The sequence below is a fragment of the Mangifera indica genome, chromosome 6 (assembly GCF_011075055.1).
Source record: "Mangifera indica cultivar Alphonso chromosome 6, CATAS_Mindica_2.1, whole genome shotgun sequence".
NCBI classification, from domain to species: Eukaryota; Viridiplantae; Streptophyta; class Magnoliopsida; order Sapindales; family Anacardiaceae; genus Mangifera; species Mangifera indica.
The window spans coordinates 17,123,543-17,195,631 of NC_058142.1; the positions used below are offsets into that span (position 1 = coordinate 17,123,543).

Genomic DNA, 72,089 nt, shown 5'->3' on the forward strand with positions numbered 1-72,089 from the left:
AAGGTTTCTCTGACACTGATCGAGCGTCCAAATTGGAGAAAAGAGATCGCCGAAAGGAGAGAATGTCTCGAGAGGGAGAGGTCTTCGGCAATGGAGTTGGAGATGTCGTCGGAGATTTCAAAACGAAACCCTAGGGTGAAACTGTCATTTTTTAAAACTTAGGCTGGGGGAAATTTTAGTTTTCAAAGTTTAGGGGGGCAAAAATAGATTATATTTTAGTTTATTTTTTAATATTATAGAGAAAATGACGATTTTACCCTTACCACCATTAATTTTAACTGCTCATGGGTAGGTGTTTAGTGTTTCCATATTTAAAAGGGGGATATTTGAGAAAACATCAAACCTTGGGTGGGAAATAGTCGTTTGTCCTTTTTTTATTATTAAAACTTTTAACGAGAGAAAATAGATTTTTAACAACTATTTCTTTTTGTCATAAATTTATTTAGTTTGAATGAATGTATAAATAATTGATCACAAAAATTATGAAAATAATATTTATAACAACTGAATATTTATCCGTTCATTATTTTTCTCTCACTAATGCTAATTTTTTTTTGTATGGTATACCAAGTGTAGAAAAATATTATAATAGATATGCACATGTTAAGGATTTTAATTCAGTTTCCTCCTTTGGTTTCTTTCTAAGTTTGAGCTTTTATTTTTGACTAAAAACTTCTTAGAAAAGGCATATAACACAATGAAGAAGAATATAATGTTGAAAATCATGTCATGGGAAAGAGAACTATGTGACAGCATTACAAAGTTTGAATAACATAGCTTATACCGAATCACATTAAATGCTGTGTTTTTATGTGATTAGTAATTTATTTCATATATAATTAATTTTGACATTTGATATGATTTCATTGTTACCAATGCAGGTGGAATACCATACGAAATCGGAAATCTTCCTAATCTACAAATTTTGGGAGTTCAGTTTAACAATTTAGAAGGCATAGTCCCTGCTACCATATTTAACATCTCAACATTGATAGAACTTGCACTTACAGACAGCAATCTTTCTGGGAATCTTCCATCAAGCACAGGCCTAGGGCTTCCAAACCTTGAGAGACTTTACTTGGGTGTAAATAATTTTAATGGGACAATAAGCTGCGTCACCAATGCTTCCAAGCTCACTATTCTCGATATGGGGGACAATTCGTTCTCAGGCTTTATTCCGGACACAATTGGTGATTCATTAAGAAGCCTGAATATATTGAGTCTATCTGGAAATTACTTGAGATCTTCTTCTCCAGATTTGAGTTTTCTTTCCTCTTTGACAAATTGCAAGCACTTGAGGCTCTTACAATTGACAGGAAATCCCCTTGATGGAATGCTTCCGAATTCCATAGGTAATCTTTCGCTCAACTTGGAAACATTTGCAGTTGATAAATGCAGTATCAGGGGCGGCATTACTGAAGAAATTGGTAACTTGAACAATTTGACAGTCCTACGTCTAGGAAGGAATGAATTGACAGGATCAATTCCAGTTACACTTGGCCGATTGGAAAAACTGCAAGGTTTGTACCTCGAAAGTAATAAATTACAAGGCCTTATCCCGGATGATCTTTGTCATTTGAATAATCTAGTTGATTTGTATTTGGGGGGCAATAAGCTCTCCGGATCCATTCCTGCTTGCTTGGGTGGTCTCACTGGACTAAGAGATCTTTCATTAGGCTCTAATGGATTAACTTCCTTTATCCCCTCAACATTGTGCAACCTGAAAGACATCCTGCATTTAAATTTGTCATCAAACTCTCTAAATGGATCCCTTCCATTAGAATTTGGGAATCTCAAGGTGTTGATTGATGTAGATCTATCATGGAATCATTTGTCAGGTGAAATCTCAGCTCCAAATATTGAAGGGCTTGCTGATCTGACGCTTTTAAACTTGAGTCATAATAGATTCCAGGGTCCAATTCCTAGATCATTTGGTGAGTTGACAAGCTTGGAGTTCTTAGATTTGTCCAATAATGATATTTCCGGAGAAATTCCCAAGTCTTTAGAGAGACTATTGTATCTCAACTATCTGAACTTATCTTTCAATCGGCTGCAAGGGGAAGTTCCTAGTGGAGGAGCTTTCGTGAATTTTTCAGCTGAATCATTTATGGGGAATTTCGCTTTGTGTGGTTTATCCTCATTGCATCTTCCACCATGCAAAAGACACACACGAAGATCAAGGAAAATTCTTGTCATTACTTTGTCAGTCTGTGTTCCATCAACTTTACTTGCCTTTGCATTAATATTTCTCAGTAGAAGACGACAAAAAAGAAGCACACAGCCACCTGCTGATGCTCATATCTCACTACAACCAACATGGAGAAGAATTTCTTATCAAGAAATTGAGCAAGCAACTCAAGGATTCAGTGAAACCAACCTTCTCGGGACAGGCAGTTTTGGGTCTGTTTACAAAGGAAGACTTCAAGATGGGATGGAAGTGGCCGTAAAGGTGTTCCATCTGCAACATGAAGGAGCAGTCAATAGCTTTGAGTATGAATGTGAAATTATAAGCAGAATTCGTCACCGAAACCTGGTCAAAATCATCAGTTGTTGTTCTAACTATGATTTTAAAGCCATAGTGTTAGAGTATATGTGCCATGGGAGCTTGGACAAGTGCTTATACTCTAACAATTGCATTTTGGATATTCTGCAGAGACTGAACATAATGATAGACGTTGCATCAGCATTGGAATATCTTCACTTTGGTTATTCGCCCCCCATAGTTCACTGCGATTTGAAGCCCAGCAATGTACTGGTAGATCAAAGTATGGTCGGCCATTTAAGTGATTTCGGCATTGCAAAACTCTTGGGTGAACAAGTTTCTATGACGCAAACACAAACTCTTGCCACAATCGGCTACATCGCACCAGGTTTTTCCTTGTTTCTAATTATTTATCAGATTTGTGTCCAATCTAACTTAAGCCTGCATACGGGCCTGATACGAGTCCAAGCATAGGCTGACTCGAGTTCAGTTCAAATGGGTAAAGGGACAAGTCAAGTTCGACTCAAATTTATCGAGTTGATTTTGAGGAAGTTTGAAGCTTGCAACTTGAGTTTATAGCTTGAATTCTTTGATTAGTATCATAACGATATTATTTTATTAATTAGGATGAATAAAATAATATCATTTTTTATACTAATCAAATTGACATCATATAGTCAACCATTCGATTTAAATTAAATCGAATCAAGTCTAGCCTAATAGTTTACTAATCACAAGTTTAATTGAATTGAACTTCCTTTGGATCAAGTTCGACTCAGTTCCTAGTTGAGCTAAAAATCCCACTTCAAGCTCAACTCAAGCTCAATTGATACAAACTCAATGCAAGTCAGTCAGCTCTCATGACCGAGCAGGCATGACTCGAGTCCAGCCCCATGTCCAAGTATGAATTATTGTGCTTATTAGGTTAATAATGAATCTAACTAGCACTCCTCCTACAGAATATGGCAAAGAAGGAAAAGTAACTAGAAGATGTGATGTTTACAGCTTCGGTATTATGCTAATGGAAACATTTACGAGGAAGAAGCCAACAGATGAAATATTTACAGAAAAAATGAGCCTAAAGACCTGGGTTGGTGAATCATTGTATAACACTGTAATGGAAGTTGTGGACACGAATTTACTAAGAAGGGAGGATGAACATTTTTCTGCTAAAGAGCAATGCATTTCATCTATTTTCAGTTTGGCCATGGAGTGTTCAAGAGAATCACCCGAGACAAGAATCAACATAAAAGAGGTAGCAAATCGGCTCTTGAAAATTCGAGCCACATTGCTGGAAAATATTCAGGGGGTTGGATATAGAATGAATTTAAATTGAAGAGTTATCATATAGTTATTAGGAGTAAGCCCACACAAATTTAATCGTCTTTTCAAGACTAAACCAACCACATCAAACAAATAAAATCATAAATCCAGTTATCAGTTTCACCATCACTGTCCATGTCCCCTCCATTGCCATTCAAGCTATCGCTCGGGTTATATTATTGTTTTTGTTTGTTCATACAAAATAGTGTTTGTTTGTTCATGCAATATTTTATATCCACAGGGTTTCCCTGTGTTTCGGCCATAGCATAATTTAACTGTTCTTCTGGGACTATATGCTTATATTCTAACTATGAAAGAATCCATGTGAATGGATAAATTTGCAGGGATATTGAAATTTTTATCACTATTTTATTTTGTCTATACAAAATTGCCACCTATGTTAAAATTTTCACAAATATACCACAACAGTACTCACCTTCCCCAAAATATCCCTCTTCAATCTTTCATGCAGATATTCTCTCTCTCCTTCTCTGCAACTTTTTTCTCTCTTCTTCTTCTTCTTTCAAATGATAAAAGAATCATGTAGAAAATATAATAAGTGTTTCAAAAACAAAAAAAAAAAGGAAAAAACTGAAAAAAGAAATAGATTTCAGATTAAGAATTCTTTACTGAAAAAAAAAGTTAAAAAGATTGACAGAATAAAAATGTGGGTGTTGACGCTAACTCTTTTTATTATATTATATTGATATTTAATTAAAAGAAACTGGAAAAAAAAAAAACTTGCTAGTGGACTTATGAAACCTTATTTTGTGGATTTCAGATTTCAAAATAAGATTGATATTTAATTTTAAAAAAAAACTGAAAAAAAATATTTTTTGAAGCGATAACGCCAAGGGTTGGCATTACGCCAACCCATTAAAAACAAACTAGCTAACGCCAACCCAATATTAATATAAAAAACTGGCGTAACCCATTATAATATAAAAAAACTGGCAGGCAAATGGTTGGCGCCAACCCTTTGCAATATAATATAATAATATTATATTATAATATAATATTATATTATATTATAATATTATTTATAATATTATATAATATTTTATATTATAATATGTTATATATAATATAATATAATATATTATATTAATATAATAATATATATTAATATTACCAAGGGTTGGCGTCGCCAACCCTTGGTAATTATATTATATATATATAAAATATAAAATATTATATTATTATATTATTATATTAAAATATTATTATAATATATAATATTATAGTATATAATATATTATATAAATATAATAATATTAATATTAATATATTATAATATTAATATTATAATATAATATTATATATTCTTTTTTTTTAGTTTTTTTAAATTAAATACCAATCTTATTCTGAAACTTGAAATCTATAGAATAAAATTTTATAAGTCTGTTAACCAATTTTTTTTTTCAGTTTTTTAACACAATATTATATTATATTATGTTATAATATAATTATATTATATTTATAATTGTAATATAATTATATATAATATAATATATTATATATTATATTATATTATAATTATAAATATTATATTATATTATATTATAATATAATATTATTTTATTATATTGCAAAGGGTTGGCGCCTGCCAGTTTTTTTATATTATAATGGGTTACGCCAGTTTTCTATATTAATATTGGGTTGGCGTTAGCTGCTCTGCTTTTAATGGGTTGTCGTAACGCCAAGGCTTGGTGTTAACGCCAACCCCCAAAAAATGTTTTTTTTTCAGTTTTTTTTTAAAATTAAATATCAATCTTATTTTGAAATTTGAAATCCACAAAATAAGGTTTCATAAGTCCACCAGCAAGTTTTTTTTTCCAGTTTCTTTTAATTAAATATCAATATAATATAATAAAAAGAGTTAGCGTCAACACCCACATTTTTATTCTGTCAATCTTTTTAACTTTTTTTTCAGTAAAGAATTCCTAATCTGAAATCTATTTCTTTTTTCAGTTTTTTCCTTTTTTTTTTTTTGAATCACTTATTATATTTTCTACATTATTCTTTTATCATTTGAAAGAAGAGAAAGAAGAGAGAAAAAAGTTGCAGAGAAGGAGAGAGAGAATATCTGCATGAAAGATTGAAGAGGGATATTTTAGGGAAGATGAGTACTGTTGTGGTATATTTGTGAAAGCTTTAGAATAAGTGACAATTTTGTATATACGGAATAAAATAGTGGTAAAAATTTCAATTTCCCTAAATTTGCATGTATCCATAATTATACTATTACTATTAGCTCTCTGCGTTGGAAGATTTTTTAACACAGAATGAAGATAGGAAGAAGTGTTTTTATCCTTGGTTAGGCGTTGGTTTCTTCAGTTTCACCCATTTTTGTGATGCAGGCCAATAATTGTTACTTTCACCAGTATGTTTTACAGGAGGTGGATCTGATTTGAGTCGCTCTGATTCAACATTGATTCATTTATTCATTTGATAATACTATTTATCTCACTAATCATACTATTTATACCTCTGACGACAATGTTTACCTTGTCGATGATCCTTCAATAATGACATTATACTAGCACAAATTCATACTCATATTGGGCATTATGGTTTTAATCCAAACTCAAAGTGACCTTTGACTGAAATGAAATCCTACCCAGGTTTTATGCTTATATATAGCAAAACATTGAGAACTTGTATTAAAATTTGTAATATCATACCTACACAGGATTAATTTAGCAGTCGTGGTTGTGACTTGGTCTTCTACTCCAGAAACCCCTCTGAATGACAGCTTTGAATGGGTAAGTTATACTGCATTAGGTTTTGGAGCAAGGACTTAGCCAATTTATAGTAGGTTAATTAACCCTCATCAAGGTCCAATAAACCTTAAGGCCCACACTTGTGCTATCCACCCAGATCATAACTTTAAGTGTATTGGACTTATCTTTATTAATCACTTAAACTCATCTATAAATTGTCATTAGACTATTCAATTACCTAGTTTTATTAAATCAAAAATCATTATTAATATTAGCCTATATAAAAAAATTTCTAACATTCTCTCACTTGGGCAACATTAATTATTTTTATTTTATTTTAAGAAAAGGAAAACAATTTTGACTCTCAAGTAATTAACATTTTTAACTTTAAGTAGCCACTATTTTAGAAAACAAAACAGTCCAAAGATAAATTACACTTTAATAAACAATTCAGTTAATATGACCATTAATAACGAACCAAGACATTACCTATGTTATTTATCAACATAAGATTATTCTTGATCACAAGTCTAATAATCAAATTGATACAGATCAAATCTGGGAGTGTGGCAGAAATAGCACCCAATAAGTGATCACAAACATGTGCTATAAATCAGTTAGTCCTCTTTATGATTTCTTTTTAATCTTATGCTTCAAGAGAAACAAGAGAAATCTCTTTACTTCCAACGAAGTATGCATGTTTCAACTTTGCTCAAGACTCGTGAAACATATACATACAACTATCTACTCAAGAGAAACTTTATCTTGAGACACATGTTGTACTTTAATTGTATATATACGCATACATTCATAGACAAATAAATATGTCAATATGATCATGATCAATAAATAAATAATAAGTAACAAAACATATCAATAAAAACAATGATAATAAAAACTCCCACTAACCTTAAATATCAAAAGACCTTAAACTCCCTCATATTTTCAATATGACTTTATGGGCTATAGGTCTTATTCCTTTGGTTAGAGATTTAACTTTTATCAACTTTGCATTATATTTTAGTCTAATGTCTCTTTTCTTTATAAGGTTCTTGATTGTAATATATTTTATTTTGTATGTCTCAATCTATCAATAGTCTTTTACCTAATTGCACTGCTAAAAAGTTGACACTAAGTAGTTTATTCAAGTAATCCTTCAACCGCACGCTCAAGAAGCTACTCTATGGTAAATTACAAATTGAATGTTTATGGTTGATGCTGCTGCACACGACTACTTAGTACTTTTCCAAATATAAGCCATTGAGCAAGTATAAGAATATATTCTAAAATAAACTTTAGATCATCTTTATAACCACCAAAATTTGATCTTTTGTAAACATCTCATTACCTCTTAACCCACAACCAAATAATTAACCTTGGATTTGAGAGGTGTAAATTGAGAACCATAAATGCAAAAGTTACTTGTGCATTCATCAAGCTTCAAATATTGAACCATACCAAAAAATAAATTTGCTCCCACTGATCTTCATATCCCTATATTGGTCCAATTTATTCTTTATAAGAGCATGAGAAGTGTATTTTATTAAAACACCATTATCAAGAAGTTTATCTCTACCCATATTAAAGGTTTCATCCCTTATGCTTTTGATAAACTTGATTGCACCATACAGACTCTTTTACTAAGACTTTCATTCAAAGAGACAACTTTGACATTTACCTATTATAACTCTAATCCAAATGAGCTTTCAATCTCATAGGGTCTCCTTTAGTAAGATACGTATAATAATTCTTGATTGTGGCAAATCGTCCTTTTATAATAGACAATTCTATCAAGATTTCTTTACCTTCATCAACTGTATTTGACTTATTTATTATAAGATTAGTTATCAATTATTTAGGGAAACGTCCTTTAAGGTGATCTCAGATTTCATAGCTCTTTGTTCCCACTAGTATTTTAGCCATAACACCTTCATACCTTCAGAAATTTTAAGAATTAGACTTATCCATTCCACCTTCTTTAAAATAGAAGAGTATCACTTTTAGAAAACTCAAAGCCCAAAAACTTTTCTATATTGGAGTTAATCACTTTAGTATCTTGATTTGGGTGATAAATATCCTATCTTTTAAAATACCCCAAGTGAATGATGACGTAGTAACAATTAATATCAGTTTTAATCTCTTTTCAATAAGATCATAAAGGCTACTTTAAGCAAACCATCACAAACTTAGCCAACACTTCAAACTAGGTTTTCTTCAGACCTAAAGGATTCAAAGAAAATTTTTGACATAGATTTATCAGAAATTCTTTTAAAACTTAAGATACTATGTTTATTGTCTACTTTACCCCAAGGATACTCAATCAATATTGCTTCTCATCATGGCTTTAAAACTACAATTGAGTTTTATAGCTATGTCATTTTGGAGTCCCAGAATCTTAGAAATTTGGTAAAATTTTCTTTATGCCCATGTTACTAACCTTAATATCCACATAGTTTTCAACTTAAAGGTAGGCTCCCACTTACTTAGCTTTTTTCTATTGGCCAACTTTACTCCAAAATCTTAACCTTATTTGAGGAATTAAAACTAGTACTATTTATTATTGCTCCTTCTTTTACAATTGAGTATCAATTGAACAATCAAGTCTACCATTAAGTCTCCCTCACTTTATGCTTTCTTTATTCGAGAACATTTATAAATCATATTAATAGTACTTCATATATGATTCTAAACCATAACTAATCTTAATTCGATTGAAGTCAAAACGAGTCTTATGGTGCCTTTTGAAAACTAATACATACCCATCAATCATCGACTCCTTTGGGACCATCATACCTTCTCAGAGTCTTACTAATTAAAGAGTATCTCCAATATTATGAGACACTTTAGTAATCCTCAGGATAAACCTCTAACAAGGTCATCAATAAGAGATTTCTTATGACAAACCACCTTAACTTGATGGATTTCTCCCACTCATCCTAGAAATCCTTTTATTCAATTGGGCTTTCATCTTGAGCTTAGATGGTTCATCAACTCACTAGGCCAAAGATATATTCTTAATTAGCAGTGCAAAAATCAACCTTTATCTCTAACTCTTTAAAGTTAGAGTTAGTCAAGACCTCAATCGTGGCTTTATTATTATTATTCACAATGATGAAGTCTATCAGAGATGGATGCAATAAATAAACAATATCGTTTGGTAATAAATACCTTGAAAACCTTATAAGTTATTATCCACGAAGGTTCCAGACACATCATCATATAACCACCTTTAGACAGAGAATACGACATGTAATTAGGACCCTCAAGCATAAGGTTACAAATAAGAAGAACAAATGACTTTTGGAAATCTATCACCTTTGGGCAGATAAATCTCTTAGGTTACTGCTCTCTTTCACATCAGAAGATAAACATATGTCAATTGAAAATCGCAACCACCTTTAGGTGAATTGAAATTTTCACGACCAATGTAATTCCACAAATACCTTATGCAACCATCAATTTTAACACACAATAACCACTTTCGGGCAGGAAATTGTATGTGTCAATTGAAGAATGTCTCTTTCACCGAATATAGAATTTTTTTCAAGCTTCAATGAATGCATCGTTTTGTCGATTAAACATTCTGACAACTTATAATAATTTCTACTGAGACTAAATAATACTGCCAAAATTACGATTTCATGAGATACAACACTGAGTTATCTCTAACAATCTTAATTAAATTGCAACAAATTCACATTGGGCAATAATTAAAGTAGCTTTAAAACTGTATAAGCCACATCTCATAGGGATTTTTAGTGCATCATCATTAAATCACCTTTGGGCAGAAAAATTACATGTTATTAAGATCTCAAATACAAGGTTAAAGTCATATGAGGACTTTCAGAACATGTGGTTTTCAAAAGAAATATCACCTTTGAGCAGATAAACTTTCTAGACCATTGTTCCTCCTATGTTTAATAAGAAAGCACATGTCAATTGAATAAGCCCAATCACCTTTGGGTGTATTGAGTTATTCATGACCAATGTATTTCCAAAATTAACCGTATGCCTTAAAATCAAAGAATGTATCATTATCGAAAGAAGATTTTTGTGAGTCTCAACAATGTACCACTTTGGTGATTAACATTGTGAGAACTCATAAAATATTCCAATGATACTAAATATTATTGTCCTAAGTAAGATTTCATGAGACACAATACCTTATTGTCTTTGACAATCTTCCTTAAATTGTTGCATCTATCTCAATGAATAATAATCCTTACTTTAGGGGAGTATTTTATGCCACAATACTTAACCTAAAATTCAATTCTTCTTCAAATGGAGACTTACAAGATGCCAAATATGTTTTTATATGGTACCACAAGCCATTCATGTGCTATTGTAAGTCCTTCATGCACGTCATGGATTGTTGCTTATCTTTCACAAATTCTAATATGTATCTTTGACCCTTAAACTACTTATAGTCACATGGTTTTATTGGGTTTCATGCATTGTCTTAAGGTTTTACACACACTAATGTGTTAACTAACTTTCATATACTCACATACACCCTATAAAACCTTTCATGTGTTTTGCGTACCTAAGAGAATTTTAAAACTTTATTACATGTTATCAAAGGATTTTGGCACACACAGACATGTCCAAATGATTCTTTATACATGCATATGTACATGTTAGGAACAAATTACACACAATCACATGCAATCATTCAATATAATTCATCATGTATATGCATTGACATGCTTTCAGAAGACTATACATGTTATTTACACAAATTGCAAGCTTGTACGTACCTAGGGTTGGATTCGAGCTCGAGCTCGGCTCGGTCGAGCCCAAAATGAGCCGACATTAGTTGAGCTCGAGTTGGCTCGACAGATTTTTTAATTAAAATATTTGATACAAAACGACGTCATTTTGATAACAAAAATTGAATCGAGCCGAATTTGAGCCTGAAACCAGTCGGCCTTAGTCGAGCTCGAGCTTGAACTCGAGCCAACCATATATGAATCGAGTCAAGCTTGAGTTTGACTCGATTCGAATCCAACCCTATACATACCTTTAGGAATTGTCGACGCACCGAACATATTTTTAGAGCACGTTCACACACCTCACGCATACCCAGAATAGTTTCACGCACTCAAGAAGAGTATCACGTGCTTCCACTACAGTTCACGCTCCTGCACGGGCCTTCAGATATGTTTCACATGCTTGCACGCGCCTGACTTATATAATTCTTTGGGCACGCACGTTCCACGCGCCATGCCACATCTACCACGTGTGCATTCATTCTCCAGATCAGGTCACGTAGCTGAATGGGTCAGGTGAATGGGTCACATCATACTCGAGTGGACTGTTGACTAGATCTCTAGACCCGGTTTGACTTTGATCGGGTTGAATCTAACCCATTTTTCCTACGGATTGTGTTTACACAAACCCGATCGACCCATGATTTCAAAAAAAAACCTAACAACCCAAATCTATCACTCCGATGGTTCAAAAGTTGGCCTCCATCGTCCAATCAGATTCTTCGATAGTAGGAGAGAAGACGGCGACTTACTCTGGCTTATTTTCAATCGATGTCGTCGTCGGATGTCGCCAAAATTCCCCTAAAGAGATTAATATATTTCTTGCTATGTTGGTCGACGGTGGCGGTTCTGGCCTCTGACAGAAAGGCATGGGAACGCAGCTCAAGCTAGTGGTATCCTGACCATTGCTTCCATCGAAACCGCGTCGACCAGCAATTTCGCCCTTGATTCCGATCCTTTTATTTTATTATCATTATTTTTATTTTTAATTTATTTTAATTTAACTCAGAAATTTCATATCTGCTTTCGGCTAAAAACAATGCCAAATTCAGAAATCAAATCAACCAGACTGAAATTCCACTTTTGAAAAACAAAATCATAGATTATCAAACTCTGATTTCAAGTTTCAATTGATCAATTTAAAATCCTAATTTCAAAAAAGTACCCTAATATAAAACTCTAATCTCAAAATAAACCAAGAGCATAATTTCTAATTTCCAGAATTTGATTTATACATAAATTTAATACACCAACCTGAAATTCTTTTTTCAATTTCTGAAATCTAGGATTGTATAATTCAAAGATTAGGATTTGATTCATCAATTAAAACCCTAATATTGAAATTGAATCAATCCCTAATTTAAAATTTTAAGCTATAATTCTGATTCAAGAACCCTAATTTCAGAATTTTATATATATATATTAAAATCATAAATTTTCAGATTCTATAGCCTAATGCGTTTAGCTCTAATACCACATGTTAGATTTATTTCATAGAACAGAATAAAATAAATCATTCAATTACAATCTCAAGATCTATGCATAGATTATAAAATACTGAATTAAACTTTAGGGTTTTAGAAATACCTGGATCTCCATGCAATTTGAAACTAAAAAACCTATTGAAATCACCTGAAATTATCTGTGGAGATCACCTCTCTATGTGACTTGGTCTTCTACTCCAGAAACCTCTATGTATGATAGCTTTGAATAGGTAAATTATACTGCATTTATTCTGCATTAGGTTTTGAAACAGGGATCTAGTCAATTTATAGTAAGTTAATTGACCCCCCATCAAGGTCCAATAAACCTTAAGGCCCATACTTGTGCTGTCCACCCAGATCATAACTTTAAGTGTATTGGGTTTATCCTTATTGATCACTTAAGTCCATCTATAAACTGTTATTAGACTATTCAATTACTTGGTTTTATTAAATCAAAAATCATAATTAATGTTAGCCCATATCAAGAAATTTCTAACATTTGCATGATCAAAGCCATTATTACTCACCTCATAGTTTGATGGGAATTCTAATTTCAAACTTAAGTTTCCCAAATGTGTTCGATGTTTTTAAATAATCAATTGATTTAATAAGACGAGAGGTACGATCTAGGGTGGATTAATGAGATTAGTGGTTAAATTTAGGGTTTAGTACTAGATAATCCAATGACTTCTATCTATTGCCTCACATGAGTAACCCATTAAAGTATTATCAATGTTTGGGGGCTCTTAACTCAACTATCGAAGTTATTTAACAAGATGAGTGGAACGATTTAGAAAATTAGGGTTTGGTAATCAAAGATACAAAACGACTTTTATTTACTTGTTTCACATGGGTTACCTATCAAAGTCATTTAATGAAATGAATGGTTTGATTTAGGGTTTGTATTCAAAGATACAATAACTTGTTTTTATTTGTAACACATGGGTTACACTCAAAGGGGTTTTACCCCCAACCAAAACACTTAATAGTATTATCTAATAATATAAAAACATTTAATAATTTTCGAAAATCAATAGCTACTTAAACTAAATTATCTTTTAAGGATACAATTATCCCTAAAGATGAATCAAATTTTTTAAAAATCTTACATGCAAAACATGTTCTTTTTTATGTGGGACAAGAGAAGACATAAATAAAGGTTTTTAATATATTTTAGAAGAATATTAGAGCATTTTGAGATTTTCCAATCTTTCAAAGAGTATGTGAAAAAATATTTCTTTTTTAAGCTTTTGTGTTTATACTTGTGAATCTTCAAGACCGTCAACCTTTTATAAATAGTGCTTCATGTCTAAAGTTGTATGTATAACATGCAACAAGGCTCAGTGTTTGAGATTAAGATAAAAACAAATGACTCAAACTCAATTAAAAAGTTATAATTAAATCTTATAATTTGTATGTTTACCAATAACTTTTATATTTAAAATAAAATAAAATTTTTAAAGTGTAGGCATAAAATTTTAAATTTTTACAGGTTTTTTGTATTTTATTCAAGTTTAGCTATAAACTCTCAAACTCACCATGTCAAACAACAATAAGCTTAATTTACAAATCAATTAAGAGGGTTGTGTGGGTTTCTTTCCTCTATCTATGGTAGCCCTAGAAGATAATTTATGTTGAGTTAATCAACAATTATAAGCACGTAGTTCCATTGAGGGGAAATTGGCCAAATGACTATTTCCCATCCAAAGTTTGATAAAAGAATAAATTCACACCTTTTAAATTTGAAAAAGTCAAATTCCTATTTATCATTTACTTTCATTATTGAATTCTGTCCGATTTTCTTATAAAAGATAGTTTTATTCTTTTATTAAAATTACAAAACTATTATTAATATTTAATATAAATGTCAAATTACCAATTATACTTATCAATTTAAAATTTTATCACTTCGATCTTTTTAAAATATCAAAATTTTGATTTATTTTAAATCATTGTATAACAATAATTTTTAAAATTATTGAAAGATATATTAAAATTTTAAAATTTTCAAAACCTTCTTATAATTCATTAACATCTTTGACATTTTTAAAAATTATATTTTATCCCAAAATGCGTTGTTTTAAAAATAAAAAAGAATAAAAACATTTACGTAAAATACCCTTTTAATCTTTTCACTTAATAAAATTAACTAATAATATAGATAGCGAACGAGAATTTAACTTTTTTAGACTTAATTAAAACGTGTAAACCATAGATGGGCAATAATCTTTTGGCCACGAAAATTAGAGCTCCTTGAATTACGCCTATTAATTAAAAGCAAGTTACCTACTACAAGTGCAACTCCTTCCCCAAGTATCACTAAGCCAATCCCTAAATGCTAGAACTCTAGTGTTGCTACAAGAACGAACTTCTAGACTAGATAATCCAAACTGGATCATACCATAAATTTTAAATTTCACTTGGTTTGGTTTGAAACCTAAATAGTTTGATTTGGTTTGAAAATTTTTTTCAAAATATTTTTTTTAAGTTTAATTTGAAAAAATCATCAAATTGTATCAAATTAGACCATATACACCTCTAACCTCACATGTCTAACATCAATGCAAAAACAATCTTCCTTTAGGCCAATTATTATTTGTATAGTTTTAGATATAAGTTATGTAATTTTTTCCGTTATATTTTCAAACACAGAAAATTCATAGTAGATGTTACTTAAACGGCATATTATTTCAATTTATATTAAAATATAGAATAAAAATTACAAAACAAAAAAAATATAAATACAAAATAAAATAATAATATGAGTTCATTCAGTGATCAAATTTGACTCAGATTCATATAAGTCAAATATGAAAATAACTTATTTGCATGATACAACTGAAAAATCCTCAAATATTGACTCAAAAAAATAATTATTAATGACCCAAAAATAAAATAAAATAAAACAACTTAATTGGGTTGTTTAAATTAAAGAGACATGGCCCAATATAAATATATCAAAAGGAATATGGGCTAATGCCCAACAAAATATTAAACTAAACCCAATTTCAATTGGCCCAGGCTCAACATTTTCTTAGTTACACCCAATCTAGATTGACCCACCTCCATCCAATAGTGGGGTTTGTTTTAATTAAAATGGAGTATCCATAGGATGTATTATTAAATTTAATTTAGAATTATTTTTTTATATGAAGTTACATTATTTAAAATTTTAATTAGATATTTAAAATTAAATGTACATAATTTTATTAATTTTTTAACTATTAATATAAATCATAATAAAAAAGAAAATGAATAGACAAATATGTCTACTCCAACAAATCGAACTTAAAAAAAAAAAGTAAGAAAAATAGACAAGATTCCTTTCTTCTCTTTTTATAATCATACAAACAAATACGGTATGGTACTGAGAATAGAGGAAGCCATTAATTAGATTCTTCAAACAATTTGCTTCTTGGTGCATGTTACACAACCATACATATAAACACAATAAGATTTACTTGTAATTAATTAAATTCAAGAATCTAAAGCAAAATTACATTTTAAATTTCTTATTCTACTTGTAATCTTATATCTCTGTAAAATTGTGAAAAAAAATTAAATTATTCATAATGCATGACTTCACACGCATGGGTGAATATGTGCATGTGTACATGCATACACATGTTTGCATTTGTGTGTGCATGTATGCATGTGTATACACGTATGTGTATGTGTATGTATATGCATATGTTTGCATGAATGTGTGTGTGTGTGCATGCACGGTGAACATACCATATATCTATATATATATATATACAATTATAAATATAATGGTACAATGATACTAACTAAATCTAATCATTTCTGTCAATTCCCTTCACCATATGGTGATCATCAAGATAAAGGGGTTTTATGTTTGACAACAATGAATAGAATATATATATATGTATGTATGTATGTATGTATGTATATGTATGTATGTATGTATGTATATATGTATATGTATGTATGTATAACATACATACATATACATATATACATACATACATACATCTAATCATTTCTGTCACCATGAATAATCCTCAAATACATACATATGTATGTATAACATACATACATACATACATACATATACATATATACATATACATACATACATATACATATATACATATACATACATATATATATATATATATATATATATACACATACATATATATATATACACATACATATATATATATACATATACATATATACATATACATACATACATATACATATATACATATACATACATATATATATATATATATATATATATATATATATACACATACATATATATATATACACATACATATATATATATATATATATATATATATATATATATATATATGCATTTTTTAATCTGTTTATGCATAAAATACTGGTTAAAACTTCAAAATTTTATGTAATGGATATGATAATCACCAATAGTATTAATCAAAGACAAATATTTCCAGGGATAGTTCTTAATAAAAATTAGCCATAATTCATATAATTGAAGGTCATATAAAAGGAAGACAGTAATTTCCATTATTTCTTTTTTTGGCTTGAACCACAACTTAATCATCTTCTTCTCCCACCGCTAGACTTTTTTAGCATCAGTAATGAAGAAGACACCTCAATAATGCTAACATGCCCTTTTAGATTCCTCTTAAGCTCCTCCAACTTTGCTCTCAGTTTCTTGAGCTCATTATAGCTAAGATTATTGATGTTCAAAAACGTTTCTGCTGCTCTACTTTCTTTGAGAGCCTTGTCGAGTATCTTCCCTCATTTCTCCGCTATGTGAAGTTGCCTAAGCAACTCATTGAGTTCCTTGTTAAGTTTATCAACTCTCGTATATTGTTTGGATCAACCTAAATGGTGTAATCCTCATGTAAAAAGTGTCAAATAACTTCATCAACGCTAGAATCTCCAAATGAGAAAAATTTTCCAATCAGAGAGAACAATGATGGAACTTGCACAACCCATAGAGTAGCAAGTTCATTGGCCTTCTTCCTGTTTTGACACTTTGAGAAGGTGACTTGCCTTGTGTTACTATCCTTCACCATCTTTATATCAATCTTTCTACAACCCATGATGCTAATTTTGATTGCTTTTTCAGGCGAAAAATTTGCAAAATAAAGGGCTTAATTTATGAATTGGACACATTCCTCAATGTTTCTAATATTGGGTTTCATTCCATATTTATTTTCATATATGAAAATTTTTTTTGCTAATATGGAAAGAATTCTAAAATCTTTCTTTATTAGCCTAACTCTACCATATTCAATCTTTAGGGCTTTTTCTTGGCATACATTATTTAATTCTGATAAACAATTTCAGATTTCATAAAGTAATTTAATTAATTTTCAACTAATCTTTTTTTAAGTTTTTACCATATACATGGCAGTTTTCATGCAACTCTTGCTATGGGATCTGTTGAACAATTTCAACTGAGGGTCTTCAAAACTAGTTAAATAAACAAGTTTGACAATATTTCAAACCAAACTGAATTTTCAGTTAAGAGAAAAATCATAAATCAAAATTAAACCAATTTAAAGATTAATCAATTTTAAGTTGAATAAAAAATATTAATTAACTAAACTGATCTTTCGGTTAACTAGTTTTGGATTGAATTTTGAAGGACCATCAAACTTTCTTTTTCAATTTTTTTGAAAATAGGTTCATTGCTATATTAATTACTTTAATGTTCATTTTTTTTTTAAACTGAGTTAGTTTTGTTAATTAGCTTTAAAAATTAACAAACTGGTAGCTCAACCATAAATCAATTTAATTTCAGAATTAAATTGGGGTTTTATCATGATCTAAACCAAATTTAACATTAGTTTCTGTTCGAACCGGCTGGTCCCATTTGAATTTTAAAAAAGTGGTTTGAACCTCAAGGTTCTAAACAATCTTGTGGAACTAACAAAGTCAAAATAATATTACACTTACAAAGTTTGTAAACAAATTTTTATAAACAATCAAAGTAGGGGTGAGCAAATAACCCGTATGGAACCGAAATTGTCAGATACCTGACCATTGCTTCTAGTTTCTATCAGGAACCAAAAAAGAAAAAGATAAGTTCTAGGTAGTCAAATAGAGGAATCGGCAGGTTTCGGGTCTAGTACCAGCTCCTTGTTCTATGGAACTGAAACTGATTTGAATATTGAAAAAAAGTACCCAACCCAGTTCTGGGTCTACCCCTCGGATTTTTAAAGAAATTTTCCTCCGACTTCCCTCTAATTTTAAAGAAAACTTCTGTTGCTTTATGCCAGAGAGGATGAAGAATGAATTGAAATAAATTTCCTCCAACTTTCTATCTGATTTTTTAAGAAAAACTCTTTTGCTTCATACCAGAGAGGAAGAACGATCAACTTGAATAAAGATTTTTCTGTTTTTTTTTTTTTTTTGATAAAAGAAAGAGATTCAAATGATAAATCTCGTACTCAAAAATGTCTGGTTAGAATTCACACATCAGTAACCATTCTCAACAGAAGTTGATGATATTACAACAATGGTCTTTATGATAGTGAAGAACAGCTTAAGAATCAAAATGACAGAAACAAATGCGAATGCAGAAGAAGATGCACAGGACAGCTAGGAAAGGGGCTATCTTGCTTTCAATGTGTTTTTATTTTGTCCATTAAATAAGACATAAAAGATAAACCAAAGTATAAATTGGATCAGAATGAAAATAGAAAAATAAAATAAAATAAAGTTACGTTTTTAAGAGAGCTTTCAAAGAAGTATTGGATAAAGCAATTCCTTCTCAGATTCTCTTATCTTCTTTGCACCTGCACTCAAAAGAACTGTCAGGAATAGCCATGTATTGCACCGCCATACAATACGCTTGATCCGGTTCAAAAACACAACACACAAAATTAAAGTTATGATCCATATTAGCCACGACCCTCCATTCAATGAATAGGTTCCGGGTAGGAACCAGAATCTACCAGGAACCTACAAGGTCAGTTCCAGGTAGAAACTGACCTTATAGGTTCCAAATTTCGATTTCTAATTTTATAAATCGACTGGCCCTGATTCCAATTCTGAAATTTTTTGCAGGATACTCGACCCTCCTCACCACGAAAGCAAAGTGATGTATTACAGTGAAAGTAAAATTTCTTAAAATTCAAGTTCAACCAACCAAAACATTCAAGTTTGAACTAGCTTAGATTGTTTTTCAGCAGGTTTTAGTTTTAGTTTGTTAATCTCGAAATAACTCTTTTTGATTTAAGTTGATCTTGAATTGAATCTTGTTTGAGTTCAATCTGGATCAAATGGGAGTTAATTAGGATAGAGAAGCTGTTTTTGAGATTGATAAATATAATGCAAGAGTAAAAGTAGATTCAGTAATCAACCCCAAGTAAGCCGGCAACCTATATCACTAAGCAAACAGATCATGTCAGTCAATTACAGAACCCGGAAGATGCAGAAACAGAGCAATGTAGATTGGATATTTAATTCTTTACGCAATATAACAATAATGTAATCGCCATGATATACAGAATATATGTTCTTCAGGGGTGGCAAAAGGCTGAGAATCCGATAATTTTATCCTTTTCAAAAGGCGATTCAAGGTGCACAAATACCCAGCTGACATGTTCGCATCAAGGAATCTGTGAGCTTTTTTATGCCTTATCACCGAATAATTCTTTGTCCTATAAAGATGTAGAAGTTGTTGTACATTGATCATCAAGATTAACAGGAGTGAAAGAGTGATCAGAAGATGGCGCACGAGGTTACTCAAACAAGAGTGAAGCTCCCAATACACAACTATGAATCCATTCTTGAAGAAGCTGTTTCACATATTGACAGTTCCTCCTCCATAGACAAGCTATATGATCAACTTTACTCTGGAATTTTCTTAAACCAAATGAAAAAGGTAAGTAATATCTTATAAATACAGATATCTTCATTTTAAATTCTCATATCAGAATTAGGAGTTGATCTAATTTGAACTGGCTCTATTTGAACAATTCGATCTTGAGCTGGAGTGCCAGCTCAGAATCTCAACTTGACATTATCTCGATTATTCATCAGGTGAACTATTCATTCACTCAGTGACACTGTTCACCTATCCAAAGACACCATTTATCCCGTCGACTATCTTCCAAATAATTATACTATACACTAACTCAAATAAACTCAAACTAGAATTGAGTATTGTAAATTCAAAATTTCGCTCAAATCGTATGTATCCCTATTTCAAAATATCTGAATCTTTTAAAGTCTAAACCAAATCTACAAACTTGTTAAGAATTCAAAATATTTACAATTGTAAGTGTATTCATCAGTGAAAAAGGACTATCCCAATGATAGATGCTTCACTCTTATGATCATCATTAAGTCGGCAGAAAGCTAGCTTAAGGGATGAGGTAAGTCATGGTTTAACACTCTTTACAACTAACCATCCGAAAAAGCAATTAACTACTAGTTGGATCTCTCTTGGAGATGTTGCAACCCAACTCCAATACTAGAGTTCGATGTTATTAGACCTTTTCTACCTCAAAAACTAGATAAGGGGTGAGACTTTCTTTGACGATTTGCATACTAATGCCTAGCCTCTTTTCCAACGTAAGTATACAAAACTACATCATTTCACGGTTAAAAAGACCAGCTCTATTTCATGTGGAAGTGCTTTATTTCGACCTCATATATGTATTAGAAGAAAGCTAGTCGAGAAAATACATTCTTTCCTGTAGTGAACTATATTACACGCATCTCCATGGTAACTGTTATTAATTTTGCAGAAGTTCTGGGTTGACAAGTTGTCCCATAAGAATTGCTTCATGTTGTTTGCACGGGAGCTCTCATACCCTAAAGGAACTTGGTTTCTTCACTCTATGACACACGACTCTCTTCCTCGAGTCGACGTGGCTGAACTGCAAGACTCACAGAGTTTTGAAGTGAAAGGGAAATTCAACACAATGAACCTCACTCCAGCCAGTCTTTACCAGGTTTCATTTACCCTCATGATGAAGGACGAAGCTGAAAATGGATGGGAAGAGCCAGTGAACCTGAAACTCTTCCTGCCAAATGAAACATCAGAAGTTCGGAAAGAATATTTGAATAAAAAGGTGAAAAATCAATGGGTAGAGATCCTTGTTGGGACGTTTACAACTACATATATGGATTCTGGGGACATTGAATTCTCTATGTATGATTTCGGTAAGCGTGTAAAAAAAGGACTTGTCATACTTGGAGCTGTCATTAAGCCATTTTCATTCCGCTAGAACTAAGCTGGAGGATAATAAACAATTTGACCTTTGCAAAATTGTGTTATGTTTCATAATGATTCCAGTCACAAATAGTAATTTCAGTATTGATCACCAGCGGGGTACCAATCCAATTATCAATAATGATGTATCACCAAATATTGTATATGAACTTCTTGTCATCTCACTCAAACAACATGTATGCCCTTGGGCAAATAAGCTCCATTGAAAATAGAGCTGGTAGTTTTCCACAGGTTCAGGTTTCTCTATCTTGTTACTCTTTATTACATTTATGCCCTTGTGCAACCAAGGTCCATTAAAAATAAAGCTAGCAGTTTTCCACAGCTTCAGGTTTCTGTCTTTTTGCTCTTATTATCCTTGTTCTTTTTTCTCTGCAGCTTCTCTATCTTACAGTTTAAGCAACTGATGACTGTTTGTGAAGAAGATGCTGGCTTCTTTGCCAATTAGTTGGCTGGCACAGAGCCCTTCCCCTTCTTGTGTTGCGTTTTTCTCACAGCCAGCAACTATGTAATATACAGATTTTAATGATTTACAGCTAAAGGTGACAAGGGGTTGGCCAAGCCACCTCTTTTAGCCCACCCATGGGTGACATGGTCTGTTATTGTAGCAAGTTGTGTCAAAGCTTAAAAACCAAACTTGCGAGCTGACCCATTTTTATAGTAGGCAAAAATATATAAAAAAAAAAGGAATTATTAATTATTTATTAATAATGTTGTAGGAATTCAGATAATTAATATGGGAAACACAAATCTATTTATTAATGTTATGGTAAATAAAAAAATTAACATTGAATGTATATGAGAAGTCCAAATGTATTAATTATTTATTATTAATATTATTTAAAAAATGATTAATAATAAATTAATGTGGAATTTAAACTTATTAATTATTTGTTATAAATGTTATAAGGATTGTTTTATTCTCAATTCAAAATCATCCAATCACATAATGACACATATAAATGTGTATATATTTGTGTACCCAAAGTGGGTACACATAGTTTTATTGTAATAGAAGCTATCTAAACACATTAATTATTTATTATTAATATCATTAAAATTATTAATATTAATGAATTAATACAAGAACACAAACATATTAATTATTTATTATTAATATTATGGTAGGATTAATAATAAATTAACAGGGGAATCCAAAAGGTTTAACCTAAAAAAATTAAAATATCGAAAAAGAAAATATAAAAATATATAATTCACTAAGTTGGTTTGTCAAAAGTTAGTGGGTTAAATCGTTAATAGCTATGACACAACATGGCCCAAGAACTGTTGGGCCAAATCATGGGTAAGCCCAGCCGGTTAGACCCATACTGTAGCAATCCTAGGCACGGCTTGCCCGCCAGCACAATGGACCGCTTTGGCGCTAGCATGCCCGTTGACACCTCTATTTATAACCATGCTCGTTTCATGTTGTTGCTGCTAATATCTACAACTGATCACAGATCATCCCATCAAATTCTTCTCTAGAAGGCAATCGCATACAATCAAATTTAAGATTAAGGCAAGATTATTATTTTACCTTGCAACAATGTGTCTTGACCGAATCTAGGTTATTTTGTTTCTAAATTAATATGATTTGTTTAATTTCATAATCTTATGCCCCATTTATAATGGTTATTGAGCTCAAGCTTGAATTGGTTCAACTGTATAAGTTAGCTTGTTTTTAGACTAGGTGCGTGGTAATGATTTCTTCATTCCTATTCCATCCATTTTTGTTGCTTGTTCTCTCCATTTAACAAACTTTGCATTAGAGGGTTTCACAAACGTGATAAAGGCTTAAACTCAGGATTTCCACTTAGAAGTTCTAAAGCTCCACCACTATGTTCTTGCAACCATCAGTTGAGAATATTCACTTCTCGAGATGAGTTTCTTTGCAGTTGCCTTTACTTCTCATTTTCCACTACATCTATACATCCAATATAATTTATAAATTTGCATGCATCCATAATTATACCATCAGTGCTCTATGTTGGAAGATCTTCATTGGTATGTTTTACATAAGGGTAGATTTGATCCGAATTGGTTCAGACTGAATTTATAATTCAATTTGAACAAATTAATTTTAAGTTTGAGCTTTTGTTTGTTTCGAGATAGATTAATTTGTTTATTCATCCAATAATACTATTTATCTCAATAGTAGCATTTTTCACCATTTCAATGATACTATTCAATGTTCACCCTTTTGGTAGCCTTTTGTTGATATTATACATCAACACGTATTGGGCAATATGTATGCTTCAATTTGAGCTTTAGTTGACCTCAAACTTAGCTCTTATCGTGTCTTCCCATAATTTTATGTTTATCTATGGGGAAGTTTCTCTCTTTCTCTCTTCCTATATATTTATAAGTTTACCATCGCAAATAGAATAGTTAGTTAAAGTGTGAAATCTAGACGTTAAAGTAAGGGAATCTAAATTCGACTTCACACTTTTGTATATTTATTTGAGTGTACATATTTACGTTTTTTAATATGTTCTTATTAAAGTAAGTCCGAATGACAAATTGTTGGGTTAATCTCCTCAAAGTTTACAATTTGGTAGTTGAATTTTGCCCCAAAGGGATAATCAGAATTTACTAAGCATGGTTTCACATTACTCAAAAAATAAAAAATTATATGGAAATGGAACCATTAATATATAAAACCGTGTGGATGAAATTGAAACTCCCACTTTAACCCAGTAATAAAGAAAAATCATAAATGGCATCACAACTTGAAATGTCAGTGTACCATATAGTAAGATGTTTAATTTTTGCCACAATTATCTCCATCAAAGTGGTCCAAATTCAAAGTGATCATCGGTTGTTTCACTGGCCTATGGTTCGACTGATTCAATTTATTATCAAATTATAATATATATTTTAAATAATATCAATTATTTAACACATGTTATAAACATATCAGGATTTCACTAAATGTCAAAGAAGGGAAAAAAACAAAAAAGGTCAAGCCAAATGCAATGCAAATCACGTTGGACAAGTTCATGAATCAATAAAAGGAATTTCAGGATATGAAAACGACACTCATGAGATGTAATTTAACTAATGACAGGATGTAATAGAAATAAAGAATGACAGGATAGATTCCAAAGGAAGACGCCCTTGGAGACATTTGATCAAACCGAAAGTTGGAATGATACACTCAAGGGATCAGATATGCCATGACTAGGGCTGGATTCGAGTTGAGCTGAGCTCAAGTTCATCGAGCTCATGAAAGCTAAGCTTGAACTCGGCTCAAATTTGGTTTGTCTCATTTTTCGTTATTAAAACGACATTGTTTTAATACATATTGGTCAAAACGACGTTGTTTTGTATCAAAAATTTTAACTGAAAAATTTGACAAGTAGCTTGAACTCGAGCTCGATCTCAATCGAGCTAACTCGTTTGAGCCAAGTTCTAGCTCGAGCTCGAACGGACTCGGTTTGAGTCTAACCCTAGCCATTACCAAAACCACATGGTTGTATTGAAATGGTACACGAATTTGAAGTATAACAATTTGTAGTAAAAAATGGATAGAATAGCATCAAAAGATAATAAGACTTGGCCAAATTTAGTTTTGTCAATTTTGATAGATTTATCTAGTTTATCAGTTTTGATTAAATTTGACTAAGTCTTATCCGAACTAGTTTTTAATGAAAACCAGACCAATCATGAGTCGATTCCTAGTTAAACCATCCAATCTGATTTGATTTTGAAAATATTGATTAAAAGATAATTTAATTTAAGTAGCTATTGAATTTCAAAAATTATTAAATGCTTTTATATTTTTTTAAAAGAAATAATTACAAAAAAAAACAAATCTTCCAAAAATCTTAAAAAAATGGGTTTTAAACAGATTTTAGAAAAACATTAGATTGTTTTGAAATTTTCCAATCTTTCGAGAAGTGTGTGGAATCATCTTCTTTTTTTTTTTTTTTTTTTTTTGTCCTTTCGCTTTTGTGTTTGCACTAGTGAATCTTCAATGCCGTGAACCTTTTATAAATCGTGCTTCATGTCTAAATTTGGATGTATTATATACAAGAAGACTTAGTGTTTGAGATAGAGATAGAATCGGTTGGCTAAAGTTTAATTAAAAAATTATAATTAAAATTCGTAATTTATATATTTATCAATTAAATAATATTATATGTATCTATTTTAGATACACAATGATATATATACTTATATATATTATCACATAATTAGATATTAATTTATCTTTCATTCAAATTTATACAGATATATGATGATATATATAAATATATATAAATTTATATGTCTAAAATAGATACACATAATTTTATTATTATCCATTCATTTTATATTCAAAATAAAATAAAATTTTAAATAAATAAATACTAAATTTTAAACTTTTAATAATTTATTAATATTATATTCAAATTAAGTTACAAACTCTCAAATTCACCAAGTCAAACAAGAACGTGCTCAACCTGACAAATCAAAGAAAGAGGGTTGAGTGGGTTTCTTTCTTCTATCTATAGCGATGGTAGAAGATAATGACAGCTGAGTTAACCGACAATTAAAGGCACTTTGTTTCATCAGAGGGAAATTGGTGAAATCACTATTACCCACCCAAGGTTTGATATAACAACAAATTTTCGTCCATTAAATTTTAAAAAATTAAAAATCATTCAATTCCAATAGTAAATTTTGGGGAAATTAATTAAAATCGGCAATCAATTTATCGCGTAAACCTTTTTCGGCAAGAATTCTTACATTTTACCTTTTTCGGCAAGAATTCTTACATTTTACCTTTTTAAGCAAATCATATTTTTTATTCCAAAAATACCCCTCACCTAATTTTTCAGTGTTTACCATAGCTTTTCGCCGATTAATCTTTTACGTTTTAGACAATACACAGCTTAAATTTTTCTGTAATGAATAAGATTTACAAATGAAAATAAAATTAATGATGTTTTATGAAAGGGTGACGCTGAAGGGGTGTGGGAACACAAATGAGTGCGTGAAGGGGTGTGGGAAAGGGTGCAGGTGCATAAAAAGGTGCGGAAATAGACTAAAGGGTGTGGGAATGGGTGCGGGTGCAGGTGCGTGAAGGGTGCGGGAATTTACTAAAGGGTGCGGGTGCGTGAAAGGATGCGAAAATTTACTAAAGGGTGCGGGTGCATGAAAAGGTGCGGGAAGGGGTGCGAGTGCGTAAAAGGGTGCAGGAATTAGTATGGGTGCGTGAAGGGGTGCAGGAATTTACTAAAGGGTGCGGGATGGGTGCATGGAATATAAAAAATATATATTATATTAATAATATATATATATATATATTATTATAATATATATAATATATATTATATATATTATATATATAATATACATATGCATTTTCTGCACCCCTTTATATATAAAGGGGTGCGTGGAGGGGTGCAATTTCCGACACCCTTTAGTAAATTCCCACACCCCTTCACTTACCTGCACCAATTCCCGCACCCTTTAGTAAATTTTCGCACCCCTTCACGCACCTACACCCACACCCTTTAGTAAATTCTCGCACCCTTTCACGCACTCTTTCATGCACCTGCACCCTTTAGTCAATTCCCGCACCCCTTCACGTACCTGCACCCATTCTCGCACCCTTAGTCGATTCTTACACCCCTTCATGCACCCGCACCCTTTCCCGCACCCTTTCTCGCACCCCTTCACGCACTCAATTGTGTTCTCGCACCCCTTCAGCGTTACCCTTTCACGAACCAACCCATACACATTTTCGCACCCATGTTTCAGAAATGCACCGTTTTCAAAAAATGCCAAGTATATCCATCATTAATTTTATTTTCATCTGTAAATCTTATTCATTATAGAAAAATTTAAGTTGCGTATCGTCTGAAATGTAAAAGATTAATCGGTGAAAAGCTACATAAACACTGAGAAATTAGATAAGGGGTATTTTTGGAATGAAAAATATGATTTGTTTAAAAAGGTAAAATGTAAGAATTCTTATTGAAAAAGGTTTACGCGGTAAATTGACTGTCGATTTTAATTGATTTCCCTAAATTTTGTTTGATTTTCTAGAAGTGATTATTTTTCCTTTTATTAAAATTACAAAACTGTTATTAATAATACATCATTAATAGTTTAAAATTTATTATTTAAATTCTTAAAATATTAAAACTCTAGCCAACATTGAAATATTATGTTTTGTTTAGTTTTTAATATGTAACTATTATTTTTGAAACTATTAAAAGTCATATTAAAATTTTTAAAAATTACAAAAATACTTTCAAACTTCTTTTTGAATTTTTGAAATGTGTAAAAATTTTATGAACGCCTTTAATATTTTTAAAAATTATATTTCACACCAAACATATGTCGTTTTATAAATGAAAAATAAAATTGAAAAATTTATGAAAAATGACATTTCTATCTACTCACTTAAGAAAATTAACTTATAAAAATTAATACGGATGAGAATTTGGCTTTTTGGGACTTAAAAGGTAGGAATTTATCATTTATGTAAACCTTGCGTGGGCAATAATCTTTTGGCCACAGAAATTAGACCACCTTGAATGATACCTATTAATTAAAAGCAAGTTACCTATGTGCAACTCCTTCCCATATATCATTAAACCAATCCCTAAATACTAGGACTCGTGCTACTGCAAGAACAAACCTCTAAACTTGACAAACAAGGATCCAACTTTTTTAACCCGCACCAGCTAAATACTTGTTTTTTGTGGGTGAATTAAGTATACCCACAAGTCCACCCATATTTGCAAGATCAACTACCACTATTAAAAAAAAAAAAAGGTATTTGTGAGAGAAAAATAACAAATAGATATATATTTGGTCGTTATAAGTATTATTTAATTTTATGATTTTAATGATCAATTATCTATGATAAAAAACGAGATAAGTTATAATGATAGGTGACAACGACATTTTTCTCTCATTGTAAAAGCTTTTTAAGTTAAAAAATAGACTTTTAACAACTATTTTTTTCTTATTAAAATTATAAATTTATTTAATTTTAATAATAGTATAAATAATTGGTTGCTTAAAGGTATTATATTCCCCTGGATTTGCTTAGGGGTATTATATTCACTCCCTGTAGGACAAGAGGACGTGTGCATTTAATGTCCTCGCACTGAGATTTGTTATCATCATTTAAAAAGACAAACGAAGTAACCTGTTGAGATAAGTGGCTCTTTATGTCCCACATCTATTAATGTAATCTTTTTGTATTTTACCAAAGGCTATAAATAGAGGTCTTGGTTTTAGTTCAAAATCATCTCTAAGACAGTTGCAGTCAAATACAATTGTATTGAGAGAATCCTATTATTAGCGATCTCTAATAGTTTATTTTTCCTTTATAACTATTCTTTGGAGATAGTGAAAGTAGTCAGCGGTGTCGAGGACGTAGGTACATTTACCGAATCTCGTAAATTCTTGTGTTCGTTTTCTTTTATTTTTCTGCATTTTATTTTCTGCTTTAATTATTTATTATATTCAATAGCATAGAAGTTGTGTTTTATATTTTCGCTGCACAACAAGTGGTATCAGAGCCTAGATTTAGGACAGTAAGTAGCTATTTATATGGTTATATGCATGTCTAAGAAAATGTTGTCTAAGGAGGTTGGTTTTTAAGGAGGCTTTGTTCCCACCAATCTTTCCTGGGTACTTTCCTGGTGCATATATTATCATTTTTTGGCACTTACTACTATCCTAGGTTATAGTAATTTTGTTTTAGCTATTGAATATAAATTTGTGAAACTTGGTTATTTGAAAAACTATCTACCAAGTAAAACATAGTCAGCAAAAAATGGCATTGACATCAACAAAGGCAATTGTGACAACCGCAAAAATTGATGTGGAAAAATTTGATGGCTGCAACAATTTTGGCTTGTGGCAATGTGAGGTGATGGACGCCTTATGTCAAGAAAATCTTGATATAGCTCTAGAGGAGGAAAAACCAAAGAAGATGGATGACAAAGAATGGGTAAGGATCAACCGTCAAGCTTGTGGTACAATTCATATGTGTCTTTGTAGAGAGCAGAAATATCCATTCATGAAAGAGACGTCTACAAGTAAAATGTGAAAGATGTTAGAAAACAAGTATATGAAGAAGAGCAATTAGAATAGACTTTATTTAAATAAGAGACTATTTCATCTTTAATTAAAATCTAGTACAAGTATAAGTGATCATATTGATACTTTTAACCAGTTGATAGCTAATTTACTAAACCTGAATGAAACCTTCAAAGATGAAGATAAAGCAATGTTTCTACTAGGATCTCTTCCTGAAGAATTGGATCATTTGAGTATTACATTACTTCATGGAAAGGAGAAAGTGACTTACGATGAGGTATGTGCTGTTTTGAATAATAATGAAATTCGAAAGAAAGATCAACAAGAGAATAAAGAGTCAATTATTAAAGCCCTTACTATAAAAAGACGAAGTCAAAAATGCAAGCAAGAAAGAAAGGGTAGATCTCAGTCAAAGAAAAGACCTAGTAAAGATGAATGTGCTTTCTGCCTAGAGAAGGGACATTAGAAGAAAGATTGTCCGAAGTTATAAAGGAAAGATAAAGGGAAGACCAAAGTTGCTTCAAATGCATGTGTAGTTGAAATTGAAAAAGATGAGTCAGATTTTGCTCTAGTAAGTCTACCAATGACATCTCAGTATGATGAATGGCTTATAGATTCAGGTTGCACTTATCATATGTGTCCACAGAAGGAATGGTTCTTCAATTATGAAAAACTGAATAGTGGAGTTGTTTTCATGAGTAATGATAGTCCTTATAAAACTGAGGGGATAGGTTCAATCCGTTTGAAGAATAATGATGGGTCAATTAGAGTTCTGACAGATGTTCGACATGTACCACAGTTAAAGAAAAATCTCATTTCTTTGGGAGTTTTGGAATCCAAAGGCTTCAAGATGTCAATGTAAGATAGAGTCTTGAAAGTTATTTTTAGTGTTCTTGTAGTGATGAAAGGTACAAGAAGAAATAACTTGTATTATTATAATGGTGGTACAATTTTTGGATCAGCAACTGTAGTATCTGAAAAAGATGTAGATGATGAAACAACCAGACTTTGGTATATGCATTTGGGACATGCAAGGGAAAAAGCCTTATTTAATTTGGTGAAACAAGGCTTATTGAAAGGAGCAAAGACTTGCAAGTTGGATTTTTGTAAGCACTATGTCTTGGGAAAACAAACAAAAGTAAGATTTAGTACTGTAATTCATAATACTGAAGGTATTTTGGATTATGTTCACTCTAATGTGTGGGGACCTACTAAGACAGCTTTTTTGAGAGGTAGACACTACTTTGTTACTTTTGTTGATGACTTTTCTAGAAGGACATAGGTGTACACTTTAAAAAAGAAGAATGACGTATTAGGTGTTTTCCTGAAATAGAAAAAGATGGTTAAAACTTAGACTGGTAAAAAGATCAAACGACTAAGGACTAATAATGGTGGTGAGTTTACTAGTGATTTGTTTTTTTAAGTTTGTCAGGTTGAAGGTATTGTACGTCATTTCTCAGTTAAAGGAACACCACAACAGAATAGGGTGGCTGAACGCATGAATTGAACCTTGCTAGAAAAGGTTAGATGTATGTTGTCCAATGTTGGGTTGGACAAACCATTTTAGGCTGAGATTGTTACATATGCATGTCATCTCATTAATCGTTTACCATCCACTACAATTAAGGGGAAAACACCCCTTAAGGTATGGTCTAGAAAACCTGCTAACGACTATGATTCCTTATGTGTGTTTGGTTCGATGCCTATTATCATATAAAAGAGTCTAAATTAGATCTAAGAGCTAAGAAAGCAATCTTTATGGGGATTAGTTCTGGAGTGAAAGGATATCGTCTTTAGTGTCCAAAGTTAAAGAAAATCATTCATAGTAGGGATGTTACCTTTGATGAATCTGCCATGTTAAAGAAGGTAACAAAGAATACCAATGATACTCAACAGTAGATGGAGTGTATTCTGCAACAGGTGGAGTTTGAGACAATTACAACAATAAACCTAGTTAGAGTTATTGAAAATGATAGTGATACTCCAGTGGTAGAGGAGGAAAGTGAAGATGAAGAGGTTTCAACCCAAGAACCTCAACAGCAACAAGAATCAATTACATCACATAGGCCAAAACGAGAAATATGTAAGCCTGTTCGATTTGCTGATATGGTGGCCTATGCACTTCCAATTGTAGATGATGATATTCCTTCCACTTATAAAGAAGCAATCAAAAGTCTAGAAGCTGAAAAATGGAAGAAAGCCATGGATTAGGAATTACAATCCCTTCAGAAGAATGAAACTTGGCAGTTAGTTCAATTGCCAAAGAACAAGAAGACAATTGGGTGCAAGTAGGTGTATGCAAGAAAAGATGGATTTCCTAACAAAGAAGATATTCGCTACAAAGCAAGGTTGGTAGCAAAAGGCTATGCTCAAAAGGAAGGGATTGATGAGGTATTTTCTCCAATTGTTAAGCATTCCTCTATTAGAATTTTGTTGGCCTTGGTAGCACAATTGAATCTTGAACTAGTTCAACTTGATGTGAAAACTACATTTCTACATGGTAATTTGGAAGAGGAAATCTACATGACTCAGCCTAAAGGATTTAAGGTTGCTGATAAAGAAAATTGGGTTTACAAATTGAAGAGATCGCTTTATGGACTGAAACAGTCACCAAGGCAGTGGTACAAGCGATTTGATCAATTCATGATAGAGCATAGGTACACAAGAAGCAAGTATAATAATTGTGTATATTTTCGCAGGCTACAAGATAGGTTTTTCATTTATCTATTATTGTATGTTGAGACTGCTGAGAACCCTATAGATATGATGACCAAGGTGGTAACAACGATCAAGTTCAATCATTGTTTGAACTTGATCAACATCCTGTAAGCTTAAATTGCGCCGAAAGGCGTATTTGAAGTCGTCACTGAAGAAGAACGTATAAAGGAAATTTGGTGGGACTCGTTAAATCGCCAAGGTGGAGATTGTTGAAATAAGTGACTCTTTATGTCCCACATCTATTAATTTAATCTCTTTGTATTTTATCAAAGGCTATAAATAGAGGTCTTGGTTTTAATTCAAAATCATCTCTAAGACAGTTGTAGTCAAATACAATTGTAGTCAAATACAATTGTATTGAGAAAATCCTATTATTATGGATCTCTAATAGTTTATTTTTCCTTTGTAACTATTCTTTGGAGATAGTGAAAGTAGTCAACGGCACTGAGGACGTAGGTACATTTATCGAATCTCGTAAATTCTTGTGTTCTCTTTCTTTTATTTTTCTGCATTTTATTTTCTGCTTTAATTATTTATTATATTCAATAACATAGAAGTTGTATTTTATATTTCCGCTGCACAATAGTAACCCTGATACCATTTATAACATGTGGTCCAACATTTCAACTCACTTTCAAGATAAAAAACATGTATTATCATCCTTAAAGCTCATATATTATTCAACCAATTTTTAAACTTATTATTTCTAAGAAATCTATACTATGCATACCATGGTTATTGATAAAATTCGATATATAATACATATTTTATGATAAAATATGATACAAGTAGAAAACAATATGTATCATCGATTTTCATTGAGTTTGACCGAGTCTTATGCCAAAACTAGTTTTTAATAAAAACTGAAGTGGATCATAAGCTATTTCCTAGTTGAATTGGCTAGTTCGATTCAGTTTTGAAAATATTAGTTAAAAGATAATTTAGTTTAATTAGCTATTGAATTTCAAAAATTATTAAATGCTTTTATATGTTTTTAAAGAAATAATTACAAAAAAAAAAAATCTTCAAAAAATTTTATAAAAATAGGTTTTAAATAGATTTTAGAAAAACATTAGAGCGTTTGAGATTTTCCAATCTTTGAAGGACTGTGTGAAATTGTCTTTTTTTTGGGCTCTTTTCCTTTTGCGTTTGTACTTGTGAATCCTTCTATGCCTTTTATAAATCGTGTTTCAAGTCTAAATTTCGATGTATTACATAAAAGAAGACTTGGTGTTTGAGATCCAAATAGGAATGGTTAGCTTAAGTTGGACTAAAAAATTATTATTAAATTTTATAATTTATATATTTATTAATTAAATAATATTACATATATTTTTTTAAATATATAATTATATATATATTTATATGTATCATCATATAATTAAGTATTATTTTATTTTTTATTTAAAATTATATAATCATATAATAATAGATAAATGTATATATATTTATATAAAAAAATAAATACATATAATTTTATTATTATTAATTATCTTTATATTCAAAATAAAATAAGATTTCAATTATATAAATACTAAATTTTTAACTTTTAATAATTTATTAATATTATACTCAAATTAAATTATAAGTTCTCAAATTCACCAAATCGAGCAACATCGTGACTCAACTTTACAAATCAAAGAAAGAGGGTTGAGTGGATTTCTTTCTTCTATCTATAGCGATTATATAACAACAAATATTTACCCTCTAAATTTTAAAAAAATCAAATTTTCCTCCATTCTCCAATTCCGTTAATAAATTTTGTTTAGTTTTCTAGAAATAACTATTTTTCCTTTTATTAAATTTACAAAACTGTTTTTATCCATTAATATAATTGTTAAATTAACAGTATATTTTTTCTAGTTTAAGATTTATTGTTTAAATCTTTGAAATATTAAAACTCTAAGCAACCTTAAAATATTATATTTTGTTTAGTTTCTAGAGTGTAACTGTTATTTTTGAAACTATTAAAGATTATAATAAAATTTTAAAAATTTTATAAATACCTTCAAACTTTTTTTTGAGTTTTTGAAATGTCTACAAATTTTATTAACACCTTTGATATTTTCAAAAATTATATTTCAACTCAAACATATGTCGTTTTATAAATAAAAAATAAAATTGAAAAATCTACGAAAAATAACAATTCTATTTGTTCACTTAACAAAATTAACTTACAAAAATTATTGCAAATGAGAATCTGGCTTTTTGAGACTTAAAAAGGCAGGAATTTATCATTTATGTAAACCTTGCAGGGGCCATAGCATTTTGGCCACGGAAATTAGACCTCCCTAAATTGAATAGTCACGGTTTTGCTAATAGCTTCAATAGCAAAGATTTCATTGTTGACAACACGATACCGATGGGTATCTGAAAAAACAAATACAGGTTCCAAGTTTTTTTATCAATACCAGCTAAATACTTGTTTTTGTAGGTGAATTAAGTATACCTGCAAGTCCACCCATATTTGCAAGACAAATATCACTATAAAACAAACTAATATTAGTGAGAGAAAAATAATGAGCGAATATATATTTGCTCGTTATAAGTGCTATTTAATTTCATAATTCTAATGATCAATTATTTATAATAAAAAAGGAGAGAAACTATAATAATAAATGACATGAAATTTTTTTCATTGTTAAAACTTTTTAACAACTATTTTTTTGTTAAAGTCATAAATTCATTTAATTTTAACAAGAGTATAAATAACTGGTTGCTTAAAGGTATTATATTCCTTCGAATTTGTCTAGGAGTGTTATATTCACTCTCTACAAGATAAGAGAATGCCAAAATTATGAGTGAGCAGAGATGATTTAATCAAGGATTGATCAGAGAGCTCAAAAATAAGTAAAGAAAGAAATTGTATATAATTTTTTACAAATTACAAAGTATGATTTTATACTGTAAAATGGACCTATCTAAGGAAATAAAATCAATCAAATAAAGATTGTACAAAAATAAGTTTTATCTAAGTATGGAATAGCAAGATTAGTGTGTATCAAGGATTGATTTGCTTTCCAATAATTCTGATTCCTATCCAATGATTCTGATTTGTTTTCCAATAATTCTGATTGTTTTCCAATAATTCTGATTTTTATCCAATGATTCTGATTTACTTTCCAATACTCCCCCTCAAGCTTGGGGTTTATGAGTCAAGCTTGTGGTTTATAAATATCATAAACCCCAAGCTTGTTCAAGAGATAAAAGTGTTGTTTGGAACTTAACGGCTTGGTGAAAATATCTACTGGTTGTTCTGTTGTCCAGATGTGGTATGACTTTATGATTCCCTCTTGAATTTTGTCTCTGACAAAGTGGCAGTCAATTTCAATGTGCTTGGTTCTTTCATGGAAAACTGGATTTGTTGTGATATCATTTGCTGCCTTATTATCACAAAACAACTTATCAGTTCAGTGGTTTCGATTCTAAGATCCTTTAGTAGACCACGAACCCATATAATCTTGCATGTGGTTTTTGCTATAGCCTTGTATTCTGCTTCTGCTGAAGAAAGAGATACAGTGGATTGCTTTTTGGTCTTCCATGAGATGAGTGAATCTCCCAATTTTAGACAAAAACCTGTGAGTGATCTCCTAGTCATAAGACATGTCCCCCAATCAGAATCACAGTAAGCTGTTACTTTTAAGTCTTTCTTTCGTGGAAGTAATAGTCCTAGGCCTGGACATCTTTTAAGATATCTGATAACCCTGAGACCAACATCCATGTGGGATTGCTTTGGCGTATGCATAAATTGACTAAGTATCTGAACAGCATAACTTATGTCTGGATGAGTCATAGTGAGATAAATAAGACGTCCGACCAGACGTTGGTACTGAGAATAATCTTATAATAATGGATCCCTTTCTAAAGGTTGTTGGTCATGCTCTCTGCTAATAAGTTTGGTATTCTGCTCTACTGGGGTTATATTTGGTCTGCATGTCGAAAGCCCCACGTCTGATATGAGCTCCAAGGCATATTTCCTTTGACTCAAAGAGATACCCTTTGGTGATCTTGCAATCTCAATTCCCAAGAAATATTTTGGTGGCCCTAGATCTTTAATTCTAAATGCTTTGTTCAAGTGATGCTTTAAGGATTTGATGGTCGTGATATCATTCCCAATAATAAGAATATCATCTATATAGACAATAAGGCATACAAATGATTTTCCTTGCCTTTTTGTGAAAAGGGTATAATCATGTTTTGATTGGCAAAAACCCAGAGAGATAAATGCTTCTGTGATCTTAGCATTTCATTGTCGAGAAGCTTGTTTCAAGCCATACAAGGATTTTTGCAAGCAACATATCGATGTCTCCCCCTGCTTGCGAATGCCAAGTGGAACTTCCATGTAAATTTCTTCATCTAGATCACCATGAAGGAATGCATTATAAACGTCCATCCAGTGTAAAGTCCAATCATAAGAGGCAGCAACAACTGGGAGTGTGCGAACCGTGACATGTTTGGTAACAGGAGAGAACGTCTCTTGATAATCGAGTCCTTCTCGTTGGGTGAATCCTTTAGCTACTAATCGAGCTTTGTAACGCTCGATTGATCCATCTGCACGGTACTTGATTTTAAAAACCTATTTGCATCATATGGGTTGTTTGTGTGGTGGTTGTGGAACAAGTTCCCAAGTTTTATTAAGGGATAAGGCTTGGAGCTCATCGACCATAGCTTGTCGCCAATCAGGAGACTGAACGACCTCAAAGTATGTCTCAGGCTTACGGTGCTTAGAAATATGGCTAATATTAACTTTGTGTGCAGAAGAAAGTCTATCATAACTTACAAATTGAGAAATAGAGTATGGTTTTACAAACTCTGAGGATCATGCTGACATAATCTGTACTTCAAATTGGTGGTTTGATTGTTCGAATGGATCGCCTAACTGGAGGTGTTGTAGTTGGAACAACTGTTGTGGGCTTAGAAGTAGGAACTGTTGAAGGCGAATCAGATTCCACTGTAAAGGCAGGTTCAGTGAAAGAAGAGTTAGGGAACATATCTGTAGCTGGGATAATGGCATATTCTAAGGAACCAAGAGGAGTGTCATCTACCATGACTGAAGGCCGAGAAGATAGAACTGTATCTGAAGCCATATTAGCAAAAGGAAAAATGTCTTCATGAAATATGACATCTCTGTTGATGAAAAACTTGTCTCCCTCAATGTCATACAAACGATATCCCTTTTGTAACCTAGGGTAACCCATAAAGACACAACGTGTTGCTCTGGTATCAAATTTGTCTGAATGCTGTAATTTGATGGCATAGCAACGACACCCAAATACTTTTAAATGCTAGATGGTGGGTGATTTGCCAAACAGAAGATCAAAAGGTGTTTTACCACCTAAAACTTTTGTGGGCATTCTATTTATCAGATAGGCTACCGTGACCACACAATCGCCCTAAAAATGGGAAGGAATATAAGCTTGGTGTTTCAGGGCACGGGCTACTTCTAAAAGATGTTTGTGTTTTTATTCTACAACACCATTTTATTTAGGTGTAAGAACAAGAGCTTTCATGAAGTATACCGTGGGAGTCTAGGAAGGATGTGGTGAGGTGATTAAAGAAGTCTCGAGCATTATCTGTACAAATGCATCAGATTTTGGTTTGGAATTGTGTTTGAACCATAGTCACAAATTTTAAGAGGTAAGAGTGTGTTTGGGCTTTAAAGTTCATAAGATAAAGCCACATAGCCCGAGAAAAATCATCTACTATGGTAAGAAAATATTTGGAACCATCATAATTTGGTGTGTTATAGGGACCCCAAACATCCATGTGTACTAAATCAAATATTTTGGTGGTAGTGGATGTACTATGCAAGAATTTGGTGCGAGACTGTTTTGTAAGATGACAGATGGGACAAGTAAGATATGGAATAGTATTACTGTGACCCAATCTTTGGTGAGAAATAAATGAGGTTTTATTTATTTGATTTGTATTATAAAATGAAGTTGGAAAAGTAATACAATCTTTATTGGATAACATTAAATTTGTAGGAATTGGTGTCCAGTAAAATAACCCATATTGTAGTTTACCCAAGCCCATTAGATTCCCAGTGAAATGGTCCTGAAAAGTACATAAAGTAGGGAGAAAGGTCAGGGTACAATTATTGTCTGCACAAATTTTGGATACGGAGATAAGGTTAAAATGGAATGTAGGAATGCATAAGGTATTCTTGAGTATGAGGCTGTCTAATTAAACATCTCCTATTTGTGTGGCATGAACTGTGGTCCCATTCAGTAATTTGACAGTTGTAGGTGATGATAAATATTTTTTATTGGTGTAGAGGTTGGGGGAGCATATAATGTGGCCACTAGCCTCTGAATCTATAATCCAAACATTCGCAGAAATAAGAGTATTAAGGCATAAGGTAGTACCTGCATATGAGGCGGAAGCATCGTTGCCCTTTGAAAATTAGCGTAACAATTGAACCAGTTGGTTGTATTGCCCAGAGGTGAGATTGCTTGGATTGTCCGGAGCTAAAGTTATTTGGTTTGTTGTGGACCCTTCTGGCTTGGATTTATTAAACCCAAGGCAACCATGTAATTTCCAGCATGTGTCAATCGTGTGATTATGCCGCTTACAGTGTTCACAGTATAACTTGCCCTTTTGTTTAGGACGCATTCTATGATTGGTGAGAATGCTTTGGTCGACAAATTCCTTAAATGCATCTAGGTTGTTTACCTTTTCATATAAAGGGAAAAAATTTGCATGCCCTAGGTCATTCGAGCCACCTTCACCATGTTTCCTCTATTTTGGTACGTTGAATGATGTCATTGTACCAGTCTCTTCTTATCCTATACTTCACTGACTTTCATCTTGGACGGCAAGTTGAAAGACTCGCTGGAGCAAAGGTGGTTCGACAGTAGCAAGTACCTGGGTTCTGAATGCCACGAAACCTTCATTCAATCCCATCAGAAATCGTGTCAGCCTCTCTCGATCCTTTGCACGCTGAATCTGTCGTTTTCTAGTGGAGCCATAATCAATTCCTCAACAGCATCGAGTTCATTCCACGCTGCAGAGAGCTGATTGAAATAAAAAGTCACTGACTGATTTCCTTGTTTGATTCTAGCAAGGTTTTGTCTTATTGTATATATTTTTGCAAGGTCCAATATGTCGTACATGTCCTTGATATAAGTCCATAATTCTCCAGCGTCTTCTGTGGGTGGAAGTCCAGCAGCTACTTCTGCAAATACACTATTGCTAATCCATGCTCTCACTAAAGTATTGCATCGAGTCCAAAAACGCATAAGATTAGGTTCATATGGTATGAGAATAGTGCCATCAATGAACCCAATTTTGTCTTTTGCAATTAAGGCTCGTCTGAAATCTCTTGCCCATTGAGCATAGTTTTCAGCTCCAGTCAGTGTTTATTTGATTAACACAAGTTCTGGTCCGTCTGAAGGAGGAGCGTATAACACATCTCCGGGTTTTGGCTTATTTTTGTTTGTGGGAAAGATATGGAACGTCTGCTGGGATGCATGATTTGGTTCAGAACCTTGCAGCATTTCAGAACCTTGTGTAGGTGATGCGGGTTTGCTTTGTGTGTTGCCAGGTGTTGCCATTTGTTCTATAGAAGAAATTAGAATCAATCAATGTTTTTTTTCCTTTTCTGCAGATTATGGAGAAGTTGCAGACTGCAAAAAAACGTAGCTAAATGTGTGGAGTCGGATGCATATTATGTATGGCTTGTGGGACGATTGTTTTCCTGCATGTGCCAACAAAAATCTTCAACAGTTTCAAAGAAAGAGAATATGAAAGCAGTCAGTTTGCAAGCAATAATCTGCAACAGTAAAAATAAAAAGTGCAGAGTTCAACAGGCAGTTTTTCTAGAGAGCGAATGAGATGATGCCAGAATGGAATTTTAGGCAAAGAGAAGAAGGAGGAATGCAATACAGCAGCAAAGAGATTGCTCCAGGAAGGAGGAATGATAGGAAGAGTGCTTGGTTTTCAAACCTACTCTGATACCATGCCAAAATTATGAGTGAGCAGAGATGATTCGATCAAGGATTGATCAGAGAGCTCAAAAAGAAGTGAAGAAAGAAATTGTATATTGATATAATTTTTTCCAAATTACAAAGCATGATTTTATACTGTAAAATGGACCTATCTAAGGAAATAAAATCAATCAAATAAAGACTGTACAAAAATAAGTTCTATCTAAGTATGGAATATCAAGATTAGTGTGTATCAAGGATTGATTTGCTTTCCAATAATTCTGATTCCTATCCAATGATTCTGATTTGTTTTCCAATAATTCTGATTACTTTCCAATAATTCTGATTTGCTTTCCAATAATTCTGATTCTTATCCAATGATTCTGATTTGTTTTCCAATAGAGAACACGTGGACTTAAGGTCCTCATGCTGAGATTTGTCATCATTGTTCAAGAAGACAAGCAAAGTAGCCCTGATACCATTTGTAACATGTAATCTAACATCGCAATCCACTTTCAAGATAAAAAATATATGTTATCATTTTTGAAGCTCATATACCATTCAACCAATTTTTAAACTAATTATTTTTGAAAATTCTATACCATACATACCATGGTTATTGATAAAATTCGATATATTATGCATATTTTATGACAAAATATAATACAAGTAAAAAACAATACGTATATTAATGTATATTAAAAAATTGGTATAATATAATATATATATATCATGATACATATTATTAATATAAATCTATACACTCTTAAATAAAAATGATGACATAATAAAGATATCCAAAAAATTTTTAAATTAATATAATGTTTATAATATTTTTTAAAATAATATCATGATAATTAAATTTATTTTATTTTTATTATTCAAAAATATATTTGTTATAATATAATATAATAAATAACAATCAATTCGAATATATGAACGGAAATCTGTTATATGTGAACTTAGAATGAACAAACAGAGACAGAAGGGCGAGACGAGATGACAAGATTAACCGTTTATATTCAGGCAAATTATCCACGAGTACAAATTAACGATTTAAGAAAAATAAATTAATAATAAAATAAAGAAAGAGAAGGACGGTGACACTCACATGCTATTGTTTTCCAACTCTTTCACTCTATAAAACTTCACTGAACTCATCTTCTTTCTTCTTCTCTCCTAAACCAAAACCAGAAAACTTATGGCGGCTGCTTTGTTTCCCTACGCCAAACCCAATGCAGGAGCCGGGTTTTCAACCAGAATATCTGAGCTTTTTCCATTTGTGAGAACGAGCACAAACTCTGCAACTAGTGTAGCACTTCAGGTCCCTCCGAAGAAGCTCAATTGCATCACTGCTTGCTCCACAGACAATACACTCCCTCTTCCTCAAGCTCCCACTGCCGTCTCTGCTGCCTCAAAGTCAAGTCTTTTCTCCATTTTCTCTGCTAATTTTGTCGCCTATGGTTTTGTTGTGTTCTTTAATGGTGGTTTAGCTTAGCTTATCTTTTGTTTGTTCTTGCTTTCTCAACTCTTGAATTTTTTATTTAGTGTCCATAATGTAATCTTCTTTTCTTTTTTTTTTTTCCAGCTCTCTTTGTTTTACTCACTGTTGGGAAAAATTTTACTGTTTTTTTTTTGGGAGTATTTTGTGCATATATTTTAGTGTTTTCTACAATGGTTTATTATTATTATTTTTCTGACTGACTGAGGTTGTAGTTAAAATAAGTGGACTGATATTTATTGAATTTGAGTTTTATATTAAAGTTATAGGACTGTTTTATTGATACAAATTGGAGCTTGGCATCCTAGGTACATTATCTTGGTCCATGATTAGTGTGGAGGAATATATTGATTGTGAATTTCATAATTTGAATTTTACTTTGGGACTCAGTGATTTTGTTATCTTTCTTAGAGGAAGAAATCAGTGGAGAGAAGCTTTTGTAGTTTTGTTATTATTATTCTTGTTACTCCATTATAGGTGCGTATTTCTTATGCTGACTTTGGTTTTTTACTCACATTTGACTTAATTCAGGGTGAGACGCCACACGATTTCAGTGTTTGTTGGTGATGAGAGTGGAATAATAAACAGGATTGCCGGGGTATTTGCTAGGCGGGGCTACAATATTGAGTCCCTTGCTGTAGGTTTGAATCAGGACAAGGCTCTCTTTACCATTGTTGTCTCTGGGACTGAGAGGGTTTTGAGACAAGTTGTGGAACAACTTAACAAGCTTGTGAATGTCATCAAGGTTAAAGCTAACCCCCTTTTTTTTTTTTTTTTTGGATGAATTTTCGTTGGTATGATCATTTCCATTTGTTTTGCTAATGCACATTTTTCTATATAACTTCACCTTTTATCAGGTGGAAGATATCTCAAAGGAGCCACAAGTTGAACGTGAACTATTGCTTATAAAACTTAATTCTGATCCAAGCACCCGTCCTGAGGTAATAATGCAGTATCTTTATTGTTCTGAAGAATAATTGAGATCACAAAGTTAATTTGTCATGTGGATTTTGCCTTTTCTGGAAACTTTAACATCATCAACAAGTTAATGCTTTTAAACCTTACCATAACCTTTTGTTTGCTTTTCGGTGAGTCTCATTGAAAGTTGAGCCTATGCCTTGCATATCTGCTTGTTGCTTTCTCTTAGTTGGTCTAAATTTTAAGGGTACCTAATGTTTCTTCTCTTACCCTATGATATTGATTTTTTTTTGAGTTGCAGAAGAATTTATTTTGTTATATAATTTGGTCATCATTTTCTATTCCATGGGTAGTGGGACTATTCCTTTTACTCTGCTTCCAATAATCTTTTCTGCATTCAAGCACCTGATTCTTTTTGGAACCTTCATCTTTAGATCATGTGGTTAGTTGACATCTTCAGGGCAAAAGTTGTGGATACCTCTGAACATTCTCTTACCATTGAGGTAACTTCTCTCTGATTCTTTCACTGGTCGTGTGCTTCTTCAATCATCCTACCTTCATTGTTCTTACTTTGAAATGTGTTCAGCAGGATGGCTTTTCTATGTAGGGCTGGACTCGAACTGGGCTCAGACGAGCCCAAAATGAACCGGCCTTAGCCGAGCTCGAGCTATTTGCCAAATTTTCTAATTAAAAATTTTGATATAAAACGACGTCGTTTTGACCAATATGTATTAAAACGACGTCGTTTTAATAACGAAAAACAAGCCGAGCTGAATTCGAACCAAGTTCGAGTTTGGCTTTCACGAGCTCAACAAGCTCGAGCTTAACTACATGTGAACTGAGCCGAGCCAAGAGCTCGGCTCGAATCCAGCCCTATTTCTATGCCTTTAAATGCTTAGATGTTTATGCCATTGCCTATAAGAGCTACAAATCTTAGGCGCTTGATGAGAAAATTTTGCATGTGGATTTCAACTGCTTTTCTGTCCTTTTGTATGCATCAGGTCACTGGAGATCCTGGAAAGATGGTTGCTGTTCAGAGAAACTTGAGAAAGTTTGGAATAAAAGAACTTGCAAGAACTGGAAAGGTATGTATCCTTGTTAATATATCCTTCCTAGGATGTATAAATGAATTTATTTTATAAATTCATACAAATTTGCACAAGGTGTAACATTATTAGTTTCACATTTCAGAGAATATGCATGTTGCTAACAAAGCTCTTCTATATTAATAAATACCAGTCATGCTTGGTGAGAAAAGACATGATAATAGTGGCAGATTGTGGAAGGGAGTTATACTTTTTGCTTCTCTTTGGTCTTGAGATTCAATAGGATTTTGAGAGAAGGGGTTTTTCTTTAATTTTGAATGGCTTATTTTCCTTTGGTGCCTTTGGTGTTGGGAAAGGAAAATTAACATAGCGAAAACTTTCGTTTCCATTTTTTCATAGATTTGCTACCATTCCCTGGTTTTATCATTATTTGTTTTTTATCTCTTTGTAGATATTTAGTTCACTCTAGCTGAATATTTTTTTACTATAGTTTACAATATCTGAAAAATATCAAAATTACATAGAGTTTCTTATATTGGAGTAAGGAGCAAAAACACCATAAATCAACAGAACTGGTTTTATTTTCCCATGAAATCAGATATGATTCCAGCTTGTAAACATTTTTCTGCTTCCACTGTTTAGACCACATGCTAAAAGAAAAATGGTAGCTTCCTTGGGATCATTGGGTCTACCTTACACCTGACGAATTGGTATTGAAATGGCACAAGTGCTGTTAATAATATCTGAAATCAAAAGTTTATAATATCGGTGTTACTGTGACCATTGAAGATTTAATTTTATTATAATACTTTTATCCTTGATAAATTTTTATCTACTCTATGTACAGATTGCTTTGAGACGGGAAAAGATGGGTGAGACAGCTCCATTCTGGAACTTTTCTGCAGCTTCGTATCCAGATCTTGAAAGGGCAGTACCAGATTACACTGCTGTACCAAAAAGTAATGGATCACTGAATGGGCATACCAATACATCCTCCAGGGTATATGTTTATGAATCTGTTTTTATGTTCGTATTTTTTAACTGCCAAGCCCTACTGGGTTTCATCATGATTTTTCAGAAATCTTCTTTTTGTATCTATAAGTTATATATTCACCATAGATCTTCAATATATCTTATTGAACATTCTGTAAATTCTCATTTCTTGTTTGAAGGGTGATGTATATCCTGTGGAGCCTTATGACAACTACCCAGTGAAGATTCTTGATGCTCATTGGGGTGTTCTCTATGATGAAGATGTAAGATACCTTTCTCTCAAGACCCTATTACTTGTGGTTTTTTTCAGTTTTGATTGAACATTAATAATTAATATTTTTATGCATCAAAAAGGACCATTTACATGACTTGTTGATGGTATGCCATTACCAATAATGTCATTTCTAGCATGCACAGCTCATACTTAGCTGAAATCTCTTAAGAGAGCAGGATTATCTCTACACAGTTTGTTTTGTTCATATTTTAGACATTATCGTTTAAGCAGTCAGCAATTGTTCCATTGCTTTTGGTGATGTGAGATTACATAAGATTTCTAGTTTTAGTTATTTTCTTCTAAAATTTGTATTTGTATTTGTATTTTTTTACACATACACATACAAAATGTTGTTTAAGATTCAAAATAAAGGAAAAGTGAAGCAAAATCTTGCCATGATGGTCCTTGCGATTAACTTTAGCATCCACATATTTTTAGTCCAGCTTATGTAAAACTCAACAAACATGCTCAGTGAATTCCATTGTGCAAATGCTGCTGTTTGATTTAAGATTTTCGGTACCCTATTTTTTGGGCAAGTGAATCGATTCTGAAAGTATTCATTTTGGTGGTCTTTGAGTCTTAAAATCTGACATTAACTTGATCTAATATCTAAAAATGGGTAAGCCTTAAACTTTAGCAATCAAGTGATCCTCAAAATGGTGATAGCAGCCTAGATTCTCCCTAATACACAAACCCGCATAGACTTGTTTTCCTTCTTGTCTGTGCTGCATATAATTTTGTTATTTTTATGATACAGTCAAGTGGATTTCGGTCACACACTTTAAATATGCTCGTAAACGACACTCCTGGAGTTCTCAACATAATAACCGGGGTTATATCTCGAAGAGGTTATAACATTCAGGTTGGTTTTTTATTGGTTTTTGCTACTACTGTTGTTCTTCCAAATATCATTACTATTGATGAAGTGATTTGTTGTCACATCAATTTCAGAGTCTAGCTGTAGGGCCAGCCGAAAGGGATGGTCTCTCTCGCATCACAACTGTTGTTCCAGGAACTGATGAGTCAATTGGCAAGCTGGTTCAGCAATTGCACAAGTTAATAGATCTTCATGAGGCAAGGATTACTCAATTTACCTCTTCTAAAAGTATTCGTATACATTTCAGCATATAGATAGAACTAACATTCCCTGATTTCAGATCTCTTAAAATTTGAAATTAAATCATACCAATATATGAACTCAAATCATTATATTTCAAGGTGAGATTTATTTCATATATATTTTCATGTGAGCTTGTTTAAAGCAGCTTTAATTTCTTCCCAACCATAAAATCCACAGATAGTGGATATCCCACTAGTAAAGAATGGGCGAGTCCCGGTACACTTTAAGAGAAGAAATAAATTTCATTTCTTTTTGTGTCTTTGTTGCAAATTGCTCACCAGATGGGGAAGTGAAAAATGTGTTTAGCTTTTCTCTTTTGTATTGTGGTGCTTGTGTTTGCTTTCTGGGGAGCTAGAATCTGCCAGCAAACTTTGACTGTCTTAAGACACGTAGCCTCCCCATATTTCTGAAAGGAGAAAAATAGGAATGAAAGGATCAATCACCAATGACTTAAAGTAAGTTTCACAACAGAAAATATTTGATGATTTTCTTATTAAATGATTGTTCCTCCATCAAATGTTAGACTAATTGTTTCTCACAGAAAGATGACTGCATGATCCTCAATGCCTATAGCCAATTTTCCAAGGAAATTGAAGGTCCATGCTCTAGACAATAAAGGATTCATCATTTCACATTAAATAATATAGCTATGGCAATTAAAGGAAATTTTTTGCTTCTATGCATGAATTATGCAATCTGATTCTCTCAAACATTTTTACTTCAATCTTGTAACTAAAAGAATACGGAATATACTTTTGGATTCTTGTGTTGATATTAGTATATTGGAGGAAGAGATATCAAATCAATCCTCTTCATAAGCTGTACCAGAGCCCCCTAAATCTCCAGCTAGCAAATCAGTCTTCTCCGTAGTGTTAATATAGCTCCTATTTTATATTAATCTGAATGAGCAACAGCTGAACAAGAATGGTGGTTTTTTTTTTCAGGTTCAGGATATTTCTCACTTGCCATTTTCCGAGCGAGAGCTGATGTTGATAAAAATTGCTGTTAACACTGCTGCCAGAAGGGATGTCCTTGATATTGCTAAAATATTCCGGGCCAGAGCAGTTGATGTGTCTGATCACACAATTACCCTTGAGGTAAATTGCTTCTGTTGACCAAATATACATTGATTCACTTCCCTGAAAAATCAGGCCAGAAGCGCTTTGATACTATGTAGCACTTCATCAGTACATTTATAAGTGCAAAGATGAACTCTTCATTGAATTGGTCAGGAGTTTTCTTCTAAGATTAGGGCTAAGACATTCAATCAGGTGCTTTTATGTTAGTGGCTATGGCAATCTGACAAGATGGTTGGCTGCGTAATGTTTTAGTAGAGAATTAGGACCAGTTAAGCTCTATAAAACATGTGATGAAAAATCTAGAATCCACATCTTAGTTGTTAGATTAAGAAGTAATTTCCTTTCTAGAATTAAAAATTTTTTTTCTTGTTCTAAATTTTACTATTCATTAATGGTTTATGATGAGAGACAGTAATAAATGTTGCATAAAACTATAAGATTGCAGCTCTAAATGGAGCTCTAGATTTTTTGGTAGTGATTCCCTGTGGTATTGGTCATTGCTAACCCATATGACCATCATTTTGTTATTTTTTTTTCTTTGCTTCACTAATGCTTCAGCAATTTGCATTCCATTTCAGCTAACAGGAGATTTGAATAAGATCATTGCATTACAGAGGTTATTGGAGACCTATGGGATTTGTGAGGTCTGTTCCCTCTTTTGAACTTTTCTGCTCATCTCCATTAAATTTATTTGCTTATCTACATTGTTATCAGGGCAGATGTTGAATTGCCCTTAATTGTCTGAATTTTGCTTTACTTCTGCTAAACCACTCATTTCTGAAATCAGTTCTTTTATGAACTTGAATACTAAACTTGAACAGCTCAAAACTGCAAGAATAGATCAGATTTTGAGATCAAGGGGCCAATCCTTAACAAAATTGTTTGTGTTAAATAGTGCCAATTGTGTTAAATAGCCAATTTTCCAAGGAAACAGAATAAGCTTGTCAACATTCTATATTGCCTAGCAGCTTGTGATATAAGGTTTTTACTCATGTTTATTAAAACTGTCAACAGATGCAGCTTGTTTACATATTTTGAATTATTTAGAGAAATTGTTTTTTGATGAAGGTGGCTCGGACAGGGAGGGTGGCGTTGGTGCGAGAGTCAGGTGTTGATTCCACATCCCTTCGTGGATTTTCTCTACCGATAGATACTGATTAGCTGCCAAAGTCAACAAACTTTCATAACTAACGTTTGGTTTGAATTTCCATATGTAGAATTAAAAGCTAAAACTATTTTATGAAATTTCGGGTCCAATATTAGGTTTCACTTGGAGCGGATCAATGTGCATATGGAAGTTTAGATAGACACTGTAGTTGTCCTTGATGAAACTTAAGATTTTCCCCTGAGCGAAGACATCTATCACCAGGCTGTTTTGTTCTTGCATGTAAAACATTATAGTGTTGTAGAATTTCCCAATTTTCGATCATTCCAAAAGTACTCTTGATTCTTTTTTTTTTTCTTCTATATAGATTTATTTAACAAGCTCCGGTTGGTTGATAAATGAATTCAATATTTGATATAATGCTCAGGAATCTGGAAAAACAATGTGTAGAAACGGTCTGTCTACTGATTCTGTCTTGGATTTGATAGCAAACCCTTTAGTTAGATTGGGGTAGGCTTTTCACTGCAGCAAGCTTCCTTTTGTTCGGGTAGGTGCAACAGCGGGTAGACTTCCTTTCTTTGTAACAGATAGACTACTCGAGCTGAAAATTGCAAGTTTAAAACTTTTATAAGAATCAAGAAACAATATACTGACTTCAAGGCGTGTATCAATGCCACTATCAGAAAGGAAATTTTGCCCCAAAATTTTGAACAATAGGATTTGCAAATTTGTTTAGGATAAAATGAAGGACTTGCTTTGTGTTATGCATTTAACAAAGGCAATCTAATGGTGTTTAGTAGAATTGTAAGATAAGGTTGTTCATTTCTTGCAGAAAAACCAACACCTTATATAAAGATCAAATTAGAGCAGTTATGACACAGGATAAATTGTTGAAAACTGTCCCTGAAAACTGCTGAAATGGACAAGAAACTGTTGAAGATTTATACAAAAAATTGCTGCTTGAAAATTGGTGAAATCTGGACAAGAAGCAACTGGTGAAACTGCTGAAAACTGGATGGCAAGTTTTGATTAAATAAAAAAAGATGTCATCATTTAGGATTACACTAGAAGACTATTGACAGTTTTCAAGTCAATATTATCCCCAAATATATCTTTTTACTTTAACAGACGCCTTCTGGGTGAAAGACACCAGTTTGAAGATAATGTTAGTGTAAAGTAGACAATATTTTCTAGGTTTGGATCTCTAGTAAAAGTGACAACATTTACTTGGTTTGGATCAAACTATGTGAATAATTATTATTAAGGGTGAATTTAAACTAAGTCAAGTCTGAATAACAGTTTGCTCGAGTTTAATTCAAATTTAGAACAAGTTTTAGTTAAACTTGAGTAAGCTCAAATGATAAAGAGTGACATCAAAAAACACAATGAATTGTCACAGAAGAAAAACTCTAGTAAAGAATTGTCAGCTATCCTTTGAAATCAAACCGAGTTATTGAGTTGGAGCTTCAACTATAGTTTGATTAGTTCTATAGTTTGATTAGTTCGAGCCTAAAATAGATTCTAGTTCAAGGTAATTCGGTTCAAATTCACTCTATTATCTAAGTCACTCTCTAGGCCAAAAGAGAATTATTAAATAAAAGTATATATTATTAGAATAATACTGTATACAGTCATGCTGGGTATGTACAATTGATTATCTAAACTTAGACATGCTACAAAAGATACCTGATCTGCAGAAATTTTTTATACAATTAAAATGATGTAGTTGTTTTAATGACACGATTACAATGATACAAAAGATACAGTCATGTTTAGCCTAATCTCAAAATTCCACCCATATGCCAGTTTAAAACCCCAAAATCCCATTCATAAGCTATTAATGTGAATGATTTTTGTTAGGGTAAGGTTAAAATGACCAATTTACCCTTACAAAGTGAAATGACAAAATTGTCTTTTAGTATATACAATTAAAATAAAATGACAAAAATTCCACCCAAGATTTGAAAAATTGCATTCCCCCCCTAGGGTTTCAATTTTTTAGGCAAGTTCTCCCTTTTTGGCAACCTCCAATCGTCTCTCTCCTTTCTTTTGGTCTCGTCCTCATCGCAAAAGAGGAAACTTCATTTGGATGAACTCGTCTTCATCGCTCGAAGATCAATTCTCTCTGTCGATTTAGTCTCATCATAGATCAAAGATTCGATCGCATCGTCACTCGACGAAGACAAGAAATCATCTTTGTTGATTCATTTGAAATTGACGAAGATGAAAATTGTCTTCATCGATTCATCTGGATGAAGACAATTCATCTTCATCCAGACAAAGTTTTATCTTCTCTGACGAGATAGAGATCGAAAGAAGGGATAGAAACAACCAGAGGCCACTAGTTGCTGGAGAGGGAGAGGTTGCCTTAAAAATTGAAACCCAAAGAGGGTAAATGCAGTTTTTCAAAGTTTAATAATAGAGTAAATTGTTAGTTTTTTAAACTAAGGGGAACAATGATAAAAAATTTTATGGTTTTAGAGTTTAGTGATAAAATGACAATTTTATCTTTGTCTCTAACAGACGTTAGTTTATAAATGGGTATTTGAGTTTTTCATCTTGTCATAAGTGTGTTTTTAAGATTGAGTTAAAACTCATATGGTAAATAGTCCTTTGGCCATTTTTATACAATTACAACCACAAACACTGCTAATCTTTAGAATGGCTTCTCTTGGCCAAAAAATAATACATACCGTGTATAAAAAGTACCCCTCCAAGAGTGCAACTACTTTGCATCTGAAGCAACAATAAGCTTATCCTGAAATTCAGCATCATCAGTATTAGATAGCACATAGCAGCATGATGTCGTCGTCAGCTCCGAACTGATATCTCTGCCCAATCGCTCTTAGAAGCTGATACACTTCAAACATGGTAGATCTCTTCTTTGGAGTTGACAGCACACGGCTACAAGCAACTTGAAGAAATTGGTCGAGTTCGCCTTCAAAACAATTTCCCACCAATCGCTTCTTTGGACTTGATGGCAGTTTGCACATAAATGTTCGATCCACTCTGTTAAACTTCTCTTAAGGCTCTCAGGCGCATTCACCAAATGGGTTGCTTTCTCACCTGTAATCAACTCCTGGAGAACAAAACATCGCCCTTTGGGTAGCTACCAACGTCTGAGGATATTCAGGAGCTACATAAACTAAATCTCTGAACTATCCATTGACAAAAGTACTCAAATGAGTGACGACTGGATTCATAAGCCTGGCAAGGCCAAAATCTGATAACTTGGATTCAAACTCTCCATCCAGCAGAATACATTTAAATCTTATGTTTCTATGAAAAATCCGGGGTTGCAGCATGATGAAGCCAGGCCAAACGTCTAGCTGCACCAGTGGCAACTTTGAGCCTCAACGACCATTCCAACCTTTTGACCTCTGGTTCCACAGGATGTACTTTGTCATAAAGTGTCTCATTTTCCATGTGCTTGTGCACCAGCAATCTTTCCTTCTTTGCCATGCAAAAACCCAGAAGGGGAACCAAGTTTTGATGCTCAATGCTGTCAAGCATATTCATCTCAGACACTAATTCTTTCTCAAGGTGCCTAGAGTTCTGCAACCTTTTAACCATAAGGGAACAACCATCAGGAAGCAAACCAGGATTCATTGTTACTGTTCTTCTCGTTCCAAGGATGTTCTTATTGCTAAGGCCTTCATACGATCACTCAACCTCATTTTCCAAACTAAAATCTTAATATTGAAACCTGAGAACAACAATAATCTTATTAGTCAATAAATAAGGTGGTGCCATTAAGTATCAAAACTGCAGCAAATTCAGTAAAACAAGAAGCAGAATATTGAATCAGATAACTGGCCTTGATGCCCTTAGTGTCCTTGATGCATTTCGCCCATCTGTTACCTTCAAGATCATCTTCCTTCTTCTTGACCGCTCCACGCAACAATTAATACAAAATAATACCCACGATAAGAATTGTGAAAGTTACTCCACCAATAGCCGCCCCAGCAATAATACCAACATGGGACTTCTTGGGAGCACCAAGGCAGGGACTCAAAAGTTTCCCACAAAGTCCCTGATTCTTGACATAGTCCACACCAGCAAACTTACAAATGAAACCTTCAGAAGCATTGTTGAAATTCCATGAAGAGGTCAAGTAATTCAAAGGGTCTTCAAGAGAATTCTTAATGGATTTTAAGCACTCTATATCAGTTAAAGTGGCTTGGCTTACACTAAAACTAACAAAAAGCACCACCCCAATCAAAACCCTCTTAAAAAAAGCCATGTAAATGCTTAAAAAAATCCTCAGAATCAACCCCCAAATGCCCAAAACGAAGAAAAATGGAGATTTTTTTCAAAGAATTGGAGCATAAATTACAACAGAGATTCAGAGTCTTCGAAATTTCAAACAAAAGTTCACTCTCTCACATTCCTAAAATCAATAGAAAGCTAACTTCAGACATACCCAGTTGAGAAAATTGCCAGAAACACACCTGAGAACGAGATTACGAGAAATCTGACGAAACAAGGGGACTCTGCCATATCTTCACAAAGAGGAAACGGGTTTAATTTATTATGATAAGAAAGCATGAATTTTCCAGAAAATATCTAAAGAAAGACTGAAACTTTCCCATGTGTTACACTTCTCTCTCCAAGAACCAAAGACAAACTCACCTAAAATAACAATCTTGGCGTTGTAAAGGAGGAAATGAATTAACATTTACTGCAACAGTATCTCTGTCTAGTTTTGTTTAGTAATAATGTTATGTATAATTCAAAACCATCCAATTATATATCACCTTTATATTCAAATTATATACTAAAAAAAGTGTAACTCTAACTTTATTATTTGTTTATACATCAAAATTGACTGTGTTGACTTGAATCAATATGAACAATGTGTCATGACCGGTTATTGGTTGATTTTGTCAGAAAAGAAAGTGGGTTTTAGGGGTTCATTGATTAGTACACCTCCGATGCTGGCAAGGTCGGGACCGTGGTTGTCCGTCTCTGGTTTGCCAGCCTATAAGATCTCTGAGATTGACCAACCAGCTGGGTAGAATCTTTGTCTAACACAATATGGAAATGGCTCAGGTTACGGGAATTTATGAGACTAAACCTATCGTAGATGTCTTCAGTAGGGTTGCTTGAGTAAGCCCCGCGCAGATCGGATATAGATAATGATTTCTCATTTATGGGTGACCATGGCAAAGGACTACATACCATTGGTAGATTGAGTTTGATCAGAAGGATAACTGATATCGAAATTACATATAGCATTATAATTGGTTGGTAAATAATACTTACCTTTCTTCTGCTTAGCAGCATATAAATCATTAAAGCTCAAGCCTTTTGATAGAGAAATCAACCCTCTATCCACTGAGAACTGAGAATTCTAACAATAACACACCAAGCACAAATTCACCAACTTTTTTAGATTTAGCACGCTTTATCTTATCAGCAGCATGCTCCTTGTTATCAGTGTTAGCATAATTTGAATTATTGGACATAGAAGGACCTAAAGCAATATTTCGGTCTCTCAGCACATTAGCATGGAATTTGACATGCATATCAAGATGGTTTATCAGAGTGGATACGCGAACTGCAAGGTAATCCTATTGTAAGACAAAAAGGAAAGTCAAGTCGCACAAGGAAAACAGCTCTAATTTCTCCTTCATTAAATGAATGTTGGAATGTTTTGACAATTTATTGGCAAGCTTCTATATAGACTTCTGACGCTAGAAAATAGGAACAAATAAAGTGTTATCATATTTCAACTACGTACTTCTAAGGACCAATATTTTTTAAATCAGATTAGTGATTAAATTGGTTATTTTATTAATTTATGATTTGATTGGTTCAACCAAAGAATTAACTGGTTTAATTTATTATCAAATTATAATAAATAAATTTTACTTAAAAATTTATAAAAAAATAAAATTAATCAAAATATTTACACTGATGGAGATTAGAACATGTCTTTTTTAAGGAGTAACAATGATTCATTTGATTTCAATAAAACAATTAAAATTAAAAAAGTCGTAATCTCATGATACAAAAAAAATATAATTATGTAAATTATTCTCTATAGAAGACATTTCAATATATATGAGATACTTTTTTTTTCTTTTTTTTTTATTGTTGGATTTATTTTTTCTTACAAACCTTTAGAAATTTATCCAATCTAATAATCAAATTACTCAAAAATAATTAAAGTCAAACCCAGTCAAATCCGATTTTGATCGGTTCATCCAGTCAAACTCAGTTTTTTATCAGATTTGACCGAGTCAATAACAAAATAGGTTTTTTATATTAACTAGATTGAGCTTAGAGTAGATTTCCGGTTCAACCAGTTGAGTCGGCCAATCCAATCCAATTTTCAAATCGTTGCTAAGGACAAAGACAACTTGTAAGATTAGGAACAAAATGAGAAACAAACTTGCTGAATAAGTTTAAATGGGACACATAGTTAACTAATCTGCTGAATTAATCAACATTCCCCCCTTTAATTCAAGCAAGGGAAAGTTTCTCCTTTATTAAATGAATATTGGAATGTTTTGACAATTTACTAACAAGCCTTCATATAGACTTGTGACGCTGCAAAATAGAAACAAATAAAGTGTTATCTTATCTAAACTATTTACTTCTAAGGACAAAGACAACTCATAAGACTAGGAACAAAATAAGAGACAAACTTGCTAAATTAGTCTAAATGGGACACATAATAAACTAATTTGTTGAATTAATCAACCTTCCCCCCTTTAATTCAAACAAGGGAAACCACTCCAATCATGTTTCACAGCTTTTGGATTTTGCTTTCAGTTAAAGCTTTTGTTAACATGTCAGTGGGTTGGTCTTCAATTTTGCAACGTTGCAAATTAATTTGTCCTTTGGTAACTAATTCTTGATGAAATGAAATCAGGTCTTAATGTGCTTGCCTCTTCCTTGGTGAACTGGATTTTCTGTGATATTAATGGTGGATCTGTTGTCACAAAAAATTGTTATTAGTTGAACCTGCTTATGATTCAAATCGTGCAATATTCTTCTTATCCAAACTACATGACAAGCTGTAGCAGTAGCAATTATATACTCAACCGTATTTTATATCAAATATGACATATTTTAGTTGCTCTACTCAAGTGAAATTACTATATATCAGGTATGACAATTCTTTATCACTCTGCCTATGTTAGGGACACCTACCGAGAATGACAAATTTCTCTTTAAAAATATTAGTAGTAGTGTACAAATCAAGTTATTGTTTTGGTGAGAGATTTATAATAAATAAGAAAATAAATATATAAGTTGTTAATAATCAGATTTTCTATTTATATATGATCTTTCCCAAGCACATTTTATCACTATGCAACGCTTGTTATTTTAAATTTTAATTCATAATATTGAGTATGCATAGAACCGTTGATAATCTCATGTCATGAGTATGTTACCAAATTAAAAATTTAGAAGTGGTTATAACTTGGTTCAATTGAAATTACAACTTTAAAAATTTTATTTGGGAATGTTATAGTCTTTTTTTTTTTTTAAGCATTTCAGTGTTGGTTCAAGTACAATGTTTCCCAATAAAGCTTAATTTTAGTGGTGATGATTCAAATTCTTATTAGAAATTTAACAGCTTAGGTTGGTTAATATATTATGAATTTTTATATATTTCCTTCATTTAGTTCACCCTTGTGGAATTTTGCCCCTCTAAAACATCTTCAAGACTGTATCAAACAATGACTCTACTCTAGGTTATGCCACGTTATAGCATTTTTAGTAAGTGTCTCATTTTGCTTATGTTATGTGGATCTTTTTGAGAACTTTTATAAATATTGATAGGTCGGAGGCTTAACTAAAAACTTATTCACATGTTTTGAAATGAAAAATTAGGTTGTTTTTGTGTGTAATTATAGTAATTTCAGAGGCCTAGGCATAATGTTATCAATAAGTGTTATATATGTGTGTTGTAGAATACTTTAGATAATTTTACATGATGCATTTCGACCTCCTAAATCCCATAAAAGTATTAGGATATTATGAGTTTAGTTGGTCAGGACAAGTCATGTCACAAATGTATATACATATAGACATATCATCATGTGATTGGATAATTTTGAATTAATAATAAAATAACATCTAATTATATAATAATACATCCATGTGTGTATACATTTATGTACAAAAATGTGTATACATTGCATTGCTCTATGATCAATACATATTTTTAGAAAAAATGATATAATAAGGGATTATATGAGAAATTTTAAAAGGCATATCATAAATATAATAAAAAAATGATATTTTCAATACATAATACAATACGCAATTCGACTATCATACGCAAGAATGTATAGATATGTCATTCCACAAGCTGCAATCCTAACATGAGGCTAAAATTTTATCTCATTTTTTATTTTAGTTTAAAATGCTAGCAATTTTTCTCACTCAAAGTTTGAAAAGTTTCTCTTTTCCCCATAGGGTTTCATTTTTTCCCCTTCCTTCTCCAACAACCGTTTTTCAACTAACCTCTCATACCCCCTTCTCTGTCAATGCTCCCTCCCCTCTTTTGGAGGAAGACACAACCATGAAGTGTGCCCTTTCAAGATGAATTGAACCAACTAGAGAAGCACGACAAAGACCCACGAACGATGTCCTGCTTCATCGCGCTTCATCACTTTAGGATCAGCATCACCACTCGAAGACGAATCTTCATCATCTACGTCTCTACCCAAAGACGAATCTTTGTCACGCTCCCAAGCATCTCTGTTAACTACTGAAATTAGAGAATGAGGAAAAAACCCTTGAGTGAAAAAAGATAACTTTTCAAACTTTTAGTATGAGAAATTATTAACTTTTTATACTAAAGAAAGGAGGAATAAGATAAAATATTAGTTTTTTAATATTTTAGTTAAATAATATTTTTATCTTTATAACTAATAACAAATTTTAACAAGAAGTAAATAACGAATGAGTATTAAAATTATCAGAGATCACTTTAGGAATAGGCCAAACCTTGGTTGGGAATAAGTCTTTTGGCCAATCGTTTTTTAAGCAGCAATTTCTCGTCTAAATCTCGAGACAATGTTCATGCAAGAAGAAGCTACTAGAAATTCCATGACTCTTGTTTCACTTCTTATGAACCAGAGACAAACTACATCCAATTGTCAAAGACAGTTTTATCGTTATGCAATTCTCACTCGTTCCATAATATGCGCAAGACGTGAGAATTTTACTACCTCATCTACAACTACAACAATTTACAAAAACAGAAACAAAAACAATCCCTCTCTTCCCCACCCCCACCCCCCCCCCCCCCCCCCCCCCCCCTCTCTTGTCCCATACCTTTTTTTAAAATATAATTTCAAAAAATATTTAGTATATATTTAATAATTTACTATAATACTATTACTACAATAATACTTAAATGAAGAGGATAGAGAGGAGGGGAAGGGCCAAAAATTATTTATAGCAAGTAAGAAACGAAGATTCCATGCAACGGAAATGGGGCAAGGATGTATTCTATCTTGCGGGAACAAGGACAGGTATAGTCATCTCTGCCCCTCCACTCCACTCCCCTCCCCTTCCCTTCCCATTTCCATCTCTATCACCCAACCTGTTACCATCCATTGATACATCAAGTATTAGTCATATGCCTAGTTGTAATAGCTATCAATCATATATAATACAAAAATTGATGAGAAAGAAATATATCAATTTATATAAATAATACCCTTGTATCAACAACAATAATAACTAACAACAACATTAAGACAAGCAGAAAGCCTTAGTTTTTTTTTTTTTTTTAATATTTCCTTTTTAACTCTAGTGATCATATAATTTACTCAACAATCAGGATTGTAAAATTTGAAGAGTAGAAAATTTAACCCCTCCAGTCTGCTTATGTGCTTGCTATTTCTGTACACTTACGCATCCGACTCCAATTCAATCCAGGAAATTTCTACAAGACTGGCTCACACTTAGTTGAAGAAATCAATAGGCATTCAAAAATTGACACCAGGAAGGCTGAATGAAACGTCTGAAAGGCAGAAAACACAACCCAAATCCTCGCTATGTACAATGACAACACTTGTTGAGATGGAGTTGATTGCTTCAGTAAAGCATGTTGATCTTCACATTAGAGTAACTGACAGATGCAGGCAATCTTGCGCAGATAGTGTTGTTGCTGTGCTTCTAAGGACTATGCAAATTTCGCAGCTGATCAACAATGTCGAAGGAACTGCTGAGACGTTGATAGTCAGACCGGGGAAGGGCATTTCCTTGAACTGGCCCAGATTCATTAGGTTTGTTGTCAATCTTTTTTGTCTTCGCTGAGTGGCAATGGCGCACACGGACACGGTGATTTTTTGTGTCAGCTGAGTATCTGCCACGAACCTTGACTATCAGTATAACTTCCTGGTCTCTCATGTCTTCGCACCACCAATTTTGTGGCACTCCATCAACAAACTCTTCAACTGTCTGGAAGTCTTCATGATGAATTGACATTTCTGCTATATGATCTGGTTTGATTATGCCAGTTGCTGGCATGACCTGGTCATAATGGTGGTAAATATATCAATAAATTTTAAAATTAGATTGAATACAACACAAAAATAGCAAGAGAAAAATGGCTTAGCTTTTAGTTCAGAAAAAAATACTATTTTGATTGATGATATGAAAAAAAAAATGGCTTAGCTTCTTGAAGATATATAAATAGTTACCTGCAATACAGAACCCAAGAGGTGAATGGAAATATTCGCATTTTTCAGAAGCAAAGAACTTACCTCGAGCCATCTTGGAAAGCCAAGTGATCCTCTTGGATAACGATCTGAAGCTTGTCCATCCTCCTTAACGGTGGACTGGCCTTCACATACTATTTCATAGAAAGCATCATTTTCCCCACATTTATTTGTCACTCGCAGAATGGAAGTGTCCTGGTTTTGAATAATTATGTTGTTTGTGCTGACAATAGTTTCAGGAATCTGGCGTAAGTCTTCAAGAATGAATTTAATTTTCTCATTTGACCCTATTATTTCACCAAGTTCTTGTCTCCTCACTGACTCATCAACTCGAGCAACATCAACACTAAATATGCAGCGGACTGGCTTGTGATCACTGTCTGTTACATCCATGCAAGCTTCATACCTATCAAAATAGAAATGTTAGTCTTCAGTCTTTTAAGAAAGGAAAAAGATGAGACAAGATGATAGAGTGAGTGCACTGCAAAATTTGCATATCCTTTAGGCATCAGTTGATGTTATACATTAGATGAAAACAACCCTACCAGGAAAACTTACTGTAGAATAGAAGAGACAACAGGACAATCGAGACTGCATTCAGATCCCAAAGTTGACCGGCTATCACGGTATAAAATTCGGTCACACCAGGCAGGAATGCGCTTCTTTTCACCAGAATCGTATCCTGCAGGATATTAACAGAAGACCAGAAAGATTTAGCAAAGCTGATTACGGAAAAGACCCTAAAGAAGATGATGCATGATGAAATTTTATGCAATTAAGTACCTGCTAAACCAATTTGATGTCTTTCAAACTTGTAAGTGGGAGGAAATCTAATATCCGCTTCTCTCATTCCCTGGAAGACATTTCCAGCTTCCATTTCTGCTCGGAGTTGATCCCTTTCTCTAAGCCAATCAAAGCATCTTTGGGAAACAAAATCCCTTGCTTCATCGTAAGATATTCCATCAAGCCGGTAATTAAAGTCACCAAGAAAAATGACCATGTCTGCCTCAGATAACTCAGGCATTCCTTCTACAGATTGGCCACTTATAGCCTGTAAAATCATTATATCTTGATTACACCGACTGAAAGAAAAAGCAAAGGTAAAAATGCACTTTAACATCAAGGTAGCAACTATACCAATCAAAGTATATACATACATTTGAAGAGCGAAGCATTTGAACAGCAGACAAAGCCCCAGCTGCAACAGAAACAACAACCAATGGCAAGCCAGATCTATAAACAAGCCATAATAAATACACTGAGCAGGCAAGCCAGCATGATAATAACAGGTATGGCAGCATACCAGCTGAGGCACCGAAAAGGTTAGATGGTCGGGAAAAGTTCATTGTCCGGTAAACATGGTCAAAGTCAGCATTACGACGATTAACAGCTTCTAAATGTGCAGCAAAGTGACAATTGACAAAGCACATTACCCGATCATACACTCGAACTCTCAAACCAACAGCACCCTGGAACAAATTTCAACCATGTTAACAACCAAAACGATAAAAAATGAAACAAAAATAGATAATATGTATTATTCAGATGGAATTGGATACACAAAACCACACAATTCATGTGCTTCAATAAATTATATATTTTTGATAATATTAATGCATCTTGTGTCAAAATATTTTTTCAATGCAAACAAACAGTTTTTTTTTTTTTAAAATCATTATCACATGGCAACATTTTTTAATTGAATAGTACTACACTTACAAAGACTATATAAAGTCATTCATATAAAGTGACATGTTAGAATATGACTGAATGAATGAATATAAAAAATTGACTTAATCAATGCATATTAAATGACAGTGAATTATATGGCGTTGCATACTGCCACATCACTTTGTATGGATGACTTTGTATAAAGTCTTTGTAAGTGTAGTATTACTCTTTTTAATTATATTTATGAAAGCAATCCAGGTAAAGTTTGTGATACCATATTTCAATCTTAGTTAGTAAATACAAGAACAAGGAAAAAAAGGTACAAGAATTATATGAGTACAAAATGATAAATGGTTACGTTTATTAAAAAAAAGTCATAAAATTCGGATATGGAAAAGATATAGAACGTGTATCTACCGGTTTAATACGACAAATTGTCAATAATACGTTTCTAAAAATACAGCAATATCAATAATAAATTTAACATTTTCATAGATCTTCTGATTAACAATTCAAATGTAAAGTATCTAATTTACTATTAAACCTAATATAACATAATATATAATCAAAATTCAGTCATCACCAAAAATGATTGGGAAAGGTTAGAGATTTGAATGACAAAATATTGGATTTTTTATTTTATATAATTATGATATTATGATAATTAACTGAAAACACAAGAAACATTTTCGTACTTTAAAATATTCATAGAAAAGGGAAAATGTAAAAGAGGGTAAAAATATGTGTTTAATATGATAAACATATAAAATACGCGTTTAATATGTTTTGGATTCAAAAATTCTGAACAGCGTATTTAAAACGTGAATTAAATGTAAACAGTTCACATTTTTACTAACTAGGATTTCAACAATTGTTACTTTGCAAGGCAACTTCTTCTGTCAAGCAGTAGATAGACTAGAGTATGGCTGCTTTCATTAGTGAAAGCTATAGGCATTTTTCCGATAGAGGAAAACAAAAAAGTTTGTAAGTCAAAACTCCTATTAAGAAAAAGGTCATTCTTCCTTCATCATTAATTTTCATTTTAAAAAACAGCAGAATCAAACATCTTTAGTAAGCCTTAAACAACCATGACAGGAAAGTAACAGAATTTCGAACCATCAGAAAGAGCAAATCAACTGAATATGCAACTGTTGGCATACCTTATTACCAATAGCATGCCCAAACCCACATGGAACTGCTGCAACATCAACATCTCCAACATAAGCTCTAAGATCATTTCTCACCCTAAAGAAAAATAATAACTTATTAGAGTAACTCAACCAGAACTGATAATAAAATCAAAAACAGGAAAGTAGTTAAGCTAAAAAAGAATGCAATGATTTCAAATTCATAATAGGGAGCTGAAATATCACATAGCCATTGTTTTAAATGTACTGTAGGACACCATTAAGCATTACCACCATATTTAACACCACACCCCCCTTTTCTTTACCTGATAAGAAAATTTTGCAGCAGTAAGAGCAGAATAGAAAAACAAGGATAATAAATAATAAAGTTGCAGCCATAATTAACATTGATTTTTAAAAAAAGAAAAGGAAAATGGACAGCCTAGTCCAACATAAATATGATGCAATTATTTCAGCTACGCATAATAACATTATACAATCAGTCAAACAGATTTCACTATCCACATATGATTCAAAAATAACCATAAAAGTAAAAGGTATTCTCCAAGCTACTGAAAAATTACTAAGGCTTATCCAAAAGTCTTCTTATAATAGATAACTCACCACACAGCAATAAGTAATCCTGCCAGCTGTCTAGAACCAACACGTTGAAAAGATGACCCTTCATCCAATGTTTTTCCTATCATTTCCAGCCACCACTGTCCAACAGCACTTCCCTCCAGTCCTACCTATAGACATAAGGGATATAAAAGAGAAAAGAATACATATATTATAGAACAGTAAGCAGTATTCCCCCAGAAAATTAATGAAGAAAGAATACACATGAAAATCCGAAATACCATTACCCACAAAATTTTTAATTAAATTTAAAGGCACTTCCCAGCTAATAAGGAGTACTCTCTACCCAATAGAAATTTCCACTTTCATACCTAAACAATAAAAGCATCATTTCCTAAATCACCTAATAATGGTATTCAAAATTTTTAAAGCTTATTCCACATCAGATCCATAGGTTTAGAGAAAAGATGAAAAGAAAAGTCATCATGACCCGTGCTCACACACCAGTACAAAATACCAATTGAACTGTGACACTTCCATCTCTTTGATGCAAAAAGGTATGAAGTAGCATATTCCTCTATAAGCACCCATATAAATACTATATAGCTTGAAAATTATCAGATTCTATGGTAAGCTTGAGGAGCCATTCACATTCTTCAAAAATGCCGGATATAAAATTTTTAAATTTTAAGGATCATAGATGTAAAATGTAGTCATACTAGATAGAAATTTTGGTAAGAATGATATCTTACAGTTTCTTTTGCAGCAGACATAGCAAGAAAACCAGCACCCATTTCAACCTCTTGCAATCCAACGACAACTATGCCAACATCTGAAGCTGCAGAACCCAGCCATGATATAAGTGAATCATGGGTAGCTCTCTCTTGTCCAACATTCCACGTACCAGCCAATATTTTCAAATTTTCTATCCGTGTATATAAAAACTCCTTTCCAGCCAACTCTGAAGACAATATGTTGTCAAGATGTCCAGGGGATGTGACATTCCAACCACGTATGCCACCATGATTAGCTAAGGTGAAAACATAACCAGCCCCAACAGCCATATTTATCACAGGACTGCTGTGAGCTATCCATCCTCCAAGCCGATTACCCTCAAGGTCCAATACCTGGACAACTCCACTCATGTAACCTACCCATATCTTTGACCCAAATGTACATAAACATTGAATAGCAGAAGAATGAAAGTGAAAATCTTGCAAGCGATTCCCATTTGTATCCCATTGCACAATTAAGCCGTTTGCACATCCAGTCCAAATCATTCCATCAATTGTCATGACCATTGCCTCAGTTTTTCGGTTATCATCTCCAAAGCCACTCTTTGCTGCTACTCGACGAACAGCATCAGCTGCTCCCATTATGGCATTACGTGAACGTTGGAAAAAACCAAAGGAACTCTGCATTTTATCTTTCTTTGAATTAGTAACAATCTTCATCTTGACCTCATCTTCCATCGAAAAATCTGGTACCAAAGACATATCCACTCGATTCTCAATCTGACCATCTATATTGAATACTTTCAGTAACTCCCTTGTGTGAGCATCCCTGTGGTTCACAAACTCTAAGCATAAATAAAGCACCACTACTGAAGCATAAACAATAAGACTTTCAGAAAATATCTAATCAAATTAAAAAAGACTTCATGAACTCATAATAATCAAAAATATATGCTTTGAAAGCTGAAATACAGGTATAATCTAAAAGCTGCCTGACAAACTATTCCTTCTGAGCCCAAAAACATGGCCAAATTTCAAAAGGAAAACTTTTCCTTTCAGAAAAATGCAATAAATGCACCCACACAAAATGATTGATTTTGCCCTTAATTGTACCTTTAATTTTTATTTTTTTATGGTAGACAAATCCAAAGTCAAACAATCTCAACATAATCAACAATGTTGCTTCAAAAATAATGTAGTTTATAATGAGTAAAACATATTCCCATGAAGAACAACACACGAGCTCACTATTGAACTTGATAACTATTAAAAGATTAGGCATACCATAATGCAAATGACAGAAATCCAGAACTCCACACTTTTGATCTACACTTATCAGATAACAAGATCTTTATATCAGAATTTAATATACAACTGAATCCATTTACAGCAACTTGGCTCCTGAGGTCAACAAATGACCTCTCCACTGTTAAAACAGTCATGTGCCTTTCCTCTGTTGTTAGAAATAGAGCTCTTTCAATTGATTCCCATGGCCACAACTTTATACTACCATTCTCAGAACCTGACCACAGATCCCCTGAACCAAAAGCGATAAAGTGAGGGAAAAATAAAGTATGAAAGCTAAATCATCTCTAGAAAGAGCCAGCAACAGAATTTCCCCTAAAAAATTTTTGATCAAGTGAGAGAAAGAAAAGGCAAATTTTGTTTGGCATTGGAAAACAATTACACAAGATTGAATTTTCTTATTCTCCAAATGTGAAGACTGAAAAGAAAAGGCATGAAATCTTTGTAATTTGCATAAAATGTGTTAAGTAGATAACAAGTCATTGTTTATAAGAAGAAGGTGGCAATAGGCACTTTATTTTTAGGACATCCACTGCCAAATTCTACTTGAAAACATTTTTTATTTGATTAATGCAAATAGCACTTTCTGGTAGGCATGCTACAGGGCGGGACAGTACACATCCGGTAACAATTGAGATAATTGTTTTCCCCAGGCAGTTCATGGTTTATGAGAATAGATTGGTCACTTTTACAATTCTACAATACACAAACACAATTTTTGTTCTTTTCTTTTTTTTTTTTTTTTTTTTTTGTAAATCTCATTTAGCATCTTTGACTTATACCTCCAACACAGCATGACCACATCAACTTTTAGCCATAAAAGTATGGGAAGAAAAATGTCACACATTCCAAGTCTTACAGCGAATGTTCAATCCCAATTGATGTGAAATCCTATTTAACACGATTATAAAAGATAAGCTAATATTAAAAAGATTTACTAAGTCCATAGAGAATGAAACATCGCTTGAGATAAGAAAAGTCAAAATAGAACTTAGAATGTATAATAATATTCATATAATAAAACCTCTATTGATTCATAACCTTGAGACTAGATGAATTCTAGTATATTAAGGTTGTGACTAATCAAAATATTTGTATTTTTTCCCAATAATGAATTTACCCCAAATTTGTTTTCCAACTATTATAATCATTCATAATCATAACCACATCAATTGTGATACAAAATTGTGTGGCATTACTCCTAAATATACTTGTATTTTCCTCAATAATCTATTCATTTCTCTTCTCCAAAATCTCAATTTCCCTTCCTATTCAAACTTCTTCCTGTGAACACTTCTATCTGTCTAATAATGACCAACCAATTGATCTAATCATTTCTATATTTCACAAAGCATGCTACTACATTCATAAAATTTGGATCCCGACACTCTTGTCAATGTGGTAGCACTATGTTAATCATAGTAAAATGAGTGATAGCTGTATAATCAATGGTCACATCAATAGCCATGTCAATTCAGACACTGAAATGCATCATCTTTTAAAGTTAAACCAATGTTGTTGAACTTGTAAAATGAAAGATGAAAACTTGAAAAGATCATACCATAAGAAGAAATGCAAAGAGAAAGAACGGGTCCCCGATGGGCCTCCCACGCGAAGGCGTCTCGAAACCCTTCATTCAAACCATTCATCTTCATCTTCCAACACCGAACTTTCCCATCCTTATGTCCACTCCACACAACTCCACTACCCTCATCCCCCACCATACACGTCACTCCGGGCACTCCCTTCACAGACTCCCTAAACGGCGCTGTGCCACTCTCACTCTCCTCATACAGCTCTCCGAACTCCCACACTCTCACCCCATTCTCTCCGCCCGTCCACAGCTGCCTCTCCGTCCCCACAATCGTCCTCAAGAAACAGCCCACCTGACTCTCCCGCAGCGGGTGCGGCCTCACCTCTAAACTCGGCGGCCGTCCCGGGTGAACCGCCGCCCTGAGCGGGGGCTTAAACATGGGAATTTCCCCGCCTTTGGCGATGAACTCCGGAAGCGAATTCAAGGAAGAAGAAGAATGTTTGTCGTTCTTGTTGTTGCCGCCGCCGTCGTTGAGGTGGAGCTTCCGGTCTAAGAATTGCATCATGTAGTCGAGGCGTTTGATGGTGGAATTGGACGGCTGAGATGATTCGTCCTCATCTGAGGAGGAGGAGGAGGGTCTTGATCTCGTCGGAGAAGAGGAGGAGGAGAAATAGCGGTCGAAGATTTTGGTGCCTGAAGGGTCAGTGTAAGAGTGGGAAGTGGCAGCAGAAACGACGTCCGTAACGTCGTCGTTTAAGTCGATTAGGGGCGGGAGATCCATCGGATTTGCGGGTCAGCTATGGTCTTGTTGAATTCAGATTGAAAGAGAAAGAGAACCGAATTCTTTGGGATTTTCAGACATGTCTCAGAGCTTACCAGAAACCAACAATTGTTTATTTTTTGTTTATCTTATTTATTTGTTTTTATTATTAACCTAATTAGAGAAAATCACATTTTGATCCCTATAATTTGTTTTTCAAGGACCTATTTTGGTCCTTTATCTTCAAGATTAGATCGAATAAGAGTTGTTTAAGTTTGGATTAAATTATTCATGTTTTCTTCAATGACAAGGTTATACAAATTCTGGCCTCGCCCGACCCAATAAGACACATCAACACACCTCTGAACCCATATATACCAAAATATATTATTGAACTATTAATAAAATTATATGTATTTATTCTGAGTTATAATTTGAGTATTAATGATAATATATCATATATAATTGAATTATTTTGAGTTAATGATAAAATAACAATTAATCATATAATAATATATCATTACTGATACTCAAAGTGTAATCACATAGCTCCCTTTGAGAGATATCCAAGTGTTACCTTTTCATTCTAATGGGCCATAACGAAAACTTGGGGACCTAAATTATTCCTTGCGGGAGATAAGGGTTCTTGACTTTTTGATGTTGGTCATGTTTATACAAATAAAGGTTGGTGGGGTTGAGGGAACGTGACTTGTGTTGATTGGTTTTGAACTCACTTGTAGTTGAAGTTAGGTTTACGAGTAATAAATCAAAACTCTCTTTGTCTTGGTTTCATTTAGTCCATTAATGGAGAAATCTTTTAAATTTATCCACTTATATCAAAATTTGCAAAAAATTGAGTTTCTACAAGGGTCACGAAAGAGTTGGACAAAAAATTCAGATTCTAAAGTCTATGCTCAAAATATAGACTAAGTTTATAGAAGAACAAACACAGATAAAATTTGATCAAAGGAGAAGAGATTCAGACTTAAGTCTAAGACCCATTGATAGTTGGCCTTTGGATCATACCAAATTAAAAATTATAATAAAATTTACAAAATTACCCTCTTATAATAATTTTTTAAATTTTATTTTATTCATTTAACAATCCAAAGGCTTAGTTCTAAGACCAGCCTGCTAGGCCCTCAAATAGGCTCGAATCAAGGATTGTTTAGGCTCTGTATATTAATGATAGGGCTCAAGTCAGTCTTTGACTCAAAGGGACTATACCCCTATTTGCCCACCTTTAAGTAACATCATACATACAAACTGTTCTTTCAAACTAACTTGATAATTTTACAAAGTAATACTACATGTTTTGACATATCATTTACTTTGATTTATTTATCTTTAATTTTAAATAGACTAATGAGATTATAACACTTCGTATTAAAAGTTAGTGCATATAATGATATTCTTATTTACGACCGTAAAATATTAGGTTTGTCAAAAGGAAAATTGAGGCTAAATTTATGTCATAGTTTTCATATTTGGACTAGATGTTAACCTAATAAAAGAGTCAATATTAGTTAACCAACAGTTGGACAAATTGGATGATGGTCGGATTAATGAACTGTTTAAATTAATATTAAATATAATATTTAAAAAAAGTTTACATACTTGGTTATTACATATAAAATATGAATTACACTTTCATAAAAATTAATTTGGTTTGACAACACACACGCTATGTCAATTTTAAAGATTAAAAAAAAAATTATAACCCAAACATGGGGGGTAGGGTTTGATGATGCTCCTAGGTTATGTTGATTCCCAACAATTGCCCAAAAAAAAACCTATGTTGATGTACTATTACTATTCAATCTAACTTAAAGCTCCTAACAAGATTTAAGAGTTTATGGATAAAATTTGGCTCTCAATTTCTAGTTGAACCAAACAAATAGGTCGATTTGATCTTATTTTTAAAATCATGGTTAATACAATCAAATTCATTTTATTGTGTGATCATCTTTTGTGGGCTAGTTGAAACATGAGTTAGGTTGGGTTGGTTGTATATCAATATTTTTATTTGAAGTAGGCCATTGGTTGATTGAAAAGTATCGTCATTTGATTTCTTTTAATCTTTTCCTCCTAAATCACATAATTGGATTTAGACACGACAATGGGTTATATCAAACCAGTTTCAATGTCGTATACTAGACCTACAAACAATACTAGGCTTAAGGCCCACACAATAGCAAGCCTTCATTTCAAACTTGCTCGCAAAAATTACTAGGCCTATGCCATGACCACATATATATAGAGTCATGTTATGCCAGACCCTTAGCAAACCAAACCACAAGCTTTTATCAGGTTGAGCCATTAATTCTAATAAAAAATAATTTTTTATTAAATAAAATTATCTATTTATGTTTTATAATAAAAGAAAATACATTAGAAAATTGAATTATAATTAGAAAAAAGACAAACTTATTTATAATTGATGAGTTGAGTTCTTATGATTAATGTCACCAATATAATATCTAAAACTTGAGTTTGGTTGAAATTTACACTTAGTCTTTATTTACAGCAGATAAAAGAAGTTGGTGATTGTATTCTTTTAGATGTGAGATACTTTTACACTTATAGTTATGCACTTTATACTCTTGCAAAAGTGGTTTACGTTTAAAAAAATACAATAACTCTCTATAAATAAAGGTTTCATATCATATTCTAACCAAACTTAAATTTTAATTGTCTCACATATATAAGATTGATTTAAAGAATTTAACTTCTTTTTTTAAATTAAAAATTTTATTTCTTATAAAAATTTTTAATTTTTATATTATAATTATTATTTTTATTTATTTATTATGATTTTTTTAATTTTTTGAGCACAGTAGTGTGTCTCGCTAAATCGTGTCATGGGTCTAGCCTTCAGGCTCATGACACGATCTACCCAATCTAAAGGTTTGGCACGACCTACTACAATAGTGGGTTGGGCTAAAATAAAGAGGCATAAGTTTGTGCCTCCAACTGACCTAACCCTTTTGACACCTCTATTTGGATCTATAGTTGTTATAAGCATTATGATAATATTTTTAAAATTATATTTCAAAATCAAATGACAAAAATTATTTATTAAAAAAAACCTAAGATCGTTTTAAAAAATGAAATATGATTCAAAATTTTGAATTGTGATGTTACCATGATCGTTCGACCACAATGACATGGCAGTTAAACCAAGTCAAACCAGGCTAGCCTCTAGGTTCTAATTGGACCATTCAATTGGTCAGTCCAATCTAAGTTTTTAAAACAATACTTGTATTCTTATATAAAATTTACATCATATATTTGAATTTTTGAACTCCTTTCCTTATTAACCTACTTCCACTCAAATTATATCAAGAGTAATACTATATGCATCATTTTTGTATACAATTTTTATGCATAATTTTGTGTTCAAACAAATACGTATCATTATGTGATTGAATAATTAAAAATTAAAAGTAAACTAACACTCAATCACATGATGACACGTCATTGATTGTATATAAAGTTATACACATAATTTTATTGATATATCAAATGGGTCCTTACTTCTCATACATTAAACAATGAATTATCCCCCACATATCTAAATTATAATTAAATAAATTAAAAATCTAAATGGGATATTATATTTAATAAAATTATCTCCACCCAATTTCATTTTCGATACTCAGATCATGTGCCATTAAATGATCAGGTAATTTTGAATTAAAAATAAAATAATATTAATCACATATTAATATATTACCTAAATACTAATTAAACATTTAAAACTGGTTGTATGTAATATTGATGCATTAAAATACTTATTAAAAAACCTTCTAAACTCAAAAGAACTGTGCCAAAAGAACCCATTGGGCTCATGATGGCACAAAGCCCATTTGGATCTTGCTTCAAGCAGAAAACCTGCTTGGGTAATGCCTAGCACAAAGCCCATATGGGTTTCTTGCTTTGAGCTTGCATTTCTAGTGGCTGAAATTTGAACCTTAACCCAATCCGACTCTTGTATGCGTGATTAATCTCTTTACTTATTTTCCCCCTTCTTCCCACTTTTTCTCTCCTATTTCCGAATAACTTTTCTTGACTTAGAAATTTTTTTCCTCTCTCCCTTTCTTCTTCGCTCTATCTTATTCTCTTAATTTTTTCTTTCCTTCTTCAATCTTCTCCTAAAGTTTCGTGATGGCCGGATTTTTTCTTCTGTTGTGATTTTGAATTACTATTTTGAAGCGGTGGAGAGGGTGAAGTCGTTATGAGTGTTTGTAGTGCCGATGGTTTGTGGGTGTGTAGAATTAATGGTGGTGTTGTTTGCGGTTCGTGGTGGTGGTGTATGGCTAAATGGTGGGTGTCATTTGCCAATCATTCTGGGTTTGTGGCATCGTTGATAGTTAGTGATAATAACGATAATGTGTAGACATATCAGATGAGTTGGGTTTAAGCTGATTGGGCCATGTCATGGGTTTGGCCTTTAAAACCCGTGAGTTAATACTATGTATAATATTATTAAAAAATTAATAAATAAAATAATAATTATAATATAAAAAATAGGCGAAAGGACTATTTCCCACCCAAGGTATGCTGCAATCTCAAGTTTTCACTATTTAACTATGGAAATATCAAACACCCACCTATGACCAGTTAAATTTAACAGAACCTTAACGCTTGAAAATTTTATAACTTTTTACCCCCCTAAACTTTAAAAACTAAAATTTTCTTCTAGCCTAAGTTTTAAAAAATGACAATTTCACCTTAGGGTTTTGTTTTGAAATCTCCGGCTCCATTACCGACGACCTCTCCCTCCCGAAGCATCATCTCCTTCTGGAGATCCCTTTCCTCCCATTTGGATGCCCGATCGACGTCCAAAAAGCTTTGGGAGACGAAGACGAAGCCGTTGGCTTTTTGGACGTCAATCGGACGTCCAAATGGGAGGAAAAGGATCGTCAGAAGAAGAGGATACTTCGGGAGGGAGAG

At 32.7% G+C, this 72,089-nt stretch overlaps 5 protein-coding genes, 1 long non-coding RNA gene and 1 pseudogene across 7 annotated transcripts; 3 read left to right on the forward strand and 4 right to left on the reverse strand.

Moving 5' to 3' along the window:
* Window positions 1-284: 284 nt before the first annotated feature.
* LOC123219728 (putative receptor-like protein kinase At3g47110) lies at window positions 285-4,085 on the forward strand. Its single transcript, XM_044641713.1, has 3 exons — window positions 285-288; window positions 882-2,870; window positions 3,442-4,085. Exons 1-3 carry the CDS (start codon window positions 285-287, stop codon window positions 3,816-3,818), a joined length of 2,370 nt encoding a protein of 789 aa, XP_044497648.1. The 3' UTR covers window positions 3,819-4,085.
* Window positions 4,086-20,460: 16,375 nt separating this feature from the next.
* On the forward strand, window positions 20,461-22,322 carry LOC123219497 (protein PHLOEM PROTEIN 2-LIKE A1-like). Its single transcript, XM_044641487.1, has 2 exons — window positions 20,461-20,645; window positions 21,514-22,322. Exons 1-2 carry the CDS (start codon window positions 20,490-20,492, stop codon window positions 21,994-21,996), a joined length of 639 nt encoding a protein of 212 aa, XP_044497422.1. The 5' UTR covers window positions 20,461-20,489; the 3' UTR covers window positions 21,997-22,322.
* A 13,723-nt stretch (window positions 22,323-36,045) lies between these two features.
* LOC123219729 (uncharacterized mitochondrial protein AtMg00810-like) lies at window positions 36,046-36,558 on the reverse strand. The gene has a single exon (XM_044641714.1). The coding sequence runs from the start codon at window positions 36,556-36,558 to the stop codon at window positions 36,046-36,048; it is 513 nt and encodes a 170-aa protein (XP_044497649.1).
* A 5,223-nt stretch (window positions 36,559-41,781) lies between these two features.
* Window positions 41,782-49,053, forward strand: LOC123218219 (acetolactate synthase small subunit 1, chloroplastic-like). Its single transcript, XM_044639516.1, has 12 exons — window positions 41,782-42,112; window positions 42,726-42,939; window positions 43,052-43,135; window positions 43,547-43,615; window positions 44,114-44,197; window positions 45,006-45,158; window positions 45,331-45,414; window positions 46,183-46,287; window positions 46,377-46,499; window positions 47,490-47,642; window positions 48,203-48,268; window positions 48,693-49,053. The coding sequence occupies exons 1-12, from the start codon at window positions 41,895-41,897 to the stop codon at window positions 48,783-48,785; spliced, it is 1,446 nt and encodes a 481-aa protein (XP_044495451.1). The 5' UTR covers window positions 41,782-41,894; the 3' UTR covers window positions 48,786-49,053.
* A 2,307-nt stretch (window positions 49,054-51,360) lies between these two features.
* On the reverse strand, window positions 51,361-54,257 carry LOC123219731 (annotated as a pseudogene).
* A 2,671-nt stretch (window positions 54,258-56,928) lies between these two features.
* On the reverse strand, window positions 56,929-57,976 carry LOC123218220. The gene is made up of 2 exons (XR_006502641.1): window positions 57,700-57,976; window positions 56,929-57,460 (listed from the first exon to the last, which is right to left on the reverse strand). It is a non-coding gene; the product is annotated as an uncharacterized LOC123218220 (long non-coding RNA).
* Window positions 57,977-58,382: 406 nt separating this feature from the next.
* LOC123218218 (type II inositol polyphosphate 5-phosphatase 15) lies at window positions 58,383-67,274 on the reverse strand. 2 transcript variants are annotated; one of them, XM_044639515.1, is made up of 11 exons: window positions 66,401-67,273; window positions 64,819-65,071; window positions 63,553-64,363; window positions 62,846-62,970; window positions 62,255-62,339; window positions 60,727-60,892; window positions 60,581-60,621; window positions 60,207-60,474; window positions 59,982-60,105; window positions 59,469-59,829; window positions 58,383-59,235 (listed from the first exon to the last, which is right to left on the reverse strand). In XM_044639515.1, exons 1-11 carry the CDS (start codon window positions 67,152-67,154, stop codon window positions 58,879-58,881), a joined length of 3,345 nt encoding a protein of 1,114 aa, XP_044495450.1. In that variant the 5' UTR covers window positions 67,155-67,273; the 3' UTR covers window positions 58,383-58,878. The 2 variants fall into 2 exon arrangements, with proteins under 2 accessions (XP_044495450.1, XP_044495449.1); XM_044639514.1 differs by having other exon boundaries at window positions 60,581-60,892; window positions 66,401-67,274.
* Between the last annotated feature and the right edge of the window lie 4,815 nt (window positions 67,275-72,089).

Coding starts and splice junctions, on each gene's coding strand:
- LOC123219728 (XM_044641713.1), top strand. Junction 2,871..3,441: donor AATCGGCTACATCGCACCAG/GTTTTTCCTTGT, acceptor CTCCTCCTACAG/AATATGGCAAAGAAGGAAAA.
- LOC123219497 (XM_044641487.1), top strand. CDS start 20,490: ATGGCGCACGAGGTTACTCAAACAAGAGTGAAGCTCCCAATACACAAC. Junction 20,646..21,513: donor TCTTAAACCAAATGAAAAAG/GTAAGTAATATC, acceptor TTAATTTTGCAG/AAGTTCTGGGTTGACAAGTT.
- LOC123219729 (XM_044641714.1), bottom strand. CDS start 36,558: ATGACTCATCCAGACATAAGTTATGCTGTTCAGATACTTAGTCAATTT.
- LOC123218219 (XM_044639516.1), top strand. CDS start 41,895: ATGGCGGCTGCTTTGTTTCCCTACGCCAAACCCAATGCAGGAGCCGGG. Junction 42,113..42,725: donor GCCGTCTCTGCTGCCTCAAA/GTCAAGTCTTTT, acceptor GACTTAATTCAG/GGTGAGACGCCACACGATTT. Junction 44,198..45,005: donor AACTTGCAAGAACTGGAAAG/GTATGTATCCTT, acceptor CTCTATGTACAG/ATTGCTTTGAGACGGGAAAA.
- LOC123218218 (XM_044639514.1), bottom strand. CDS start 67,154: ATGGATCTCCCGCCCCTAATCGACTTAAACGACGACGTTACGGACGTC. Junction 60,475..60,580: donor AAATGCTTCGCTCTTCAAAT/GTATGTATATAC, acceptor ATGATTTTACAG/GCTATAAGTGGCCAATCTGT. Junction 59,236..59,468: donor GCTTTCCAAGATGGCTCGAG/GTAAGTTCTTTG, acceptor CATTATGACCAG/GTCATGCCAGCAACTGGCAT.